This window comes from Pleurodeles waltl, chromosome 9, assembly GCF_031143425.1.
Source record: "Pleurodeles waltl isolate 20211129_DDA chromosome 9, aPleWal1.hap1.20221129, whole genome shotgun sequence".
Classification (NCBI taxonomy): Eukaryota; Metazoa; Chordata; class Amphibia; order Caudata; family Salamandridae; genus Pleurodeles; species Pleurodeles waltl.
The window spans coordinates 279,941,915-280,014,003 of NC_090448.1; positions in this window are offsets into that span (position 1 = coordinate 279,941,915).

The window sequence follows — 72,089 nt, forward strand, 5'->3', positions numbered from 1 at the left end:
TGTATGAGCAATATGCCCCTACAGTTTCTAAGTCCATTCTTAGACATTGTAAGTACAGTGTGGCCATATAAAGTATATGGTCCGGGAGTCTGTCAAAAATGAACTCCACAGCTCCATAATCGCTACACTGAATACTGGGACGTTTGGTATCAAACTTCTCAGAATAATAAACCCACACTGATGTCAGTGTTGGATTTATGTTAGGGAGACCAGATACTCGGGGTCTGCGCATGTTCCCAACATGTCCACCACAAGACAGCTCCAATACTCTGATTAGAATGTCACAGAGTCTAAGAGAGTCCAAGTGGGGAAAAGGGGATTAGGTAGGGAACAGCTGGGAAGGAGACCTGTAGGAAGCAAAAAGGTTAAACAACACAACATCAGAATAAAATCACATTTCGGTTCATAAAAACTCCCTGTTGAATCTAGGGTTCAATGATACTCAGAACATGAATTAACACTCTGTTGAGTCTAGAGTTCAATGATACTTGGAACATGAAGGAACACTCTGTTGAATCTAGAGTTCAATGATACTTGGAACATGAAGGAACACTCTGTTGAATCTAGAGTTCAATGATACTTGGAACATGAAGGAACACTCTGTTGAAACTAGAGTTCAATGGTATTCGTAACATGAAATAACACTTTGTTGAATCTAGAGTTCAATGATACTCGGAACATGAAGTAACACAGACTAAAAAAACATGAATGGCCTAGTACTAGACTCTAACTAGGCCTCAAGAAATCTAGGTACCTGGAAAGGAATCAAGAATGGTTAAAACAATGTTCCATAGGGACTTTTCGTGAGTTGTAACAACCTCTCTAGGAATATAAGAACTTTCTAGAACAATGTCCCAGAACAAACACTGCCTCAATACATGAGGACAAAAGGCAATCCAAACATCCCCTGGAAAACAACAGGAATTGTACTAAGGACTTAACATGCACATAGAATATAACATCTTGAATTTAACACCTCTGCAGAAAATTCAAGGGCCCTGGATAATTGTGTGCACTTCAGGAAAAACTACACATCAAAGTGTTGATTGTCATAAAATGATTGCGCACATTGTAAGCGATCCAAACATCAAGATTTAAATGCAGGAAATGAATCGCGTACACTGCCGATTCTCACAAGTACATGCTAATGCCATGAAATGATCGCGCACACTGTAAGCGATCTGAACATCAAGGTTTAAATGCAGGAAATTAATCGCATGTCTTGCCGATTCGAATGTCACCATGCAAATACCAAGAAATGGTGGCGCACAATGAATATCAAGAGTTAAATACAAGGGATGAATCGCACGTCTTGCCGATTTGAATGTCACCATGCAAATGTCAAGAAATGGTTGCGCACAATGAATATCAAGAGGTAAATGCAAGGGATGAATCACGCGTCTTGCTGATTCGAGTGTCACCATGTAAATGCCAAGAAATGCTTGCACACAATGTGTATTGAGAGTTAAACACAAGCAATGAATCGCGCATCTTGCCGATTCGAATGCCACCATGTAGCTGCCAACAAATGGTAGCGTACAATGAATATCAAGAGTTAAACACGAGGAATGAATCGCGCATCTTGCCGATTCGAATGCCACCATGTAAGTGCCAAGAAATGGTAGCGTACAATGAATATCAAGAGTTAAACACAAGGAATGAATCGCGCGTCTTGCCGATTCGAATGCCACCATGTAACTGCCAAGAAATGGTAGCGCACAATGAATATCCAGAGTTAAACACGAGGAATGAATCGCGCTTCTTGCCGATTCGAATATGAACATATGAATGCCAGAAAAACCAAGAGCACATTCACACGCACAAGGTAAAATCTCTCAACATGAAAATTAGGCCCAAGAACTCGAATGCCCAAGGATCACTAATACAATGAAGGGCAAGGCTTGGAAGATCAAAGTAGGCCTCCGGAACAGGAGCTCAGGAAGTTGCTGCTGCTCAGCACCGGGACCTCTGACTAGTGAGCACGTGGAGCTGGGCTGGCTCCCTTATATAGAGTCTGGCCCAGCCCACAAACCACACACAGTCATGCTGCAGAGAAAGCTTCTAGAAGGCCCTGGAAAGGGACCACACCCTGACACACTCTGAAACCCTGCAGCAATACATTGCAAATGAACACTATTTTCAAGCACCTTGAATGTAAGTCTTCAGGATTAAACTCTGCAATGCAAAAGGTTAAACAACAGCATATCAACATAATGCATGAATTATGTTATCTCATAAGGTCTGAGTTTTTGCATTCCAGCCTTCAATAGAGCATGCACTGCCCTGATGTTGACAATTTATTTACAAAATGCACACAGAGGGCATCTCTACCCCGGTATTTTATCCAATCCTTCAGTGCAGGACTGACTGGTCTGTGCCAGCCTGCTGCTGAGAGATGAGTTTCTGACCCCACAGGGTGAGAGTCTTTGTGCTCTCTGAGGACAGAAACAAAGCCTACACTGGGTGGAGGTGCATACCACCTCCCCCCTGCAGGAACTTTAACACCTAGCAATGAGCCTCAAAGGCTCAGGCTCCACGTTACAATGCCCAGGGCACTCCAGCTAGTGGAGATGCCCGCCCCCTGGACACAGCCCCCAATTTTGGCAGCAAGTCCAGAGGAGATAATGGGAAAAACAAGGAGGAGTCACCCACCAGTCAGGACTGCCCCTAAAGTGTCCCCCTCCCCTCAGGGAGGAAGCACAAAGAGGGTGTAGCCACCCTCCAGGACAGTGCCCCCAGACCTAAACACACCCCTAAATTTAGTATTTAGGGGCAACCTAGAACCCAGGAAATGAGATTCCTGCAACCTGAACTAAAGAAGAAGGACTGCTGACCTACAAGCCTGCAGAGACGACGGACGATGACAACTGCTTTGGCCCCAGCTCTACCGGCCTGTCTCCTGAGTCGAAAACCTGCAACCAGCAACGCATCCAACAGAGACCAGCAACCTCTGAAGCCTCAGATGACTGCCCTGACCCAGAGGACCAAGAAACTCCTGTGAGCAGTGGCTCTGCTCAACAACCTGCAACAAACGTGCAACTTTTCTTCAACTTCAAAGACCTCACTCTTCCCGCCGGAAGCGTGAGACTTCACACTCTGCACCCTATGCCCCCGGCTCGGGATCCAGAGAACCAACACCACAGGAAGGACTCCCCAGTGACTGCGACCCCGTGAGTAGCCCGAGGCAACCCCCCACAGCGACGCCTGCAGAGAGAATCCAGAGGCTCCCCGTGATCATGACTGCCTGTAACAAGGGACCCGACGCCTGGACCAAGCACTGCATCCGCAGCCCCCAGGACCTGAAGGAACCGAATCTCAGCGCAGGAGTGACCCCCAGGCGACCCTCTGCCTAGCCCAGGTGGTGGCTGGCCCGAGAAGCCCCCCCTGTGTCTGCCTGCACCTCTAGAGTGACCCCAGGGTCCCTCCATTGAAACCTATTCAAAACCTGACGCCTGCTTTGCACACTGCACCCTACCGCCCCTGTGCCGCTGAAGGTGTGTTTTGTGTGCCTACTTGTGTCCCCCCCAGTGCTCTAGAACCCCCCCCCCGGGTCTGCCCCCGAGGACGCGGGTATTTACCAGTTGGCAGACTGGAACCGGAGCACCCCTTTTCTCCATAGGTGCCTATGTGTTTTGGGCACGCCTTCGACCTCTGAACCTGACCGGCCCTGAGCTGCTGGTGAGGTAACTTTGGGGTTGCCTTGAACTCCCAATGGTGGGCTACCTATGCCCAGGAACTGAGACTTGTAAGTGTCTTACTTACCTCACAATCTAACCAATACTTTCCTCCCCCAGGAACTGTTGATTTTTGCAAGGTCTACTCTTAAAATAGCTTATTGCCATTTTAACAAATGTTATTGCTCTAATTCAATGTTCCTAATTTACCTGTGTAAAGTACCTTGCAGTTTATGTACTTACTTCAAATCTTGAACTTGTGGTTTTAAAAATAAATGAAGAAAATATATTTTTCTATCTAAAAACCTGTTGGCCTGGAGTTAGTCTTTGAGTGTGTGTTTCTCATGTATTGCCTGTGTGTGTGTACAACAAATGGTTAACACTACCCTCTGATAAGCCTACTACTCGACCACACTACCACAAAATAGAGCATTAGAATGATCTAATTTTGACACTATCTTACCTCTAAGGGGAACCCTTGGACTCTCTGCACACTATGGTGGTCATTACAACCCTGGCGGTCGGTGTTGAAGCGGCGGTAAAACCACCAACAGGCCGGCGGAAAAAAATGGAATCACGACCATGGCGGAAACTGCCAAGATAAACAGCCACTTTAACACTCCGACCGCCAAGGCGGTACAAACAAACACCGTGGCGGTAACTGCCAACAGACAAGCGGAGGACAATGTACCGCCCACAGAATTACAACAGTCCAATCCGCCACCTTTTCCGGGGCGGATTCACCGCAAACAAAAACACGCCAGAAACAGGACTTGGAAGGGAAAACGCTCACCTCAACACACCCCACAAGGAACCAGGACGCCATGGAACCCGAGCTCCAGATTCTTCCAGCTTTTATCTTCCTGCTCCTCTACCAGGAGCACGAACTCCGGCGGCGAAGACTACAGTGAGTACTGCACCTACGACACAGGGGAGGGGGGAGGGAAAAGATAGTGACACACACACGCAACACGCAACACCCCCACCCCCACTCTCACCCACGACAACACGCACACTAATACATTATGATACATTACAGTGACACCCCCCCCAAACCCCCCTGGAAGAATGCAAGGACAAACGGAAATGAGTTGAATGATTGTAATATATTCAAACACATGAATCAAAATATATACATATATAAAGATATTCACACTATAAACAAATATATACACCAAGAATACAAGTCCATGGGATTCCACCATCATAGTCCGCAGACCACTGGGCCCAAAATGCATGGGCGAGGCCCACACTCAATACCCGAACAAGACGGAGAGAACACTGCTGGGGCATCAGATAGAAATAAAACAGGCACCTCAGGGGGAAGGGAAGGGGGGGCAAGTCAGCCGGATGAGTGCACAACGGCTGATCCACGGGGGGGCTCCATGCCCACTGCTTTATCCTGGGGAGTGCAAGGCCACAGTCTCTCAAGTCACTACTGTGGGTGGTTTGACCACTGTTCAATCCTGGGGAGTGCAAAGCCACAGTCTCTCAAGTCTCTACAGTGGGTGGTTTGCCCACTGTTCAATCCTGGGGAGTGCAAAGCCACAGTCTCTCAAGTGGATAGCAGTCTCCACTGGGTCTGGAGGGGGCTTGGTGCCCAGAGTGCTTCATCCTGCTCGTGGCAGCCTCAGTAGCATTGGAATCTTTGGCGCTCACTGGCCTGCGGTGCTTGTTGTGGCGGTGCCCTGTTCAGCGGTGCTGGTGGCGATGGTGTCCTGGGCAGCGGTGCTAGTGGCAGTGGTGTCCTTGGCAGCGGTGCTGGTGGCGGCGGGGTGTCCTTGGCAGCGGTGCTGGTGGCGGCGGTGTCCTTGGCAGCCGTGCTGGTGGCAGTGGGGTGTCTATGGCAGTGGTGCTGGTGGCGGCGGTGACCTTGGCAGGGGTGCTGGTGGCGGCGGTGTCCTGGGCAGCAGTGCTGGTGGCGGCGGTGTCCTTGGCAGCGGTGCTGGTGGTGGCCTGGGCAGCGGTTCTGGTGGCGGCGGTGTCCTGGGCAGTGGTGCTGGTGGTGGCGGTGTCCTGATAGCGGTGCTGGTGGCGGCGGTGTCCTTGGCAGCAGTCCTGGTGGCTGCGGTGTCCTTGGCAGCAGTGCTGGTGACGGCGGTGTCCTGGGCAGTGGTGCTGGTGGCGGCAGTGTCCTGGGCAGCGGTGCTGGTGGGGGTCTTGTCCGCCCTGCAGGTTTTCCCAGACTTTAGGTTTTTACTGTGCCCCTTCCCCACCTTGGATGGTGGCGCAGCTGTCTCCACACTCCCAACTGTAGCCCTGGGAGCGGCTTTGGTGGCAGATATTTTTCCTCTCTTCCCGCCGGGCACTGGTCAACTTTTTGTGCTTTTGAGGTGTGGGACTGTCTGTGCTCTGGCTCCTTGCCACACTGGCTGCCCTGCTGCCTGGCAAACTCCAGAAGCCGGTTACTACTGGCACCACTGTTCCTGCAGATGTTGTGGCTGAGGTGCTGGGTTGGGACCTGGAGAGGTAGGCCCTAGGAGACTGAAGAGGTGGGGGAGATGAGGGAAAGAAGTCAAGGTTGGACAGGAAAGTTTTTTGGGCACACTGGGACAGGTAGATGGAAGGGGTTTGGGAGTGGAGGAAGAAGTAGTGGTTGTAGGAGGTGTACGTTTGCTGACTTTGGGTGAAGGTGCATGGGCTGGAGGCTGTCGTGAGGTGGATGGCTGATGGGTGGGTGTGTGGCTGCTTTTGTGTACCTTGGGAGGAGGGCTCACAGACACACTGGTAGAGGACACAGGGGATGTGTGAATGGTAGAATGGTAGTGGGGTGGTGAGTGCATGTGAGCGGTGTGGGGTGGTGGGTGTGCTGGTGATGGAGGTAGTGGGTGAAGATGTAGTTCATGCAGGTGTGAGTGGAGACGAGACTGGGTGGGAGGAGGGAGACGAGGAGGAGGGGACACAGTGGAGGCAGTGGCTGTTGGTATGTCTGCATGTGTATGATGCTTGCCTTAGTGCCTGTGGGATGTGTGGTGCTTATGTTTGCCTGAGCTTCCCTTGTGTGTTGACGTGTGTGCATGCTGGTCTGATGGTGTGCTTGGGATAGGCTGAGGTAGAGGGGTTTGGGTCTGGGTGGAGGAAGTTGGAGGGGGGAGGCTAGAGACAGGGACAATGGCTGCCATCAGTGCTGAGGCCGGAGTCTGAAAAGCTCGCTGTTGGGCTGCCTGACCAGAATGAATGCCCTTCAGGTATGCATTGGTTTGTTGCAACTGCCTCTCTACACCCTGGATGGCATTCAAAATGGTAGACTGCCCAACAGTGAGGGACCTGAGGAGGTCAATGGCCTCCTCACTGAGGGCAGCAGGGGTGACAGGGGCAGGGGCTGAGGTGCTGGGGCAAAGGAGATGCCCACCCACCTGGGTGGGCGGCCACGGGGCAAACGCTGAGGGGCTGCTGGGAGGGCGGTGCTGGTAGGGGGTGTGGCGGCTGTACCTGTAGAAGCGGATGGCACAGATGGGCCCGCCATCAAGGGAGCTCCCATCAGAGGAGGAGTCCGTATCGCTGGTCTCAGCTCCTGTCCCCGCCGTGGAGCTCCCCTCGCCCTCCATCCCACTGGTGAATTCAGACTCTGTTGTGTCGCCCTCGAGGGCCATGTGGGATGCAGCTCCCTCTTGCTCCGGTGCCACTGCTCCTTCGCCTGATGATGCTAATGCAACAAGAACAGGGAGACCACAAGTGCGCCATCATTTCCGGCGGTCCAGACACAACCGCCAGCACCGTCGTCACTGGTCAGGAGACCACTGCCACCGCCGGAGTCACAGCCCAGGAGGGCCCAAGTATCGTCACTGGTCAGGAGACCACCGCCACCGCCAGAGTCACAGCCCAGGAGGGCCCAAGTATCGTCACTGGTCAGTAGACCACCGCTAGAGTCACTGCCCAGGAGGGCCCAAGTATCGTCACTGGTCCAGAGACCACCGCCAGAGTCACAGCCCAGGAGGGCCCAAGTATTGTCACTGGTCCAGAGACCACCACCAGAGTCACAGCCCAGGAGGGCCCAAGTATCGTCACTGGTCCAGAGACCATCGCCACCGCCGGATCACAGCCCAGGAGGGCCCAAGTATCGTCACTGGTCCAGAGACCACCGCCGGAGTCACAGCCCAGGAGGGGCCCGGATGCCACAGCCCCGCTGGGCAATGATGGAACGTCATGCCACCCACCAATGCTTATTGTAGAGAACGTCATGCCACCCACCAATGCCCACTGGAGAGAACGTCATGCCACACACCAATACCCAGTGTAGAGATCATCATGCCACACACCAATGTCCGTATCAGAACCGCCATGGCAAAGAACCGCTGAACAGGGCAAAGACCGCCATGGCAAAGCACCGCTGAACAGTCCAGAACCGCCATGTCAAAGCACCGCTGAAGAGGGCAAAGACCGCCATGGCAAAGCACCGCTGAACAGGGCAAAGACCGCAATGGCAAAGCACCGCTGAACAGGTCGAAGACCACCATGGCAAAGCACTGCTGAACAGTCCAGAACCGCCATGTCAAAGCACCACTGAACAGGGCAAAGACCGCCATGGCAAAGCTGCGCTGAACAGGGCAAAGACCGCCATGGCAAAGCACCGCTGAACAGGGCAAAGACTGCCATGGCAAAGCACCGCTGAACAGTCCAGAACTGCCATGGCAAAGCACGCTGAACAGGGCAAAGACCGCCATGGCAAAGCACCGCTGAACAGCGCAAAGAACGCCATGGCAAAGCACTGCTGAACAGTCCAGAACCGCCATGTCAAAACACCGCTGAACAGGGAAAAGACCGCCATGGCAAAGCACCGCTGAACAGGGCAAAGACCGCCATGGCAAAGCACAGCTGAACAGGGCAAAGACCGCCATGGCAAAGCACCGCTGAACAGGGCAAAGACCGCCATGGCAAAGCACCGCTGAACAGGGCAAAGACCACCATGGCAAAGCACCGCTGAACAGTCCAGAACCGCCATGGCAGAGCACCGCTGAACAGGGCAAAGACCGCCATGGCAAAGCACCGCTGAACAGGGCATGTACCGTGTAGGAATAAAAAGGCTGCCACATCAGGCATCCTTCTCCCATGTACTTCTGGGACAGTGACCGGACATGAACTTTCACGGGGAGACTCATCCAGTCTGGGCACCAGTCCCCCCCAGTACCAGTAGAGAACTGTATCTACTTGAGAGACTGTGGCTTTGCACTCCCCAGGATGGCACAGTGGGCAAACCACCCACTGTAGAGACTTGAGAGACTGTGGCTTTGCACTCCCCAGGATGGCACAGTGGGCAACCCACCCACTGTAGAGACTTGAGAGACTGTGGCTTTGCACTCCCCAGGATAAAGCTGTGGGCAACCCACCCACTGGAGAGACTTGAGAGACTGTGGCTTTGCACTCCCCAGGATACATCAATGGGCATGGAGCCCCGTCGTGGATCTGGCTTCGCATTCATCTGGCTGAGGTGCCCCCCCTTCCCTTCCCCCTGAGGTGCCTGTAGTGTTTCTATCTGATGCCCCGGCAGTGTTCTCTCCGATTTTGGTCAGGTATAGTTTGTGGGCCTCGCCCATGCATTTTTGGACTGTTGGTGCACGGACATTGTTGTGTACATATCTGCACTACTTCTCGGATTGTATGTGTAAATAAGAGTGATTTTGAGATATATATATCTGTATATTTTTGTATGACATGTATATTGGCACATTACAATGTTTGACCGAATTTCGTATTGTCTTTTCATTCTTCCGGGGGGATTGTGGGTTGTTACTGTGATTTTTGTGAATGCATTGGTGTGTATGTTGTAATATGCGAGGGTGGGGGTGTTTGGTGGGTGTCCCCCTAACTTTTGCCTCCCCCCTCCCCGTGTCGTAGATGCAGTACTCACCGGTGTCTTCGGCGCCTACGTAGCTATTGGTCATAGAGGAGCAGAAAGACAAGGGCAGGTAGGATTTGTAATTCAGCCTCCATGGTGTCCTCCTTCCTCGTGGCCTATTTTGAGGTGAGCGTTTTCCCATAGCAAAAGCTGTTTCCGCCGTGTTTTTATCCACGGTGAATCCACCTCGGAAATGTGGCGGATTGGCGGGTTGTAATAGTGTGGGCGGTACATTGTCTCCCGCCTGTCTGTTGGCGGTGACCGCCGCGCTGCTTGTCTGTACCGCCGTGGCGGGCGGTTTGTTAAAGTGGCTGTCTTAGTTGGCGGTTACCGCCAGGGTCATAATTCCCTTTTTTTGCCTGCCGCCCTGTTTACGGTATTTCTGCTGCTTTAACACCGTCCGCCAGGGTTGTAATGACCCCCTGTGTGTGTTGGCGGGGAGAAAAAGGCAAGGTCGACATGGCATCCCCCTCAGGGTACCATGCACACAAAATACTGCTTCTGGCATAGGTAAGTCACCCTTCTAGCAGGCCTTACAGTCCTAAGGCAGGGTGCACTATACCGCAGGTGAGGGCATAGCTGTATGAGCAATATGCCCCTACAGTTTCTAAGTCCATTCTTAGACATTGTAAGTACAGTGTGGCCATATAAAGTATATGGTCCGGGAGTCTGTCAAAAATGAACTCCACAGCTCCATAATCGCTATACTGAATACTGGGACGTTTGGTATCAAACTTCTCAGAATAATAAACCCACACTGATGTCAGTGTTGGATTTATGTTAGGGAGACCAGATACTCGGGGTCTGCGCACGTTCCCAACATGTCCACCACAAGACAGCTCCAATACTCTGATTAGAATGTCACAGAGTCTAAGAGAGTCCAAGTGGGGAAAAGGGGATTAGGTAGGGAACAGCTGGGAAGAAGACCTGTAGGAAGCAAAAAGGTTAAACAACACAACATCAGAATAAAATCACATTTCGGTTCATAAAAACTCCCTGTTGAATCTGGGGTTCAATGATACTCAGAACATGAATTAACACTCTGTTGAGTCTAGAGTTCAATGATACTTGGAACATGAAGGAACCCTCTGTTGAATCTAGAGTTCAATGATACTTGGAACATGAAGGAACACTCTGTTGAATCTAGAGTTCAATGATACTTGGAACATGAAGGAACACTCTGTTGAAACTAGAGTTCAATGGTATTCGTAACATGAAATAACACTTTGTTGAATCTAGAGTTCAATGATACTCGGAACATGAAGTAACACAGACTAAAAAAACATGAATGGCCTAGTACTAGACTCTAACTAGGCCTCAAGAAATCTAGGTACCTGGAAAGGAATCAAGAATGGTTAAAACAATGTTCCATAGGGACTTTTCGTGAGTTGTAACAAACTGTCTAGGAATATAAGAACTTTCTAGAACAATGTCCCAGAACAAACACTGCCTCAATACATGAGGACAAAAGGCAATCTAAACATCCACTGGAAAACAACAGGAATTGTACTAAGGACTTAACATGCACATAGAATATAACATCTTGAATTTAACACCTCTGCAGAAAATTCAAGGGCCCTGGATAATTGTGTGCACTTCAGGAAAAACTACACATCAAAGTGTTGATTGTCATAAAATGATCGCGCACATTGTAAGCGATCCAAACATCAAGATTTAAATGCAGGAAATGAATCGCGTACACTGCCGATTCTCACAAGTACATGCTAATGCCATGAAATGATCGCGCACACTGTAAGCGATCTGAACATCAAGGTTTAAATGCAGGAAATTAATCGCATGTCTTGCCGATTCGAATGTCACCATGCAAATACCAAGAAATGGTGGCGCACAATGAATATCAAGAGTTAAATACAAGGGATGAATCGCACGTCTTGCCGATTTGAATGTCACCATGCAAATGTCAAGAAATGGTTGCGCACAATGAATATCAAGAGGTAAATGCAAGGGATGAATCACGCGTCTTGCTGATTCGAGTGTCACCATGTAAATGCCAAGAAATGCTTGCACACAATGTGTATTGAGAGTTAAACACAAGCAATGAATCGCGCATCTTGCCGATTCGAATGCCACCATGTAGCTGCCAACAAATGGTAGCGTAGAATGAATATCAAGAGTTAAACACGAGGAATGAATCGCGCATCTTGCCGATTCGAATGCCACCATGTAAGTGCCAAGAAATGGTAGCGTACAATGAATATCAAGAGTTAAACACAAGGAATGAATCGCGCGTCTTGCCGATTCGAATGCCACCATGTAACTGCCAAGAAATGGTAGCGCACAATGAATATCCAGAGTTAAACACGAGGAATGAATCGCGCTTCATGCCGATTCGAATATGAACATATGAATGCCAGAAAAACCAAGAGCACATTCACACGCACAAGGTAAAATCTCTCAACATGAAAATTAGGCCCAAGAACTCGAATGCCCAAGGATCACTAATACAATGAAGGGCAAGGCTTGGAAGATCAAAGTAGGCCTCCGGAACAGGAGCTCAGGAAGTTGCTGCTGCTCAGCACCGGGACCTCTGACTAGTGAGCACGTGGAGCTGGGCTGGCTCCCTTATATAGAGTCTGGCCCAGCCCACAAACCACACACAGTCATGCTGCAGAGAAAGCTTCTAGAAGGCCCTGGAAAGGGACCACACCCTGACACACTCTGAAAGCCTGCAGCAATACATTGCAAATGAACACTATTTTCAAGCACCTTGAATGTAAGTCTTCAGGATTAAACTCTGCAATGCAAAAGGTTAAACAACAGCATATCAACATAATGCATGAATTATGTTATCTCATAAGGTCTGAGTTTTTGCATTCCAGCCTTCAATAGAGCATGCACTGCCCTGATGTTGACAATTTATTTACAAAATGCACACAGAGGGCATCTCTACCCCAGTATTTTATCCAATCCTTCAGTGCAGGACTGACTGGTCTGTGCCAGCCTTCTGCTGAGAGATGAGTTTCTGACCCCACAGGGTGAGAGTCTTTGTGCTCTCTGAGGACAGAAACAAAGCCTACACTGGGTGGAGGTGCATGCCACCTCCCCCCTGCAGGAACTTTAACACCTAGCAATGAGCCTCAAAGGCTCAGGCTCCACGTTACAATGCCCCAGGGCACTCCAGCTAGTAGAGATGCCCGCCCCCTGGACACAGCCCCCAATTTTGGCAGCAAGTCCAGAGAAGATAATGGGAAAAACAAGGAGGAGTCACCCACCAGTCAGGACTGCCCCTAAAGTGTCCCCCTCCCCTCAGGGAGGAAGCACAAAGAGGGTGTAGCCACCCTCCAGGACAGTGCCCCCAGACCTAAACACACCCCTAAATTTAGTATTTAGGGGCAACCCAGAACCCAGGAAATGAGATTCCTGCAACCTGAACTAAAGAAGAAGGACTGCTGACCTACAAGCCTGCTTTGGCCCCAGCACTACCGGCCTGTCTCCTGAGTCGAAAACCTGCAACCAGCAACGCATCCAACAGACACCAGCAACCTCTGAAGCCTCAGATGACTGCCCTGACCCAGAGGACCAAGAAACTCCTGTGAGCAGTGGCTCTGCTCAACAACCTGCAACAAACGTTCAACTTTTCTTCAACTTCAAAGACCTCACTCTTCCCGCCGGAAGCGTGAGACTTCACACTCTGCACCCTATGCCCCCGGCTCGGGATCCAGAGAACCAACACCACAGGAAGGACTCCCCAGTGACTGCGACCCCGTGAGTAGCCCGAGGCAACCCCCCACAGCGACGCCTGCAGAGAGAATCCAGAGGCTCCCCGTGATCATGACTGCCTGTAACAAGGGACCCGACGCCTGGACCAAGCACTGCATCCGCAGCCCCCAGGACCTGAAGGAACCGAACCTCAGCGCAGCAGTGACCCCCAGGCGACCCTCTGCCTAGCCCAGGTGGTGGCTGGCCCGAGAAGCCCCCCCTGTGTCTGCCTGCACCTCTAGAGTGACCCCAGGGTCCCTCCATTGAAACCTATTCAAAACCTGACGCCTGCTTTGCACACTGCACCCTACCGCCCCTGTGCCGCTGAAGGTGTGTTTTGTGTGCCTACTCGTGTCCCCCCCAGTGCTCTAGAAACCCCCCCCCCGGGTCTGTCCCCGAGGACGCGGGTATTTACCAGTTGGCAGACTGGAACCGGAGCACCCCTTTTCTCCATAGGTGCCTATGTGTTTTGGGCACGCCTTCGACCTCTGAACCTGACCGGCCCTGAGCTGCTGGTGTGGTAACTTTGGGGTTGCCTTGAACTCCCAATGGTGGGCTACCTATGCCCAGGAACTGAGACTTGTAAGTGTCTTACTTACCTCACAATCTAACCAATACTTTCCTCCCCCAGGAACTGTTGATTTTTGCAAGGTCTACTCTTAAAATAGCTTATTGCCATTTTAACAAATGTTATTGCTCTAATTCAATGTTCCTAATTTACCTGTGTAAAGTACCTTGCAGTTTATGTACTTACTTCAAATCTTGAACTTGTGGTTTTAAAAATAAATGAAGAAAATATATTTTTCTATCTAAAAACCTATTGGCCTGGAGTTAGTCTTTGAGTGTGTGTTTCTCATGTATTGCCTGTGTGTGTGTACAACAAATGGTTAACACTACCCTCTGATAAGCCTACTACTCGACCACACTACCACAAAATAGAGCATTAGAATGATCTAATTTTGACACTATCTTACCTCTAAGGGGAACCCTTGGACTCTCTGCACACTATGGTGGTCATTACAACCCTGGCGGTCGGTGTTGAAGCGGCGGTAAAACCACCAACAGGCCGGCGGAAAAAAATGGAATCACGACCATGGCGGAAACTGCCAAGATAAACAGCCACTTTAACACTCCGACCGCCAAGGCGGTACAAACAAACACCGTGGCGGTAACTGCCAACAGACAAGCGGAGGACAATGTACCGCCCACAGAATTACAACAGTCCAATCCGCCACCTTTTCCGGGGCGGATTCACCGCAAACAAAAACACGCCAGAAACAGGACTTGGAAGGGAAAACGCTCACCTCAACACACCCCACAAGGAACCAGGACGCCATGGAACCCGAGCTCCAGATTCTTCCAGCTTTTATCTTCCTGCTCCTCTACCAGGAGCACGAACGCCGGCGGCGAAGACTACAGTGAGTACTGCACCTACGACACAGGGGAGTGGGGAGGAAAAAGATAGTGACACACACACGCAACACGCAACACCCCCACCCCCACTCTCACCCACGACAACACGCACACTAATACATTATGATACATTACAGTGACACCCCCCCAACCCCCCCTGGAAGAATGCAAGGACAAACGGAAATGAGTTGAATGATTGTAATATATTCAAACACATGAATCAAAATATATACATATATAAAGATATTCACACTATAAACAAATATATACACCAAGAATACAAGTCCATGGGATTCCACCATCATAGTCCGCAGACCACTGGGCCCAAAATGCATGGGCGAGGCCCACACTCAATACCCGAACAAGACGGAGAGAACACTGCTGGGGCATCAGATAGAAATAAAACAGGCACCTCAGGGGGAAGGGAAGGGGGGGCAAGTCAGCCGGATGAGTGCACAACGGCTGATCCACGGGGGGGCTCCATGCCCACTGCTTTATCCTGGGGAGTGCAAGGCCACAGTCTCTCAAGTCACTACTGTGGGTGGTTTGACCACTGTTCAATCCTGGGGAGTGCAAAGCCACAGTCTCTCAAGTCTCTACAGTGGGTGGTTTGCCCACTGTTCAATCCTGGGGAGTGCAAAGCCACAGTCTCTCAAGTGGATAGCAGTCTCCACTGGGTCTGGAGGGGGCTTGGTGCCCAGAGTGCTTCATCCTGCTCGTGGCAGCCTCAGTAGCATTGGAATCTTTGGCGCTCACTGGCCTGCGGTGCTTGTTGTGGCGGTGCCCTGTTCAGCGGTGCTGGTGGCGATGGTGTCCTGGGCAGCGGTGCTAGTGGCAGTGGTGTCCTTGGCAGCGGTGCTGGTGGCGGCGGGGTGTCCTTGGCAGCGGTGCTGGTGGCGGCGGTGTCCTTGGCAGCAGTGCTGGTGGCAGTGGGGTGTCCTTGGCAGTGGTGCTGGTGGCGGCGGTGACCTTGGCAGGGGTGCTGGTGGCGGCGGTGTCCTGGGCAGCGGTGCTGGTGGCGGCGGTGTCCTTGGCAGCGGTGCTGGTGGTGGCCTGGGCAGCGGTTCTGGTGGCGGCGGTGTCCTGGGCAGTGGTGCTGGTGGTGGCGGTGTCCTGATAGCGGTGCTGGTGGCGGCGGTGTCCTTGGCAGCGGTGCTGGTGGCTGCGGTGTCCTTGGCAGCAGTGCTGGTGGCGGCGGTGTCCTGGGCAGTGGTGCTGGTGGCGGCAGTGTCCTGGGCAGCGGTGCTGGTGGGGGTCTTGTCCGCCCTGCAGGTTTTCCCAGACTTGAGGTTTTTACTGTGCCCCTTCCCCACCTTGGATGGTGGCGCAGCTGTCTCCACACTCCCAACTGTAGCCCTGGGAGCGGCTTTGGTGGCAGATATTTTTCCTCTCTTCCCGCCGGGCACTGGTCAACTTTTTGTGCTTTTGAGGTGTGGGACTGTCCGTGCTCTGGCTCCTTGCCACACTGGCTGCCCTACTGCCTGGCAAACTCCAGAAGCCGGTTACTACTGGCACCACTGTTCCTGCAGATGTTGTGGCTGAGGTGCTGGGTTGGGACCTGGAGAGGTAGGCCCTAGGAGACTGAAGAGGTGGGGGAGATGAGGGAAAGAAGTCCAGGTTGGACAGGAAAGTTTTTTGGGCACACTGGGACAGGTAGATGGAAGGGGTTTGGGAGTGGAGGAAGAGGTAGTGGTTGTAGGAGGTGTACGTTTGCTGACTTTGGGTGAAGGTGCATGGGCTGGAGGCTGTCGTGAGGTGGATGGCTGATGGGTGGGTGTGTGGCTGCTTTTGTGTACCTTGGGAGGAGGGCTCACAGACACACTGGTAGAGGACACAGGGGATGTGTGAATGGTAGAATGGTAGTGGGGGTGGTGAGTGCATGTGAGCGGGGTGTGGTGGTGGGTGTGCTGGTGATGGAGGTAGTGGGTGAAGATGGAGTTCATGCAGGTGTGTTTGGAGACGAGACTGGGTGGGAGGAGGGAGACGAGGAGGAGGGGACACAGTGGAGGCAGTGGCTTTTGGTATGTCTGCATGTGTATGATGCTTGCCTTAGTGCCTGTGGGATGTCTGGTGCTTATGTTTGCCTGAGCTTCCCTTGTGTGTTGACGTGTGTGCATGCTGGTCTGATGGTGTGCTTGGGATAGGCTGAGGTAGAGGGGTTTGGGTCTGGGTGGAGGAAGTTGGAGGGGGGAGGCTAGAGACAGGGACAATGGCTGCCATCAGTGCTGAGGCCGGAGTCTGAAAAGCTCGCTGTTGGGCTGCCTGACCAGAATGAATGCCCATCAGGTATGCATTGGTTTGTTGCAACTGCCTCTCTACACCCTGGATGGCATTCAAAATGGTAGACTGCCCAACAGTGAGGGACCTGAGGAGGTCAATGGCCTCCTCACTGAGGGCAGCAGGGGTGACAGGGGCAGGGGCTGAGGTGCTGGGGCAAAGGAGATGCCCACCCACCTGGGTGAGCGGCCACGGGGCAAACGCTGAGGGGCTGCTGGGAGGGCGGTGCTGGTAGGGGGGGTGGCGGCTGTACCTGTAGATGCGGCGGGCACAGATGGGCCCGCCATCAAGGGAGCTCCCATCAGAGGAGGAGTCCGTATCGCTGGTCTCAGCTCCTATCCCCGCCGTGGAGCTCCCCTCGCCCTCCATCCCACTGGTGAATTCAGACTCCGTTGTGTCGCCCTCGAGGTCCATGTGGGATGCAGCTCCCTCTTGCTCCGGTGCCACTGCTCCTTCGCCTGATGATGCTAATGCAACAAGAACAGGGAGACCACAAGTGCGCCATCATTTCCGGCGGTCCAGACACAACCGCCAGCACCGTCGTCACTGGTCAGGAGACCACTGCCACCGCCGGAGTCACAGCCCAGGAGGGCCCAAGTATCGTCACTGGTCAGGAGACCACCGCCACCGCCAGAGTCACAGCCCAGGAGGGCCCAAGTATCGTCACTGGTCAGTAGACCACCGCTAGAGTCACTGCCCAGGAGGGCCCAAGTATCGTCACTGGTCCAGAGACCACCGCCAGAGTCACAGCCCAGGAGGGCCCAAGTATCGTCACTGGTCCAGAGACCACCGCCAGAGTCACAGCCCAGAAGGGCCCAAGTATCGTCACTGGTCCAGAGACCACCGCCACCGCCGGAGTCACAGCCCAGGAGGGCCCAAGTATCGTCACTGGTCCAGAGACCACCGCCGGAGTCACAGCCCAGGAGGGGCCCGGATGCCACAGCCCCGCTGGGCAATGATGGAACGTCATGCCACCCACCAGTGCTCATTGTAGAGAACGTCATGCCACCCACCAATGCCCACTGGAGAGAACGTCATGCCACACACCAATACCCAGTGTAGAGATCATCATGCCACACACCAATGTCCGTATCAGAACCGCCATGGCAAAGAACCGCTGAACAGGGCAAAGACCGCCATGGCAAAGCACCGCTGAACAGTCCAGAACCGCCATGTCAAAGCACCGCTGAACAGGGCAAAGACCGCCATGGCAAAGCACCGCTGAACAGGGCAAAGACCGCAATGGCAGAGCACCGCTGAACAGGTCGAAGACCGCCAATGCAAAGCACTGCTGAACAGTCCAGAACCGCCATGTCAAAGCACCACTGAACAGGGCAAAGACCGCCATGGCAAAGCTGCGCTGAACAGGGCAAAGACCGCCATGGCAAAGCACCGCTGATCAGGGCAAAGACTGCCATGGCAAAGCACCGCTGAACAGTCCAGAACTGCCATGGCAAAGCACGCTGAACAGGGCAAAGACCGCCATGGCAAAGCACCGCTGAACAGGGCAAAGAACGCCATGGCAAAGCACTGCTGAACAGTCCAGAACCGCCATGACAAAACACCGCTGAACAGGGAAAAGACCGCCATGGCAAAGCACCGCTGAACAGGGCAAAGACCGCCATGGCAAAGCACAGCTGAACAGGGCAAAGACCGCCATGGCAAAGCACCGCTGAACAGGGCAAAGACCGCCATGGCAAAGCACCGCTGAACAGGGCAAAGACCACCATGGCAAAGCACAGCTGAACAGTCCAGAACCGCCATGGCAGAGCACCGCTGAACAGGGCAAAGACCGCCATGGCAAAGCACCGCTGAACAGGGCATGTACCGTGTAGGAATAAAAAGGCTGCCACATCAGGCATCCTTCTCCCATGTACTGCTGGGACAGTGACCGGACATGAACTTTCACGGGGAGACTCATCCAGTCTGGGCACCAGTCCCCCCCAGTACCAGTAGAGAACTGCATCTACTTGAGAGACTGTGGCTTTGCACTCCCCAGGATGGCACAGTGGGCAAACCACCCACTGTAGAGACTTGAGAGACTGTGGCTTTGCACTCCCCAGGATGGCACAGTGGGCAACCCACCCACTGTAGAGACTTGAGAGACTGTGGCTTTGCACTCCCCAGGATAAAGCTGTGGGCAACCCACCCACTGGAGAGACTTGAGAGACTGTGGCTTTGCACTCCCCAGGATACATCAATGGGCATGGAGCCCCGTCGTGGATCTGGCTTCGCATTCATCTGGCTGAGGTGCCCCCCCTTCCCTTCCCCCTGAGGTGCCTGTAGTGTTTCTATCTGATGCCCCGGCAGTGTTCTCTCCGATTTTGGTCAGGTATAGTTTGTGGGCCTCGCCCATGCATGTTTGGACTGTTGGTGCACGGACATTGTTGTGTACATATCTGCACTACTTCTCGGATTGTATGTGTAAATAAGAGTGATTTTGAGATATATATATCTGTATATTTTTGTATGACATGTATATTGGCACATTACAATGTTTGACCGAATTTCGTATTGTCTTTTCATTCTTCCGGGGGGATTGTGGGTTGTTACTGTGATTTTTGTGAATGCATTGGTGTGTATGTTGTAATATGCGAGGGTGGGGGTGTTTGGTGGGTGTCCCCCTAACTTTTGCCTCCCCCCTCCCCGTGTCGTAGATGCAGTACTCACCGGTGTCTTCGGCGCCTACGTAGCGATTGGTCATAGAGGAGCAGAAAGACAAGGGCAGGTAGGATTTGTAATTCAGCCTCCATGGTGTCCTCCTTCCTCGTGGCGTATTTTGAGGTGAGCGTTTTCCCATAGCAAAAGCTGTTTCCGCCGTGTTTTTATCCACGGTGAATCCACCTCGGAAATGTGGCGGATTGGTGGGTTGTAATAGTGTGGGCGGTGCATTGTCTCCCGCCTGTCTGTTGGCGGTGACCGCCGCGCTGCTTGTCTGTACCGCCGTGGCGGGCGGTTTGTTAAAGTGGCTGTCTTAGTTGGCGGTTACCGTCAGGGTCATAATTCCCTTTTTTTGCCTGCCGCCCTGTTTACGGTATTTCTGCTGCTTTAACACCGTCCGCCATGGTTGTAATGACCCCCTGTGTGTGTTGGCGGGGAGAAAAAGGCAAGGTCGACATGGCATCCCCCTCAGGGTACCATGCACACAAAATACTGCTTGTGGCATAGGTAAGTCACCCTTCTAGCAGGCCTTACAGTCCTAAGGCAGGGTGTACTATACCGCAGGTGAGGGCATAGCTGTATGAGCAATATGCCCCTACAGTTTCTAAGTCCATTCTTAGACATTGTAAGTACAGTGTGGCCATATAAAGTATATGGTCCGGGAGTCTGTCAAAAATGAACTCCACAGCTCCATAATCGCTACACTGAATACTGGGACGTTTGGTATCAAACTTCTCAGAATAATAAACCCACACTGATGTCAGTGTTGGATTAATGTTAGGGAGACCAGATACTCGGGGTCTGCGCACGTTCCCAACATGTCCACCACAAGACAGCTCCAATACTCTGATTAGAATGTCACAGAGTCTAAGAGAGTCCAAGTGGGGAAAAGGGGATTAGGTAGGGAACAGCTGGGAAGGAGACCTGTAGGAAGCAAAAAGGTTAAACAACACAACATCAGAATAAAATCACATTTCGGTTCATAAAAACTCCCTGTTGAATCTAGGGTTCAATGATACTCAGAACATGAATTAACACTCTGTTGAGTCTAGAGTTCAATGATACTTGGAACATGAAGGAACACTCTGTTGAATCTAGAGTTCAATGATACTTGGAACATGAAGGAACACTCTGTTGAAACTAGAGTTCAATGGTATTCGTAACATGAAATAACACTTTGTTGAATCTAGAGTTCAATGATACTCGGAACATGAAGTAACACAGACTAAAAAAACATGAATGGCCTAGTACTAGACTCTAACTAGGCCTCAAGAAATCTAGGTACCTGGAAAGGAATCAAGAATGGTTAAAACAATGTTCCATAGGGACTTTTCGTGAGTTGTAACAAACTATCTAGGAATATAAGAACTTTCTAGAACAATGTCCCAGAACAAACACTGCCTCAATACATGAGGACAAAAGGCAATCTAAACATCCCCTGGAAAACAACAGGAATTGTACTAAGGACTTAACATGCACATAGAATATAACATCTTGAATTTAACACCTCTGCAGAAAATTCAAGGGCCCTGGATAATTGTGTGCACTTCAGGAAAAACTACACATCAAAGTGTTGATTGTCATAAAATGATCGCGCACATTGTAAGCGATCCAAACATCAAGACTTAAATGCAGGAAATGAATCGCGTACACTGCCGATTCTCACAAGTACATGCTAATGCCATGAAATGATCGCGCACACTGTAAGCGATCTGAACATCAAGGTTTAAATGCAGGAAATTAATCGCATGTCTTGCCGATTCGAATGTCACCATGCAAATACCAAGAAATGGTGGCGCACAATGAATATCAAGAGTTAAATACAAGGGATGAATCACACGTCTTGCCGATTTGAATGTCACCATGCAAATGTCAAGAAATGGTTGCGCACAATGAATATCAAGAGGTAAATGCAAGGGATGAATCACGCGTCTTGCTGATTCGAGTGTCACCATGTAAATGCCAAGAAATGCTTGCACACAATGTGTATTGAGAGTTAAACACAAGCAATGAATCGCGCATCTTGCCGATTCGAATGCCACCATGTAGCTGCCAACAAATGGTAGCGTACAACGAATATCAAGAGTTAAACACGAGGAATGAATCGCGCATCTTGCCGATTCGAATGCCACCATGTAAGTGCCAAGAAATGGTAGCGTACAATGAATATCAAGAGTTAAACACAAGGAATGAATCGCGCGTCTTGCCGATTCGAATGCCACCATGTAACTGCCAAGAAATGGTAGCGCACAATGAATATCCAGAGTTAAACACGAAGAATGAATCGCGCTTCTTGCCGATTCGAATATGAACATATGAATGCCAGAAAAACCAAGAGCACATTCACACGCACAAGGTAAAATCTCTCAACATGAAAATTAGGCCCAAGAACTCGAATGCCCAAGGATCACTAATACAATGAAGGGCAAGGCTTGGAAGATCAAAGTAGGCCTCCGGAACAGGAGCTCAGGAAGTTGCTGCTGCTCAGCACCGGGACCTCTGACTAGTGAGCACGTGGAGCTGGGCTGGCTCCCTTATATAGAGTCTGGCCCAGCCCACTAACCACACACAGTCATGCTGCAGAGAAAGCTTCTAGAAGGCCCTGGAAAGGGACCACACCCTGACACACTCTGAAAGCCTGCAGCAATACATTGCAAATGAACACTATTTTCAAGCACCTTGAATGTAAGTCTTCAGGATTAAACTCTGCAATGCAAAAGGTTAAACAACAGCATATCAACATAATGCATGAATTATGTTATCTCATAAGGTCTGAGTTTTTGCATTCCAGCCTTCAATAGAGCATGCACTGCCCTGATGTTGACAATTTATTTACAAAATGCACACAGAGGGCATCTCTACCCCAGTATTTTATCCAATCCTTCAGTGCAGGACTGACTGGTCTGTGCCAGCCTGCTGCTGAGAGATGAGTTTCTGACCCCACAGGGTGAGAGTCTTTGTGCTCTCTGAGGACAGAAACAAAGCCTACACTGGGTGGAGGTGCATACCACCTCCCCCCTGCAGGAACTTTAACACCTAGCAATGAGCCTCAAAGGCTCAGGCTCCACGTTACAATGCCCCAGGGCACTCCAGCTAGTGGAGATGCCCGCCCCCTGGACACAGCCCCCAATTTTGGCAGCAAGTCCAGAGGAGATAATGAGAAAAACAAGGAGGAGTCACCCACCAGTCAGGACTGCCCCTAAAGTGTCCCCCTCCCCTCAGGGAGGAAGCACAAAGAGGGTGTAGCCACCCTCCAGGACAGTGCCCCCAGACCTAAACACACCCCTAAATTTAGTATTTAGGGGCAACCCAGAACCCAGGAAATGAGATTCCTGCAACCTGAACTAAAGAAGAAGGACTGCTGACCTACAAGCCTGCAGAGACGACGGACGATGACAACTGCTTTGGCCCCAGCTCTACCGGCCTGTCTCCTGAGTCGAAAACCTGCAACCAGCAACGCATCCAACAGAGACCAGCAACCTCTGAAGCCTCAAATGACTGCCCTGACCCAGAGGACCAAGAAACTCCTGTGAGCAGTGGCTCTGCTCAACAACCTGCAACAAACGTGCAACTTTTCTTCAACTTCAAAAACCTCACTCTTCCCGCCGGAAGCGTGAGACTTCATACTCTGCACCCGATGCCCCCGGCTCGGGATCCAGAGAACCAACACCACAGGAAGGACTCCCCAGTGACTGCGACCCCGTGAGTAGCCCGAGGCAACCCCCCACAGTGACGCCTGCAGAGAGAATCCAGAGGCTCCCCGTGATCATGACTGCTTGTAACAAGGGACCCGACGCCTGGACCAAGCACTGCATCCGCAGCCCCCAGGACCTGAAGGAACCGAACCTCAGCGCAGGAGTGACCCCCAGGCAACCCTCTGCCTAGCCCAGGTGGTGGCTGGCCCGAGAAGCCCCCCCTGTGTCTGCCTGCACCTCTAGAGTGACCCCAGGGTCCCTCCATTGAAACCTATTCAAAACCTGACGCCTGCTTTGCACACTGCACCCAACCGCCCCTGTGCCGCTGAAGGTGTGTTTTGTGTGCCTACTCGTGTCCCCCCCAGTGCTCTAGAAACCCCCCCCGGGTCTGCCCCTGAGGATGAGGGTATTTACCAGTTGGCAGACTGGAACCGGAGCACCCCTTTTCTCCATAGGTGCCTATGTGTTTTGGGCACGCCTTCGACCTCTGAACCTGACCGGCCCTGAGCTGCTGGTGTGGTAACTTTGGGGTTGCCTTGAACTCCCAATGGTGGGCTACCTATGCCCAGGAACTGAGACTTGTAAGTGTCTTACTTACCTCACAATCTAACCAATACTTTCCTCCCCCAGGAACTGTTGATTTTTGCAAGGTCTACTCTTAAAATAGCTTATTGCCATTTTAACAAATGTTATTGCTCTAATTCAAAGTTCCTAATTTACCTGTGTAAAGTACCTTGCAGTTTATGTACTTACTTCAAATCTTGAACTTGTGGTTTTAAAAATAAATGAAGAAAATATATTTTTCTATCTAAAAACCTATTGGCCTGGAGTTAGTCTTTGAGTGTGTGTTTCTCATGTATTGCCTGTGTGTGTGTACAACAAATGGTTAACACTACCCTCTGATAAGCCTACTACTCGACCACACTACCACAAAATAGAGCATTAGAATGATCTAATTTTGACACTATCTTACCTCTAAGGGGAACCCTTGGACTCTCTGCACACTATGGTGGTCATTACAACCCTGGCGGTCGGTGTTGAAGCGGCGGTAAAACCGCCAACAGGCCGGCGGAAAAAATGGAATCACGACCATGGCGGAAACTGCCAAGATAAACAGCCACTTTAACACTCCGACCGCCAAGGCGGTACAAACAAACACCGTGGCGGTAACTGCCAACAGACAAGCGGAGGACAATGTACCGCCCACAGAATTACAACAGTCCAATCCGCCACCTTTTCCGGGGCGGATTCACCGCAAATAAAAACACGCCAGAAACAGGACTTGGAAGGGAAAACGCTCACCTCAACACACCCCACAAGTCACCAGGACGCAATGGAACCCGAGCTCCAGATTCTTCCAGCTTTTATCTTCCTGCTCCTCTCCCAGGAGCACGAACGCCGGCGGCGAAGACTACAGTGAGTACTGCACCTACGACACAGGGGAGGGGGGAGGGAAAAGATAGTGACACACACACGCAACACGCAACACCCCCACCCCCACTCTCACCCACGACAACACGCACACTAATACATTATGATACATTACAGTGACACCCCCCCCAACCCCCCCTGGAAGAATGCAAGGACAAACGGAAATGAGTTGAATGATTGTAATATATTCAAACACATGAATCAAAATATATACATATATAAAGATATTCACACTATAAACAAATATATACACCAAGAATACAAGTCCATGGGATTCCACCATCATAGTCCGCAGACCACTGGGCCCAAAATGCATGGGCGAGGCCCACACTCAATACCCGAACAAGACGGAGAGAACACTGCTGGGGCATCAGATAGAAATAAAACAGGCACCTCAGGGGGAAGGGAAGGGGGGGCAAGTCAGCCGGATGAGTGCACAACGGCTGATCCACGGGGGGGGCTCCATGCCCACTGCTTTATCCTGGGGAGTGCAAGGCCACAGTCTCTCAAGTCACTACTGTGGGTGGTTTGACCACTGTTCAATCCTAGGGAGTGCAAAGCCACAGTCTCTCAAGTCTCTACAGTGGGTGGTTTGCCCACTGTTCAATCCTGGGGAGTGCAAAGCCACAGTCTCTCAAGTGGATAGCAGTCTCCACTGGGTCTGGAGGGGGCTTGGTGCCCAGAGTGCTTCATCCTGCTCGTGGCAGCCTCAGTAGCGTTGGAATCTTTGGTGCTTGTTGTGGCGGTGCCCTGTTCAGCGGTTCTGGTGGTGATGGTGTCCTGGGCAGCGGTGCTAGTGGCAGTGGTGTCCTTGGCAGCGGTGCTGGTGGCGGCGGGGTGTCCTTGGCAGCGGTGCTGGTGGCGGCGGTGTCCTTGGCAGCGGTGCTGGTGGCAGTGGGGTGTCCTTGGCAGTGGTGCTGGTGGCGGCGGTGACCTTGGCAGGGGTGCTGGTGGCGGCGGTGTCCTGGGCAGCGGTGCTGGTGGCGGCGGTGTCCTTGGCAGCGGTGCTGGTGGTGGCCTGGGCAGCGGTTCTGGTGGCGGCGGTGTCCTGGGCCGTGGTGCTGGTGGTGGCGGTGTCCTGATAGCGGTGCTGGTGGCGGCGGTGTCCTTGGCAGCGGTGCTGGTGGCTGCGGTGTCCTTGGCAGCGGTGCTGGTGGCGGCGGTGTCGTGGGCAGTGGTGCTGGTGGCGGCAGTGTCCTGGGCAGCAGTGCTGGTGGGGGTCTTGTCCGCCCTGCAGGTTTTCCCAGACTTGAGGTTTTCACTGTGCCCCTTCCCCACCTTGGATGGTGGCGCAGCTGTCTCCACACTCCCAACTGTAGCCCTGGGAGCGGCTTTGGTGGCAGATATTTTTCCTCTCTTCCCGCCGGGCACTGGTCAACTTTTTGTGCTTTTGAGGTGTGGGACTGTCCGTGCTCTGGCTCCTTGCCACACTGGCTGCCCTGCTGCCTGGCAAACTCCAGAAGCCGGTTACTACTGGCACCACTGTTCCTGCAGATGTTGTGGATGAGGTGCTGGGTTGGGACCTCGAGAGGTAGGCCCTAGGAGACTGAAGAGGTGGGGGAGATGAGGGAAAGAGGTCAAGTTTGGACAGGAAAGTTTTTTGGGCACACTGGGACAGGTAGATGGAAGGGGTTTGGGAGTGGAGGAAGAGGTAGTGGTTGTAGGAGGTGTACGTTTGCTGACTTTGGGTGAAGGTGCATGGGCTGGAGGCTGTCGTGAGGTGGATGGCTGATGGGTGGGTGTGTGGCTGCTTTTGTGTACCTTGGGAGGAGGGCTCACAGACACACTGGTAGAGGACACAGGGGATATGTGAATGGTAGAATGGTAGTGGGGTGGTGAGTGCATGTGAGCGGGGTGTGGTGGTGGGTGTGCTGGTGATGGAGGTAGTGGGTGAAGATGTAGTTCATGCAGGTGTGAGTGGAGACGAGACTGGGTGGGAGGAGGGAGACGAGGAGGAGGGGACACAGTGGAGGCAGTGGCTGTTGGTATGTCTGCATGTGTATGATGCTTGCCTTAGTGCCTGTGGGATGTGTGGTGCTTATGTTTGCCTGAGCTTCCCTTGTGTGTTGACGTGTGTGCATGCTGGTCTGATGGTGTGCTTGGGATAGGCTGAGGTAGAGGGGTTTGGGTCTGGGTGGAGGAAGTTGGAGGGGGGAGGCTAGAGACAGGGACAATGGCTGCCATCAGTGCTGAGGCCGGAGTCTGAAAAGCTAGCTGTTGGGCTGCCTGACCAGAATGAATGCCCTTCAGGTATGCATTGGTTTGTTGCAGCTGCCTCTCTACACCCTGGATGGCATTCAAAATGGTAGACTGCCCAACAGTGAGGGACCTGAGGAGGTCAATGGCCTCCTCACTGAGGGCAGCAGGGGTGACAGGGGCAGGGGCTGAGGTGCTGGGGCAAAGGAGATGCCCACCCACCTGGGTGAGCGGCCACGGGGCAAACGCTGAGGGGCTGCTGGGAGGGCGATGCTGGTAGGGGGGGTGGCGGCTGTACCTGTAGATGCGGCGGGCACAGATGGGCCCGCCATCAAGGGAGCTCCCATCAGAGGAGGAGTCCGTATCGCTGGTCTCAGCTCCTGTCCCCGCCGTGGAGCTCCCCTCGCCCTCCATCCCACTGGTGAATTCAGACTCCGTTGTGTCGCCCTCGAGGGCCATGTGGGATGCAGCTCCCTCTTGCTCCGGTGCCACTGCTCCTTCGCCTGATGATGCTAATGCAACAAGAACAGGGAGACCACAAAAAGGGGGGGAGACAGAAGAAAGACATGTTGAGTGCATGCAATACCGCTACCGTTGGAGGACACTACAGACACAGAAGCCCCCTACACTACGACGTGCACTTGGAGTTTCCTAATCAATCACAGGGACATGGGTTACAAGGCTATGCCCGATTGCTGCACACATGGATGTGACAGGAGCCTGGCTAGGTGTAGTTGGCTCTGTACACAGGTGAAGTGGGGTGCCACAGGACCTGCCTTAAGAAGGGACCTTGCCTACTAAACTCGCCCTGGCCTAGGGGAACCCACACCCCACCTCCCCCACCCAGACACCTACAATGTGTGCTGAATCAGGTGAATGAGAGTGTACTCACCCCCTTGTGGCTGCTGTGATGCCCTCAAGCACCCATCCAACTCCGGGTACACCACCGCCAGGATCCTAAACATCAGGGGGGTAATGGTGCGACGGGCACCCCTCCCACGTTGGGAGGCCATCCCCAGATGGGCCTCCGCCGTCTTCTTGCTCCAGCGGCGAATGTCCTCCCATCTTTTCCGGCAGTGAGTGCTCCGTCTGTGGTAGACCCCCAGGGTCCGGACTTCCTTGGCGATGGCACGCCAAATATCCTTCTTCTGGTGGGCGCTGACCTACAGGAATAGTACAGGGGAAAAGGAGAAGATATAACCGTCCGCACCGTCACAGTCATTGGCCTGTATCCCTACCCTTGCCATGACGCACATGCACTCACCGTTGTTTCATGCACGCCTCATTCTCCCCCCCCTATCTTTCATCCACACCACTCCAAACAGCCCTTGCCCATACAGCATACTCACAGTGTACTCACCTGTCTGGAGGATCGTAGAGTAGCGTGTACTGGGGTAGGACCCCCATCCACTAGTTTCTCCAACTCCTCCGTGCTGAAGGCAGGGGCCCTTTCCCCAGACACACGAGCCATTGTCTCTTCCAGACTGAGGTCACAGCAGCACCTGCAGTGTAGGTCCCCTCCTGTCAAAGATCAGGTATCAAGTGAGTGAACAGAGAGAAAATGGCGGTCATGTCCGCGGCAGTGCGTACTGTCACCGCCAGCGTACATCGTCATTGGCTCCTGGGACCCATAGTGTCCAATGTTAACCAATGCAGGATTGCGCCGCGGTCTTCGACCGCCTACCGCGACGGTGTACAACACCAGCGCAGTTACCTCATATCCCTTTGTCCCACTTTACAGGTCAGGCAGCCGCCATTTCAGGGGCCCACATGGCATAATTTTGGACTGCGTCACACATATCTAGGCCTTGCTTAAACACTAATACAGTCAGATGTCGATTTGCTAACATTTTCTGATTAAGTTGTGTTTACGTACCTCAGAGTTGGTTGACTCTCTGCTCGCTGTTCTCCTCCATAGGCAACGTCCGCTGGGGCAGGTGAGGAGACGGTGGCATCCTCCGGTGTACAGACCGCTGGTGGACCTGTCGACAATAGAGGAGCAACATGTGATCATCTCCTCCAGACTTGATCGTACCACAATCCTGGAACTGTGTGCCCAGTTGGAGCCAGACCTGATGTCAGCTATCCGCCATCCCACAGGAATCCCCCCTCAAGTGCAGGTGCTGTCACTACTCCATTTCCTAGCAAGTGGGTCTTTTCAAACAACAGTGGCCATAGCATCAGGGATGTCCCTGCCTATGTTTTCCATTGTGTTGTCCAGAGTGTTGTCTGCCATGCTGAAACACATGCGGAGCTACATCGTTTTCCCTCAGGTGGAGGATTTGCTTACAGTGAAAGGTGACTTCTATGCCCTGGGACATATCCCCAACATCATAGGTGCCATTGATGGTACACATGTGGCCTTGGTCCCCCCCCCGCAGGAGTGAACATATGTACAGAAACCGGAAGAGTTACCATTCTATGAATATGCAGATGGTGTGTTTGGCAGACCAGTACATCTCCCACGTCAATGCAAAATTTCCTGGCTCAGTGCATGACGCTTACATTCTGCGGAATAGCAGCATCCCTTATGTGATGGGACAACTCCAGAAACACGTGTGTAGCTATTTGGTGAGGACATGGACCCAATACGGTGTGACTAGGTGTGTGGGTCTGGGGATACCCCAACCTGTCATGGCTACTGACCCCTATGAGGAATCCCAGGACAAGGGCAGAGGAACGCTACTATGAGGGCCATGGGCGAACTAGGAGGATTATGGAGCGAACCTTCGGCCTCCTGAAGGCCAGGTTCCGGTGCCTCCATATGACAGATGGTTCTCTATTCTACTCACCAAAGAAGGTGTGCCAGATCATCGTGGCCTGCTGTATGCTTCACAACTTGGCTTTGCGACGTCAGGTGCCTTTTCTGCAGGAGGATGGTCCAGATGGAGGTGTTGTGGCAGCTGTGGAGCCTGTGGACAGTGAAGACGAGGAAGCAGAAGAAGAGGACATAGACAACAGGAACACGGTGATCCAGCAATACTTCCAGTGAGACACAGGTAAGAAGACAACATTACCTGCTACATCTGATTTAATTCCACTACCTCTCATCTGTCTGTCATTTTCACCCAGTGTATGGTCACTGAGTTGTCACTTTCTCTTACGATTTCACAGATGTGGGTCCCACTGTGTGACATCTGCTTTGTTTCCGCATGGAATAGAGCTGTGTGACATAGGTATGTTGACATTACATGGATATAGCATTTTGCCACTGTTATTGCAAATACACATTTTCGAAAGCACAGACTGACTCCAGATTGTTTTGTGATTTAAGGGTGTTTATTTAAGTGCAAAATAGTGGAGGGGGTTGTAAAATGGTCAGGGGTGATGGTGGAGGAATGTCCATGGCAGAGTCCAGTCTATTAGTCTCACAGGTGTATTGTCCAAAGGGGCATAGGAAGTGGAGCTGGGCCATCTTAAGTATGGACAGGGTGACAAAGTGGGACACAAGGATGACAATTAGGGTGGTCTTATTTCTTGGTGGGGGTCTTGGCATTGTTCTCTGTCTTTGTCCTGGATCTCAGGGAACGCTTGCAGGGGGTGGGGTGCTGGTTTTGTGGTCCTGTGGCGGTGCCTCCTGTCCACTAGTGGAGGTGGTGGGCAGTTCATCGTCCAGGCTAATGTCAGGGGCCCCTTGTTGTGCCACAGTGTCCCTCCTGGTGTTGAGGAGTTCCTTCAGCACCACTACAATGGTGCCCAGGGTGGAATTGATGGATTTGAGTTCCTCCCTGAACCCCAAATACTGTTCCTCCTGCAGCCGCTGGGTCTCCTGAAACTTGGCCAGTACCGTTGCCATTGCTCCTGGGAATGGTGGTAGGCTCCCATGATGTTGGAGAGGGCCTCGAGGAGAGTGGGTCCCCCTTTCGCACAGCAGCCCTCCCAGTTCCCTTATGTTCCTGGGCCTCTGTCCCCTGAACCGTGTGCCCACTGCCACTGCCCCCAGGTCCCTGGTGTTGTTGGGGTGGTGGGTTAGCCTGGGTTCCCTGTAGTGGTGGACACACTGCTGCTTGATGTGTCCTGGGGAAAGAGGTATGGGCCCGCTGGGAGGGTGCTGCGCTGGTGTTTCCAGAGGGGGGAAGCTCTGTAGTGGCCTGTGCCAGTGTGAGGGGAACCGACTTTCCCGAGGTCCCAGATGGGCCGGGCTGGTCATCTAGATCCAGTTGAACAGGGCTGCTGTCATCACTGTGGGCCTCTTCTGTGGGTGGAGTGGACATGTCTAGACCCTCCGGTGACGTTGGGTAGGGGTCCTGCAGGGGTGTAAAGGCATGATTATTGCATCTGTATGTGCCATGGTGTGCAATGGGTGGGTGACCCTGTACCCCAGTGCTTGCATTCCTGTATAGGACCTTGTGCGATAATGGTTTAGGGTGGTGTATGGGTATGTGCAGTGGACATGCTTTGGTGATGGGTGTCCATGCTTTGGTGTTACATGCAGGGCTTGGGTTTGGGATGTGTGGTTTGTGATATTGGGACTTACGTGAGGAGTTAGAGTGATGTGGGTGAGGTCGAGGGTGGGGGTAGGGAATAGCATGCAGGTGGGTGGGGGATAAAGAAGTGAAAGATTAGACTTACCAGAGTCCATTCCTCCAGCTACTCCTGCTAGGCCCTCAGGATGCAGTATAGCCAAGACCTGCTTCTCCCATGTTGTTAGTTGTGGGGGAGGAGGTGGGGGTCCGCCGCCAGTCCTCTGAACTGCAATGTGGTGTCTTGAGACCACGGAACGCACCTTCCCCGTTGGTCATTCCACCTCTTCCTGATGTCATCCTGTGTTCTTGGGTGCTGTCTCACTGCGTTGACCCTGTCCACGATTCTGCGCCATAGCTCCATCTTCCTAGCTATGGTGGTGTGCTGCACCTGTGATCCGAATAGCAGTGGCTCTACCCGGATGACTTCCTCCACCATGACCCTGAGCTCCTCCTCAGAGAACCTGGGGTGTCTTTGCGGGGCCATGGGGTGTTGTGGGTGATGTGTGGGGTGGTGTGTGTTGTGATGTGTGGGGTGGTATTTAGAGGTGGGTTGTGTGAGGTGCTTGGATGTTGTGTGAGTGATGGTGTTGTGTGCCTGTGGATGCTATTGTTCTTTCTGGTGGTGTCTCTCTCTGGCCTTCTGTTGCACTTGTTGACGTAAGAGTTTGTGGGTGATGTGGGTGTGTGTTTTATATTGCATTGGGTGTGTGGGAGTGGTGTGTGTATGTGTATCAGGTGTGTGTATTCCGATTTGTCCAATGTGGATGTGCTTTGTAAATGTGTGTGTATTTTGAGAGCGGCTGTGTGTACCGCCAATGAAATACCGCAGTTGAAAGACCGCCACGCGGATTCGTGGGTCGTGATAGTGTGGGCGTATTCCTGTTGGTGTGACAGTGGAGGTTTTGTTATCGGCAGTTTATCATTGACCTTTGGTGTGGCGGACTTGTGTGGGTGTCTCGATTTTGGCGGATTCCGAGCTGTGGGTCATAATGACCGTGGCAGAATTCCGCGGCCGCAGTGATGTGTTGGCGGTCTTTTGCACAGCAATGTTGTAATGAGCCCCTATGTCTTACTTTGAAATAGTATATACAGAGCTAACTTCCTACAGGCTGCTTCTTTACATCTCACAATGTCACTCAGGTATGGGATGATAATAACAATGCCCTACTATGCAGATCTCTCCACTTCTCTCTCTCTCTTCACCCATGACAAATAGGTCGACAACTATACACAAAGGTGGTCATTATGAACATGGCGGTAAACACCATCGGCCTCGTGGCGAAGGAGAACAGAAGACTGCCATTGGCGGTGAACAGAAATCTGTCATATAAAGGTGCCAAAAACAGAACCTGCCAAAAATTCTGCTTCCTCCAGCCACCGCCAGGGCCTTGTCGGCGGAAAGGCTGCACATCCCTCCTGCCACCGCCAAGCAGACAAATCCCCTGCCCTCCAAATAATGATGCACAAATCACCGCGGCGATTAGTGGATGTCGAACTGCCATTGGTGGTATAGACCGCCACGGCCAGCAATGGGACACAACAGCAACAAATGCACACATTGGCAAGCTTGAAACCCACACACCTGACACACACATCCACAACACTATAAAACACTCACAGACACACCCCACAATCCTTTGCATCACCAATAGGAGAACCCAAACTGACAACACAACATGCAGACACTGAACCCAACATCACACAACTCACACACCCCACCACACAACAGCACCCTCACCAATATCCACACAACACTCCATCCACAACACACAACATGTCACCCCTTAAGTACCCACGGTTCACAGACAGGAGCTAAGAACAAAAGTGGATAAGAAACTCAAGGACTAGCCACAAATCTTTAGGGCATAGGTCCAGCACACACCCATCGCCAGGAAGATGGAGTTATGGAAGACTATAGTGAACAAGGTCAATGCAGTGGGTAACCATCCATGCACGAGGGACGACATCTGCAAGAGATGGAAGGACCTGAGCAGGAAGGTGAGGTCCATGGCATCCAGGCACCACATTGCGGTACAGAGGACTGAAGGAGGACCCCCACCTACACCCCCGAATACACCGACTGGGAGGAAAAGGTACTGCCCATCCTGCACCCTGAGGGCCTCACTGGACTCACTGGAGGAATGGACTCTGGTAAGTCATCTACAATTACCCCATAGCCACCACACCTGTAATGCATGTATCACCACGTCCCTCCAACTACCACCAGGACCACACCCCACCCTGGCCTCAATCACCACATCCAGGCACCTTGCATTCCCACAAACTCACCAACAGGCCAACATCCCTCCCCCTGTGCACAGCATCCCACCCCTGCAAGGTATCACAATGGCACTACACAACCCTCAGTGCACCACCACATCCCATGCACAATGCAATGGCAACCCCAAAAAAGGTCCCTGCATGCCCCAACAGGGTAGAAAAGTGCACAAAATAGCCCAGAGCTATGCATCGTCATCCGAATGAGTAAATGTAACATACATGTCCATTCCCCCCCACAGGCACCACCACCCATACCACCCTGGCGGAAAGACCAAAGAGTGCCAGCACCCCTCATGGAGACAGAGGCACCACTCAGGACACTGACGTGGGAAGTGTGGATATTGAGGGATACCCTGGCCTGTCACACAGCCGTGAACTGTCACCCTACAGCAGCCCCACCCAGGACACCACTGATGCCCCTAACAGCCAGCCACTAACATCAGCACATCCCAAACATCCCCACTCCAGTGTATCCAGGCCACAGACTGGTGGAACACAAGTACTGAAGCCAGAGTCTCCACCTACCAACAGGCAGGATGACAATGGCTTCAGTACAAGTGGTACCACCAGACCTGTGCAGGGGACACAGGCACAGAGGTCTAGGCCCAGTGGGAGGGTATCAGTGGCCCGGGGTGGAGGCCAAAGGATGGATGCTGCAGCCCAGGAGGTAATCTCTGAGGTCCTGGGAGCATGCCACCATACACAAGACAGGATGGGCCAGATCATGGCCACCCTGGAGCAGAGTCAAAGGCAGCAGATGGCCCAACATCAGGAGACCATGGAGCAGTGGAAACAACTCAATGCCACCATGGACACTATAGCAGGGGTGCTGCAGCACCACTACCTAACCCAGCATGAGACCCCCAAAAACCAGGAAGCACCTACTACTGACCAGGACACAGACCAGCCATCACCCTCAGCAGCAGCAACTGGACAGGTGTTACTGGCAAAGGACACATAGGAAACCAGCCCCTACCTATACAGCCCAGCACCAGACACTCAAACTGTCCTTCAGACCCAGATATAGCACAGAAAGACCTGCCAAGACCAAGGCACCCTCAAAGAAGTGACTCTGAGATTAACTGTCTCCCAAGTGTGGCACAATGCTACCATCCTCACCGGCCAATAGCAATTCAACAACTTGTAATGTACAGATGGACCTAGACGAACTGCCACCGATGGCTGAGCCCATGTACCCAGTATGGACATCCACCATTAGCCCACTCCCTATTACTGTAATACACACCAATACATTCCTGACACCAAATAAAACACATTTACACCAATTCCTATGTTCCCTGTCATTATGTGGATTCAATTGTAAGTGTGAATGCATTTGCCAGTAAATTCCTTTATCAGACCTTTATTTCAGGAATGGCATCCAATGCACAGCACAGTGTGGAATAAACAGAAATGTACACCATGTTGGTTATCATGGCACATGGCACCTTACATTCATATAAAAGTGTCAAAGACTACAGACCACACATCCCCATAGTGAATACGTCAGACTGGCTTTATGCAGTGCAGACAACATCATCAGTGAACCGTAGCTCATAGTCACTGGAAGTATAGTTGGATCAGTTGGTTTCTGGAGTGGACATCTTCCCCCTCTTCATCCTCACCATCACTCTCATCTCCTCTCAGAAGAACCAGGTCAGGATATACAGCACCCCCCTCCTCCTAGGGGGATATATTTTCTCACAGCCGCGTTGTGCAGCATGCAGCAGGCCACCATTATTCCAGACACCTTCTGAGGGTCATAGCACAGGGATCCACCAGAGAGAGGGAGGCAACGGAATCTAGCCTTCAGGAGACCTATAGTGCGCTCAGTCACCCTCCTAGTACATCCATGGGCCTCATTGTAATTCCTCTCTGCATCTGTCCTGGGATTCCTCACTGGTGTTAGGAGCCAATTCATGTTGGGGTAGCCAGAATCACCTTCAAACGTTGGCGAAGCAGGACTGTAACAAACTGCCATCACTTGCAGACAGCCTGGCTGTCAGCTATGTCTCAAACACACTCACCTATGAGCCATCCTCTGTCCCCTTGTAGCTGACCCATCATGTGTGGTATACTGCTGTTCCTCAGGACAAAGGAATAATGGACTGATCCAGGAAACATGGCATTCACATGTGAAATGTACTGATCTGCCGTACACACCAATTATATGTTCATTGAGTGACCGTTCTTCCTGTTTCAGTACACCTGTTCATTTACTCTTGGGGGGATGATGACTATGTGGGTGCCATCGATGGCACCTATCACATAGGGAATGTTGGCAAAGGCATAAAAGTCTGACTTGATGGCAGGGAGTTCAGGCCTTTGGGGAAACTTTACATTTGTCTGCAGGTGTATTACAAAGGCATCCAGGAATTTAGACAGGATGAGGCTAAACATTGGCTGTGAGAACCCTGCACACATGCCCACTGTCACCTGTAATGAGCTTGTGGCCAGGAAATGGAGTACAGAGAGCAGTTGCACTTCAGTGGAGATTGCATTCTGATTCCGATTTGCCAGTCTCAGTACTGGATGCAGTAATGCACAAAGCTCATGGATAGTAGCACAAGTGAGTCTGTAGTTGATAATGAAGTGACGTTCCACCATGGTCTCCAAATCAACAAGAGGTCTGCACACAGATGGGGCCCTCTCTCGCCACATGGGTCTGTACCTAGGAGGAGTGGAGAACACATGTGAGGGACACACATACATTTGCACAACCTGATGTGTATTAAACACTACTGTATAACATGTAGGTTACACACAAGCATTGTAGGATGAACAACTGGACTGACATGTTTTAACTGATACGTCTGGTATGTGGTGGGCAGAAAATATGCATGTGGGATTGTGACTGAGGGCTGGTGTCCATAGGGCCTGAGGGGGCCCATGACCAGGAAGTATCTGCGTAGTACTGGCAAAATGGCAGCCCCCTGTCATCCAGACATGTATCAGTGGAAGTTACCTCATTCCGCTGGCGATTGTTGTTATCACTTAAGGCAGTGTTCACTGCCGTACACCCATTCATTGGTTAATATGGTTGTCAATGGGGAATATGGGCCTATCATGATCGCTGCCGGCTGTAACGGTGCACTCCGCCGCGGAGCGTACACCATTCCCTCACCCCAGGTTCACTTGACTCCTGCATCCTCTGCATGGAAGTACTCCACTGATTGTGCTGCTGTGTCCTGACTCTGGTTACTCAAATGGCATGAGCCACAGGGGAAAGGGCCCCGGCCTTTACCACGGAGGAGCTGGAGATGCTGGTGGACGGGGTCCTATCCCTGTATGCAAAATTATATAAGCAACCAGAGGTGCAGGTGAGTAGGCAGATGACGTGCATGGATGTGTGTGATGTTGGTGAGAGCCTGTATGCATGTGTGCACAATTTGTAACTGCACAGGCGTTGAATGTTTGGCAAGTACTGTTAGTGAGGTGGTGAAATGATGTTGTAAATTGTCCGTCCCATAGGGGACGTATAGCCAGCGGTATCAAATGGGCATTGTCTGACCTCTGTGTTACTTTTCTGTGTGTCCCCTACAGGTCAGCGCCCATCAGAAGAGGGTACTCTGGCAGGCCATCACCAGGGAGGTGTGGACCCCGGGGGTCTACAACCGGCGGAGCACCCACTGAAGGAAGCAGTGGGAGGACCTGCGGCGCTGGGCCAGAAAGATCTGTGAGGCCCAGCTAGGGAAGTCCTCCTAACAAGGAAGGGGTGCCCGTCGGGCCCTGACCCCCCAATGCGCCGCATTCTGGCAGTGGCATATCCAGACTTGGATGGGCACTTGAAGGCTGCACAGCAGACACAAGGGGTGAGTACTAAGATCATTTCATGCCTCCTTGATGGTCGTTTGAGGGTGCTGTAGTATGTATGCTGTCTAGTGGCAGGGATTCTGACTGGTATCTTACACCAATACGTCCCCCATGGGATCCTCGATGTCGACACAACAGCACCTTGCACTACTGCCTTGATACAACTCTGAACCAACGCATTCCATCAGTTGAGTGACGCATCTTCAACTAAGATCAGTACAATGTTCAGCCACCAGGTGTACAAACTAGGTACTTTGATCATGAGGCCTACAGGGACCCAGTCCTAACTGGGTCCCCGTAGCTTGCCTGTGCTCCCTCACGATCAGCCTTAACTTTTGACTGGCACAACCAGATGTCCCTGGTTGGCGTTTTTAGTTTCTAAGTGCTATCCTACAGTTTATTCTTTAAAATTTAATGACTCAAGTTCTACTGATTGGATTTTTAATGGTTTGGTGTTGTTTTCTTCGTTAAAATAAGTTCTATTTTACTACCTGGTGAAGGATCCTATTTGTGTGGTATTATCATGCTTTTACTGTTTTAAGTTTTGCACAAATACGTTACACATTTTCTTAAAGTTAAGCCTGACCGCTCTGTGCCAAGCTATCAGAGAGTTAGCACAGTTTAATTTGGGGTTTGCTTGTGCCTTGCCCTGACAAAAGCTGTGGTTGCTGCTTGACTAGAGCTCACACCCCAGTCAACCGACAAGCCAATTTCTCACACCAACACAGAATGGGATGTTGCTATTTTACAGAAAGTCTTGTGGCCTTGACTGGGATAGAGCTGAAATTCAATCCGATGACATGGATCTGTCGGTCATATACCTTTCCTTGCAGGTCACTCGAAACAGTTAAAAAGTTTCCAAACCTTTTTCTGGTACCCAAACAATCACAGGAGTACCCTTATAAACCCCCCATGACTTAAGGGAGGAGGAACCTATAGACTTTCAAGGTATCAGGCAGATGCCAACAAAAAAGTCCAATCTAGGTCCACTTGCCACTGGTCAGCCAGGTACTTCAGGGAAAAAAGCCTATTGCAGCTTGTTGTCTCCCTGCAGCCACACAGGAGGTCAGACAATTGATAGTTGGAGTCCACTTTTTTGTGCTGGGTACAGGAGGGAGCCGGTCCAGGCCTTCATGTCTCCTCTCAGATCACAGACAACAGTCCATGACCTCTTCTGATCTACCACAGGTCCAGTAGGTGTTCTAAGGATGGTGCACGGATATGCTGCATTTGTGCCTGGCACCAGCTAGTCCATATGGATGACTCCTGGACACTCCCTGACCAATCGGGAAAATGTTCTAAGGGCAACTCCATCCACTTTTTCAGCAGTTCCTGTTTCCTCTACTGCAGGCAATTCTACAGTACCCCTCTCTCTCAAAATCCAATATGGAGAAACCCTTCTTCCCTTGTGCAGAGCATATTTGTCTACCCAGGGGCGTAGCCAGGGTAATGAGCAGTCCACTCCTTTGTGGTGACTCAAAACTGGATCAGGGCTAGCTTTCTAGCCACTAGGTTTGGTGCGAGCCTGGCTATGGAGACAAAGACTGTGCCTTTCCAAATGTTACCTAACAATTGCATGTGATAGGGCAGACCCCTTCAAAGTTATTGAGGTTCGTTGGTCCACCCTTAATGGTCTTTCTAAAAGGGCAATACAACACCTCTCCACACCCATGGCATTGTTGCTGCTCTGGTAGCAGATTTAACATCTCTATCAAATCTCATTAAGGCCAACTACAGCTGGGCAGTGGCTGGAGAGCCGCTGCAAATTAGCCTCCAGCAGCTTCAGGCAGGGCCAAGGTAACAATTTAAAATTTCCATTTCCCATATATTTAATACACATCTGACTTTGCAATTAGATTGTTTTATAATTCATTATTAAAATAAGTCTTTGATTGGAGTCTGCAGCTGGTATAGGTAAAACATTGTAAATCAACATGTATCATTTATACCTAGATTTTTCCTGTGTACCAATTATAGCCTGACTAATGACAATGTCATGTAAGGCCTAACCTCTAGGGGAACATTCCATTTCTAATGTCACATACATGTTCCACTCTTAATTATTGTGCACCTTACCTTGAGGGTAGCAAGGTGCCCTTAGGTGCCCGATTTATTTAATATTTAATCTCAGGTTTACCTGCCAGTGGAAATAGTGATTTTGACAGGTTTGTGAAGCAGGGATCAGGCCGCTGCTGCTAGACTATCCAGGATGGGCATGAAGCCTTGTTTTCATTGCCACCATAGTGTATGACCCAATCGGTGCTGAAATCCACAGGTGGCACTTACGATTCCATGCCATGGTTTAATTTCCGTACTATATACTATGGCTTTACAAAAATGTTAGTTGTGCCAATCAGCAGTACACCAATATTAACCAGTTTAAAGGGGGAGCACCATCACTTTACTCTTCTTTAGCAGGGATAGAGTGCACACATTTCTAATGTCAGCAAAACAGATTAGACAAAAATGGGGGGAGGATCACACAAAAGATGGTAATTTCCTATATCCTTGTAACTATTCAAACAACACAAGTTTAAATCATCCCATTACTGACTTTCACCTATCTATCTACTGCTTTCAAGCAGGCACCTGCAAAATGCCCTTAAAATTGGTGAGATTTCCTTCTCTGTGGTTGACCAAGACCTTCTTAATAGAACTCTTTCATATGTTTATACTGGCTGCATTCTGTTTTACAGTCAGAATAGCACCCCCCTAAGTGAACGCATCCTGCTCATTGAATTCTGCTAAACATAAAGACACCCTACAAGTGGCCTAGAGGGTGTGGGATCTGAATAGTGTGGGCAGAGCATGTAATCTGCCTTGATGGCTATGGAATAGTGCTGCAGCAAGGTCCTGGGCTAAGGAGTCTACCTTCTGTTTAAATAAGAGGGCAGGTCCAAAGCTGGTTTCTAGCTCCTTGCTTTTGAAAAGAAAGAGTCCAGGAGCTGTTGAAGAGTCTCTGATGAAATCATTATGAGTAAGATACCATCAATTTAGAGCACAAAAATTGCACTCCTTGTGGGTTGGGCGCATCACCAAGAGCCCATCTACCAAAAGCTAATTCGCAAAGACCCCTCAGGGCCATGGAGATTCATAATTGTGGTGGCCATCCAAGTGTGGCATGCCTGGCATATCCCCTGAGGCTGTCTAGCTGGGGAATCCTTGACCATGACCAGCATTTATTTTTATTAATTAAGTGTTATGCTTTATGTTAGAAATGGGGTCTTTGGTTGGCAATCAGGTTACCCCGTCCAAGCAAGGACCCTCACTCTAGTCAGGGTAAAATAGAATCACCCACAGCTAACCCCTGCTTACCCCCTTGGTGGCTTGGCATGAGCAGTAGGCTTAACTTCAGAGTGCTAGGTGTAAAGTATTTGTACTAACACACACAGTAACTTATTGAAAACACTACAAAATGACACAACACATGTTTAGAAAAATAGAAAACATTTATTTAAACAGAACAAGAGCAAAATGACAAAAATCCACAATACACAAGTCAAGTTATCAATTAAAAAGCAAAAAGAGTCTTTATGTAGTTTAAAACACACACTAACACTGTTAGGGTGAAAATGTACCTTGGGTGTGTCAAAAATAACCCTGCACGGGCGAGATTGCACCAAAAAGGGCTTGCAATGCGTTGATTCCACTCACGAGCAGACCTTGCGACGTTTCTCCTTTTGTCAGGTTGGGCACGTCGTTTCTTCTCTCCGCAGGAGAGTGATGCGTCGATCCGGTCAGCACTCTCGAGTCCGGGCAGGCCCTGCATTGTTTTTACATGCCCAGCGGAATCCAGCCGCACGATGATCCAAAAACCAAGCACTGCGGGTTACGATCTCACCAGCCTCCGCCAGCGATGCTGCGTGTCATTTCTCCAGCTCTGTGCATTGATTCTTCAGTCGCGTTACAGGCAAGCGTTGATTTTCAGCTCGAAGCCGGTGGCGCATCTAATTCCCAGCCGCAGATCGGAGTTGTGTCAATCTCTTCCCTGCACGGCGCTCTATGTGTTTATTTCCTCCTCTTAGGCTGCCAGCTTTTCCTTACAGGGTCCCAGGAACTGGATGGGCACCACAGGGCAGAGTATGAGTCTCTCCAGAGACTCCAGGCGCTGGCAGAGAGAAGTCTTTGCTGTCCCTGAGACTTCAAACAACAGGAAGCAAGCTCTAAATCAAGCCCTTGGAGAGTTCTTCTTAAGATGGAAGGCACACAAAGTCCAGTCTTTGCCCTCTTGCTCTGGCAGAAGCAGCAACTGTAGGATAGCTCCTCAAAGCACAGTCACAGGCAGGGCAGCTCTTCTTCCTCAGCTCTTCAGCTCTTCTCCAGGCAGAGGTTCCTCTTGGTTTCTAGAAGTGTTCTAAAGTCTGTGGTTTTGGGTGCCCTTCTTATACCCAATGTCTCCTTTGAAGTAGGCCTACTTCAAAGCAAAGTCTCTCTTGAATGTGAAATCCTGCCTTGCCCAGGCCAGGCCCCAGACACTCACCAGGGGGTTGGAGACTGCATTGTGTGAGGACAGGCACAGCCCTTTCAGGTGTAAGTGACCACTCCTCCCCTCCCTCCTAGCACAGATGGCTCATCAGGAAATGCAGGCTACACCCCAGCTCCCTTTGCAGTTTGGGGTGCCACAGAGCACCAGCAGCAAACACCTCAATTATTGCAGTATGGCCGCAGTGCTTTTTGGGATCTTCTAACATAGATTTCTCATGAACATCATGACACTTTTAGATACAGCTAAAATAATTTTGGAGTGATATTGCAGTTCCAGGAACAGCTACAACCATTTGAGTTTAAAAACATATTGCCCTGCTCCCAAGAAGGTGTCATGCAGATGAAACCTGTGAGCTGTGCACAACACAATATGACCCTACATCAGTCCTGCAAATTCGGCATCAGAATCACCTGTGAAGCACCAATCAAGCTAGAACAAGTGATTTGCTGTTGAAAACTGGTAAGTATGCCCCAAAAGAGACGATGCAGTCTCAAACAAGTATTATCCAGGGTCCCACTCTTCCCAGCTGAAGATACTTGTATGATTACCGTGCAAACTGATTAGAAAGTGGAGGTTGACCCAAAACCCCTCTCAAAATGATAGTCGCCGATATGGAGAGGCAAAGCTAGGTTTGGACTGTTATTCTTATCTAATTTAATAATGTGTCAGGTTATGTCTGCTTGTCTGCATGGAACCTTGCATTAATCTGATCAGCTTACCAGGGCCAACAGCTTTCACATCTGGCCTGAAGACCTTCCTCTTTAATGAGATGTTGTTTATTGTTAGTTACCTCAGGTATCTTAGCACTGGGACATCCCCCTTGGGAACAGCTGTTCACACTGTACAAATGGATGTTCATTGCTTGTACTTGGAGATTGTCTCATGGCTCTTGCACTGGTAACAGCTGAAGGCATGAATTATGACAATATATCTATTGTGATCCATATAGCCCGAGTATTTTGTATGTTTTTATGTTTGATAGAAAATTTAAATATATACATATTGTATATACATATGTAAAAAAACAAAGGTTAGAGTGACATTATACTTAGGCTCAGAGTTTACACGCACAAAACCATAGAAATTTAACTGTTATATTTATGCTTATCTCAAGACACTATAGCTCACGCTCTAAGGTAACTGCAATCAAAAACAGCCCAGAGGAGGGCCGTGCATCCCCCTCCCCCTCTTACTAAATCGGCTTGGCCCAGGAGGTTGTGGTCCCCAGGGCCATAATGGGCCCAGGAGGGGGATCCGCACAGCCACCTTCTTATACATTTTCCTAGCCCTGGGGAAGTTGTGGTCCCCAGGGTCATAAACACCTTTGGGAGTTTGGTGTGGGCCCCTCCACTTGAATTTGAATTGGTCAGCTCTTGGGAGGTGGTGGCCCCCAGGACCTAAATTGGCCATCGGGAAGGGGCTGCGCTCGACCCCTCCCCAATATAATTATTGGTATTTTACCCAGGACCTGGCACACCGGGGTGCCAATGTTTAAACAAGGGTTGGAGACCTAGCTTCGTTATTTTTTATAATTTTTGCCAGGATCCATGGACCCTCCATGATTTTTGTGGCAAAAATGTTTCCAGGCAGGGTCCCCACCGCCAGGCCTAAGGGATCAGGGAATTTCTACCTTGTCCCATTCTCTTTTCATTTTTATTCTTTTACTTTATTTTGGGACTTGGCTACAGGAGCCTTCAAAAAGACCTCACATACTATCAATGTAGCACAGAACGTATGACTAGGAGTTCATCTCAGATGCTTACAAATGCTCATATCTTTAAAATATAGCTCACCAGGGTGAGATCTTCAGGAATATCATGGCTCGAGAAAGAACAAGCACAATTTGCTCTCCCTTTTTGTTCTTTCTGTAGTCGGGATAAAAAAAACATATCTCTACCCATCCAAAAAGAATGTATGCAGAGTCTAATATGACACTCATTACCATTGTTGAATGTTTTGAGAAACCGTGACTCGCGAGATGTGAAGCATCGAATGAGTCATGATGCCACTCTCATCCCTCAACAATGGTTGCACATAACACTCAGTGTATCTACAGGTATAGTTTAGGGCTTGCTGTACTTTAATCTACAGTAGTTGCAAAAAAAGATATTTATTCATAAAGGGGTTAGATGGGTATATTGGTGAAGAATCACCGTTTGCAGGGCTTGTCAGTATGTATTTTAAAATGGAATCTTTGACGCATTAAGCAGCATTTTCTCATGTTGGTTACGCTGTATTGTAATAATAATTTTGAATTTGACCTTTACATTCTAATATTGATGGTATGAATCTATGTTTATTAATTCTCTTTTTCTCAATCACGTGTTCGTGGGGCACCTTTATTTTCACTTGCATGGCACACGTTTAGATATTTCGAGGATAGTAAGATTAAAGGTTCGTTCACTTTTGCACGTTTCAGCTGTTCTTTCTACACATCTACCCTCTGTGTAGAATCTTTAATCTGCCAGGAGATTCTATAAAAAAGACCAACAATTTTGTGTGCTAAAGATTCAATCTTCCTTTATGTACTTGATTGCTTGTGATTTGTGTCAGTGTTTGCTAAATTACCAAACAGACACTTTGACTGTTGCTAGAATTTACATGCACCTCTCAAGTTATTTGTTAGGCTCCTAAACAGTGTGGGTGCTTCAGGCCTCGCATCTCACTTTAACAAGATGGACTAGTCACTAGCATATCAAGTCCACCTCAGCAACATTCCATTGTGGTGGAGTGAGATTCAATATTTAGGTCTGATTTAGAGTTTCGGATGGGTTACTCCCTCATAAATATGATCGAAATATGGCAGACGGGATACCCTTCACCTTTGTGACGAGTAATCCCCTCCGACAAACTCTAAATCAGGCCCTTAATTTTTGTACAGATGGACACTGTTTTGCGTTTGCTTGGCTGACTTCTTGTGAACTGTGCTGTTTGGCAAGCTGCTGTCTTTGAATAACTCTTCTGGGATTAAAACAATGCAGATAGCAAACAAGACGCATACAATTGTTTTGACTACATTTTTTTGCTTGCAACATAAGCTCATGTTATTTCAGCCTCGGCAATCAAGGGGCGACTAAATGGTTGCAGGTGGTGATGAAAATAAAAGCCATCCATCATTATTTATTAGGCAAGGAAAAGATACACAATAATGTAATTTAATCTCGGAGCAGACAATTATTTCCATATATTGATAATACATTGTGAAAACTGTCATGAATTCTAATATGATGTTTGCTCTTATTGGTATACCACTACTAGCCATCCAAATAATGAAATTGCAAGGAAAAAAGTAATCATTTGCATATGCCAATATTATCAGCAGAGCACATCACTGCAAAAGTTTTATTTTAGTGAAAGTATTTCAGCATCAGTCTAATCTAGTTTTCAGGAAATGAGAAACTGAAAGTTTTCCCCACATTACCCATGCCTAATTGTTTATGCATTATTGCACATTTGTAATATCAGAAGACATTTTCAACTTACATAAAAGCAAGCCTCAAACTGATATAGGAAGCATGAAATAATTTGCAAGCAACACTCCTAAATATTAAAATATAAATATAAGGCTATAGCGAATTATTACTCCATCGGAAATATTATGCATGCTAAATAGAATGCCGTATCATAGGGATTCACTGTAGCAAATGACATTATTTTAGTGACTGCCAACATCAAATGTATTCATGCTTATTCTGCCATTAGAGCTCAGCACCATTAGATTTGTTTTCTATTAATTAAACGCACATGGTGTCTTACTTTACCCCAAGCCATGCAAACTCTGAAAATGTTAAATTATTTTAAGATGGTATTTAAAAAAAATATATTTTATACTTTCCCATGGAGATGACTATATGAGTGAAAACCAATTAACGGAATGTTTGACTAAACCATTCCTATTGGCTATTATTTTTGGTGGCACTAAATAATTTCAAGATTATCGTTGACATTACTGTAAGGGAACTACTCTATACAATTGAACTTTCATCCCACCCCAACAAGATCAACCTATGCAAACCTGTTGTTGTCTCTGTACAGAAACGCTAGCCAACCCAACATATATACTACTCTTTTGGGGGCTTAAGCTGCTGGGGCACTGCACTCTGGAGAATCACATGTAAGCAAGCCTCTGTCATTTATTGTGGCTCAGGTATACAGTGAAAAGTAATAGGTGAAATGCTTGAATTAATGCCACAAACATAGGAATTCCTATGGGTAGCATGCTGGACATTCGTATTTTTAATTTAGCTGAACCCTACCATATATATTCAGTGAACAAATAATAGTTTTCATAATATTTCCTCGGCTTCTATGTTCCAAACAAAACTTAATTGATTATGCTTTTCTAAATATTTGGCAGTTTTCACCTGCATCTTATTATCCGTGGTTATTTTATTTTAATGAGTGGGTAAACCTGGTCCTCGTGCTTTACATATATTCCTAAATAATGCCTCTGGGTAGCAAGAATTAAACAAGTAAAGGCGCATACCAAAATTCCACTAGGTAATGTATCAGAAGGCGAAATCTTTTCACAGGTTGTGCTGAGGAGAATCAGAGCTGGGAAAAGGATATACATGAGAGATTACTGATTTAATACCAAATGTTGTCACTCGGAAAATACAGTGCATTAGCAATCTTTTGTGTACAGTTTCCCGTGATTGCAGCTTTCTCAGATAGTAATTGAAAATAATGAGAAAACACACCTTCTTTAGCCACTTCCACAGTGTGCAGTAGAAGTCCTATGCCCAGCCTCACCTCTTCTGGCTGACCAGATAATGTGCTTCAGATAGATCCAAGAACATGACACAAGTATAGACAGCACTTATTACAAATGCTTTGTTACTTGTCTTTGCCTAGATACAATTGGGATTATTGGCACACCATTATTGGCCATCAATATCAAGTCGATATTGGCAATATCTCAAAACAACCAGTTTGTCACTCACTCATCACACATCTTGTCTGTGCTCTGTTGAGCCCTATTTGGGCTACAATTTAATTCTCTGAGTTTCATCGTCTGCTTATTAACCTTTGTATCTATCTATGCGCCTTTATCCCCCACCTTGAAATGCCACTCTTACTGAAGCACCAATAGTAGAATCGCATGAAGCCGCTGTTGTCACCATTGTGTATCAGGCATGCATTCATACTCTGAACACCACTCTACGAGCTCGGGACAGAGCTACTACTAGTCTGTTAGCAGCAACAGAGACATTGTAATTTGGCACTTTAATATGAAGGTTCTTCAGCTTCATAGGTGCTGGAAGTAGGAGTGATAGGGGTGCTTAGCACCCCCAGAAAAAAATCATGCTAGAGATCAGAAGATGAATGAGAAATAAACATGCCTTGAAATGTTGTCTTAATCTTGTTACATTTGCTATGCGCTCAAAGCCAAAAGTAAATGTCAGCTGTGTTCTCTGACAAACTGCTGGTATAAGAACCCCAAAATTACCAACATTATGAAAAATTGAACTGCTGTTCCTATGATCACTAGAATAGTGTGCCACACCTTGACAAGGATTAAGTGATCCCTCTGCTTTGGAAGACTGAAGTGCCGTGGAGAGCTCCTGTGCAGTTTTTCTGCCTAACTTGGTCATTTTGCTCTAAGTACCAGCTCGTATTGCACACTTGCAATAAAATACATAATTCTATATTTAATGTGCACTATTTTGATTGTGTGTGATCGGCGGCTTTCATGAGAACAAACTGTGACATGCTTATCAAACTAATTAGTTGTCTCATACTTTAAAGGTCATATCATTAACTGCCCACTGTGTGGGTGAATATCGGAAGCGTGGAGAATATGTTTGAATAATACTGGGAGGATGCGCTATGTGGCACCTACAGTTTTATCTCTCTCAAGATTTCCTGAGTGTTCACAATACTGATACCACTCTCTTGTGTAAAATCATATGATATGAAGTTTATGGTAACTCACTCCACTAACCACGCCCCTAGTGCTTCTATTTATATCAAGTGGTTATAAAGCATTTTTTCTTTCATTTGAATGATGTGTCAGAAGTGCAAACCTTTCTATAATGCCCTCCTTTCAGAAACATTAGAATGCATTTAGTAGCACTGGTCATTATAATCTGTGTAACATTGGTGTCTCTCGCGCTGATTTTTTGAGACATTTCAACCCAGACAATGAAGAAAGGTTCTACAATTCCATGTTCCCCATGAAAAAACAGAGAACTGAAATTATTTGTTCATCTGTAAGCAAATTGTGCATGAAACACTGGTTGCAGGAATTATTGCTCCACAAAAGAATGCAGTAACCAAACATCAAATTAAAATGCATATTTAGGACATTAGAAACCTAGAATTTGCATCCAATAAATACCAAATAACCCACTAACTTCTCTCTCAGCAGACAGAAATCTCTAGATTGACCTTGGGAGTTTGTTTCAGAAAAATGCAGTGTATATTTTGCTGTTGGGTCATCCTTGTGGATGCACACATGCCTCTTGCATGATAATACTGACGGTTAATCTCTCATGAGTATGTATTTTCTGCCAGCTGGAGACCAGTAACGCAACTGACTGGGAGAGGACTATGTCAGCCACAAGTTCAAAGTCCTCTTGTGTGAACCACTAGCAGTCTGCTCCCAGTATCCCGCCGTTCCTTCACTAAAAACCAAAAAACGAATTTATAATAACCTCAAGAGGATGTCTAATAAGTAATCAAATGAAACGGCAGAGAGCAGGTAGTGTTTCTTCTCCTGTACAAAATGCATTTTAAAACTGTTTTCTGGGGTTGTTTATAATGTCTTTGTGATCATCATTTATTTGTAAGAGTTTAAAGTTGTATGTAAGAACATGTTCAACACAAATATCCCACAGAAGTTCCGTACTGACAATATCAGCTACCAAATATTGACTACGACAATATAATGAAATTAACTATATATGTGTTTGTATAGAATTACTTTTATCAACTGTACAGCTGTATAAATTAGCGAGAAAGCTTTAAGGCACACATATGTGTGTTTAAGAATCATAAATCTATACTTATCTGTTTATGTTTATCTTCACAATATTTAAAACTCAATATTCTAGAAGATGAATAAACATCCAGCTGAACAACGTCACCATGAAAACATTTTGATAGAGTTTCAAATATGCATTCTAAAAGAAAATTACAACAGTATATTTTATACATCTTTTTATTTATGTATTTAATGTTTTAAAGCCTAGAGAAGGTCCTATTGGGCGATGGAGAATATTACATGGTGGAAGGATCCTCAGGGGGTGCATTTGAGTTGTTATTCAAATACATAAGACAAAGGGCCTGTTTTGCAGTTTGGCAAATTCCATTCCACCATAAATGTAATGGATATCTCATTCACCATATTATATGTGGATTATCTCCTATGGCAGCTGTAATACAGTTGATGTGCTATCTGTAATATTTGTGACAGGGCATCCATCCGCCATACTCTAAATTAGACCAAAAAGGAAAAGATAAGGGTCCACATAAAACCTATGTTAGTGGTTCTCAACCTGTGGTTCAGGGACCACTGGGGATCCATTAAGCCTCCTCAGGGGACCTGAGACTGCTTAGAACATTAAGTAATAGTAACAGATTAGGTCCCCAGCTTTCAGTAATGACTCAGTGGAGGGGTCCCCAGATTCCAATAATGATTCAGTGGGGGTCCGTGGGTTCCAGTAATGATAAAGGGGAGGTCCACAGAAGTCAAGAGGTTGGGAACCTGTGACCTGGGTAACAACAGTAAGGTATCAGAAAATTGTTAATGCTGCATTGGTGCAAGGGTCCTCAATTGCAAACTACATTGTTCGTTGGTGATTGTGGGGTATCGTACATCTGTGACATAACCTCTCATCTTTGAGAATGAGACATAAGCTGTGCATCCAGATAATTCAATTGAATATGGGCAGTTACCTTTTATAGATTTTAGATCAGCAGATTGTAGTAGTTCTTGCAGTGTGCTATAAAAGAGATTGTGATCTGTCATAAGTATAGACAGGTCGGTAGGCTTAAAAATAGTTATGTCCTCACATGATCTATGGGAATATTAATGCTCAGCCTTGCAACGTTGTTCTTAATGAAGAAGAAAGTACATTTAGCTCAATTACATTTGGAATTAAAGCAAAGTTAATGCTCTAAGGTGAAAGTTTTGTGTTCAAGTGAGTGGTGAGAGCCTATGTGAATAAAAATGCACAATGCTGAAAACTTCAACACTGAAGATAAAAGAAATTCATCTTTTTGTAGTAGTAGTGGAGTGAATGAGTGGAAGGGACAGAAAATGCTAGGGAAAGGAGCAGACTGCTTGAGAGGATAGAGGATGAACAAGTGTGAAGGATAAGAGTTAGATGAATGGGTAGGGTGAAGAGCAGTGCGGTGGAAGAGATGGAGAACAACAGAAGAAACTAGGCTGATTTTGAAGGAGAAGCCTGAAGAGGATCAGAAAGTAGAAACATGGGATGGGAAGTAAAAATAACCACACAAGTGAGTTGCGGGGGGCAGGTAACTGGATTGCAGTCTGTGGATTTTCATATCTTAGCTTGTGACAGTAGGGTTAGACAGCTGAGGTTCAGCAAAAGTGGCATGATTTGTCCTTCATGTTGGAAGATGATCAGAGAGGATCCATGGAACAAAGAGACAGCAATATCTAATTCCATGCCCCTGTGTTATCTGTCCTCCACCCCACTGGAAAGAAGTCAGTGAGTTTCTGACTGTGTTTATTCAAGCAATAGCAATTTCCCTCCTGGCTCAACTGATTAAAATATTCTGTGTTTATTTGTGAGAAACTGTATTAAGATCCTGGACACACTAAATTAGCACCTTTTGTAATTTTTGTCCTCTAATATTTTAATGATTTTAGAGGATTTTGATGGAATGTGCTTGAGTTACACTAAGATAATAAAAAATACAAATTGAGTTTTGTTTCTCAAAAGGAAACTTATCTATTTTGATTGTGTTATAGTAACTACAAATGTTGTTTAACTGTAAAAGATCAACGAGCAAAGGAGCAGCCTATGCATGTTCAGTGTACCACCTTAGTCTTTGAGGTGCAAGGTAAAGAGTTGTAATTTTGCAGCAGGATTGTGACCTTTCCCTGATTTTATGGTGGAGTGTGGTTCTTATTTAGCCCCAGGTTTCTTTGGCACATGCTTTGGTGGCAACAAAATATAGTTTTATAAAATTATCGATTCTTAATTGGTTGATGGTTAAACGTGATGTTTTAGAGTAGATCAGAAAGCTTTCATTCAATGCTTCTGAGGCAGGTTGATGGGAAACTGAGCTATTTCAGTGCTTAAGGTGAATGTGAGGTGCCTAAGATTTCAGTGCTTAAGATGCAGCCCGTTATTGCTAAGAATGACAGCTTTCAGAATTTTTAGAAAAAAATATTGGTTCTGTCCCTATAGCAAGTTAGTGTTTTGCATAGCCATAAATGAAATATCATTCTTATTTTGCTAGCGCTTTAAAGCAGGTGAAAATGGCTTTGTGTCGCCTTAGAAAAAAATTTAAATATTGATATATGTAAATGGTGACCAGTACGATGAAGGCTAGACGTTTAGGGACATTACAGTCATGGTGCCTCAAAGTACATACTATTTATTGCTACAAATGATTTCCAAGGCGCATCACTATTGTTATCCTTATACTGTTTACAACAGGGAAATATCTGACTGCTTGCCAAATTCTTAGTGACTTATTGGGTTTATCTTACACTTACCTGTATGAAATCAGTGGAGCTATTGCATCTTCTTACTACAAGAGGCTTGTAGTTCAATACACACGTCACATGCCTCTTCTATCTCAAAGCTGGTGTAAAAGGATAGCCACTTTCAGCATGGTCCACTAGCAGCAGCACATTTCTACTAAATTGGAACAAGAAACGTATGCAGCTAAACCAGAGGTCGCTTAAACTACATCTCTCTGTGGCAGTCTAAATTAATAACCCTGGAAATACGGTCCTCCTTTTTCTCCTTTCTCACCTAGAGTGCTGGAGGGCTATTGTTTACAAGACATTATGTGTATCTAGAATAGGATTTGGGTCAGTCCCTTGCTTATGACTGGATGACTTTATTATTTATCTCACTTCCATGCTCTTGCTTCATTTGTCCCACCTAGGAGCATGCTGGTGTCACAGTGTTTTGATTGCTGATGTCGCTTCCACTGCTGATGTCAGACCTTGCTTTACAGTGCATCAGAAGGACTGTTTTCTCAACCTCTCTCTCACCCTTGCTTTCCTAGACCTCCTTACTTTATGGAGTCCTCTGCACTAACAGCTGGTGGCCACCTTAAAATATTTTTTAAAAGAGCTGCAGTTCTGTGCACCTTCAAAGATGGCTGCCATGAATGCACATGCTCAAGCAGTGTACATCTTTTCATGCATTGAGTAATATTTTAAGAAATCTCATTCTAAAATGGCCGCAGTGGATGCATGTGTAATCATGACAGCTATCTAGGACAGTAATCATTTCTCATCCAATACCTATCGGCTTTGCCGATGCTTGCTTTCAATATTCAAGCACCATGTTAGACCTTGAAAAGAACTCCAAATTTGGACTAGAAGGCATTTGAGTATGAGTAATTCTGAAAAATGAATTACTGATTCCGAAGGGTGACAATTCTACCGTGTTGAATTACCAAACGCATGAGACGTATCATGTGAACTGAGGAATTTATGTGGTAAATCAGGGTTTTTACCCACATTTCTGCTCTGTTTCTGTTCGCAGTATAGACTATTTACATCTAAAAATGGGTTTTCAGAAAACCCGAGGGTGTAGTATTATCCTTAAATCCTGGTTCAGATGGAAACTCCTGTTTTCACCTGAATCAGGATTTCTCAGCATGCGGTCTAATTGTTAAGGAGTCTGGCCTACTACCATGGAAGCACGCAGGCCTGCAATGCTCGTTCTCAGTGTGGCCACGTTTCGGAAAGGAGATACAGTGCTGCGAGGTGAACCAAACGCTATGTTAAGGCTCCCAGTTTCGACCCAGATCAGAACAAGGAGAGCAATTTCTTCATTTTTTTAAACCAAAACACAACTAGTAGTTTCAGATGAAAATGACTGAAAGTTGATTATGCATAATTGAATATGAAAACAGCAGCCCATAATGAAAAGTGCTTTTCCATTTGACCTTCACATATTAAGGAGTATTTACGCACTTCCACTTACAATGACCTTCTTCTAGATATTTATGTATTCATTAGAGAATATGTCAGAAAATGTACTCGGCTCATGCTGTTGACGTGTTGCATCGGGAAAAAGGTGTACAGGCCTGTAGTTTATTTACCTAATTTATTATTTTCTGTGCGGAAAAGACGAGAAATTGAAGCTGTGAAAGCAGGGTTCAATTAGGGAAACAATTCACAGACATCTGCAAAAGCTCACATATGTTCCCATCAGGTAAAATACGGTGCCCGTCAAAGTGCATTTAAAGGTTTTTTTGAAAAGGCTGTTAGCTCTGATCTGCTCCCTAAAGTGGGGCCTCTTTTATTGCTGCTCCAAGAACGCACGTTTACATGCAGGACCAATGGCACGGACCAGGTTTGAAGAAGCAACAGGCATCTCTCAAAATTGTCAACAATATGGTGATGACAGGAATAAACGCAGGCCAACTGCCCTCAATGCTTCATCCGACTTTCCTTTGATGTTTATGATCTTTGGACCATTTTATGGGAGATGGTAAAAGCTTGTCAAGCAATCATTGACCTGTGATATATTTAAGTTTTTCTAAATGATCTACCACGTACGTGGCACCAATGGTATCTGTGTCTGATACAAATTATTATAGCACATCTAATTGAAAAATAATGCAATCACGAGGGATCCTCGTGTATGCGTGAAGAACAGGAACAGGGACGGAGGGCACTCTAGGTAAAGAACCTTTTGAGAGCCTCCTCATCTTTTCCTGGGTTGGGTGAGTGGTTTTGCCTACCCTGAAGCTATTTTATGTTGGATTCTGACCACAATTGCAGCATCAATGTTTTTGTGGATGCTCATACTAACAGCTAGAATACAATTGATTGTACAACGTAAATCTCCCCAAAAGGACAATATACACTCCTGCTACACTTTTTTTGGCTTCTACAATTAGCGTGCATCACAGATGGGGCAGTGAGGCATTTCCTTTAAAAATGGATTTCGCATGCAAACTAATAAATCCCCATCACCCCTGCAAAAACTACCTTTACAGAAAATCGCCAGAAGATAACAGGGCTCCGAGGCAGGCGTTCAACATGTGCCACCCGCAGGCAGTTGACATTAGATACCTTCAGGTGGTATGCGGAGGTGGAAAATCCTGCTTGGTGCCCCGCCCTGAATTACCGGGCACAGAACCAAGCAACCTTGTTAGAGTGCAATTTGACTCTGATTAAGATAACTCTGCATCGAGCTAGGGACATAAATAAACGTAGTCAAAGTTAGTGACTGAACTCATCTTCATAACCAAGGGTCATGCAGGAGTAAGGGACATGCAAGGGACCAAGAGACCTGCATGCAGATGGACATATATGGAGATTAAGAGTCACTCTCTGCTGCGGCATTGAGTGAGATTAGTCTTTGAGGAGGTCATGCAGACCTGAGAAGGCATACCCTCAAACAGTGTGCGTAGCCGGGTGGTCTCTATGCATAAGATAATCCTCAAGGCTAGTACTTTAGTGTGGCAATACATGTAACGCATTGAGCGTCTCATTACAAGAGAGTTGGAGTTGTTGGACATAACTCTGCTCTTCAGAGTTACCAATATTAAGGGTGGAACTCTGGAGTGAGGAATAACCAGGGATTTTAAGTGAAACCATAAGGTTCCATTTGGAAATGAGGAACTACTGGAATAATCAGGAATGCTGTGCCTCATTCTGCTAGTAGTTTCTCACCCTCCCACCAGAATTGCTCAAGGACGTAGCCAGATTCTCCAGGTGAAACTTCAAAACTTGTAATTCTGATGTGGCCCATAACTCCTAGTAACAGCCCCACTGGAACTCGTACTGGAAGATTTTATTGGTGTTCACTAAACATACGATTCTATTGCATTGCTGTAGCTCTGATTATAATGATCGTTTTGAAATCACTTCATAACAATAGAAAGCACAGCCACCTCTCTGGAGGCAACAATTAATGGATTGTTAAATAAAACAGGAATCTGAACTAGCACTGCTTTGAAAGTCTGCTGAACATTTCACAGTGTTTTCTAATTCTGGTCAGACAAAAGATATGTTTACAGAGGTAAAGCTATTCTAAATACTAATTTTAATGGAAATATATTCCTTTTGCCTGTCTATCATTTTCATATACCTGCCAAATCTACTTAGTAGCTGTTACCACCATTTTCGCACCTCTAATAACTGAGACTTTTCTGTGCCCAGAAAATGTCTTCCATACCCAACATTCCTGTCAATTATATAAGAACTTAAATGTGTTTAATTTAATTTTCTGGACACCTAAACCTGTTTTTCTGCAGTACCTGTCTATTACCAATGTGCCCTTTAGAAGACGAATAACACGAGGGAAACACTATTGTAATGCAAAGGATAGCTAATAAAAAGAACAAATGGCGAAGATCAAGAAAATGAATGGAGCTCTAATTAAAATTGTGTAGCATGTTTAAGGGAAAAGCTGAGTGTGCTGTAGAAAACAAAGCTCGCCACTAACAATAGCCATCGGCACATGTTTGATGTGCTGTAAAAACATAATCACAATAGATTTATTGTATAATATGTGGTCTGGCCAAAGCATATGAAAGATGTTAACAAACATATGATAGACGATTCACTAGCATCATAGAGAGGGAGTGCAGTTGCATCTGTCATAGGAGTTCAATCCGCACATCTACAAGTCACTGAGTGGCAGAACTTTTATGTTCAAGGGAAATTTATTGAAGTTTCCCGGTTTGTTTCTCAGTCTTTCCATGTTAGACGATACACCCTTTCAATCCCTGGTACACTTTTTATCGGGAAAAGTACTGGAACAATGAGAGAAAGGAATTTTATTATTTCTCACAGATTCTGGTACGTTACTTCGCATAAATGCCAGGGAATTCCTTGATTTTACCGAAAGTTTGATTTTTACAGGGCACTCTGTGTAAGAAAAAGTAGCCATATCACATTGGACTCTACTGAGTCTCATTTGGGAGTGGTAGTTTTATACCTTCGCAGGAAGGGCCCAAGCCCAAATAAGGAAGATAACCATAACCAAACAAAATCTGTCTCATCCAAATATCGGTTGTCCTACTAGAATAGCTGCATTTTCCTGGCTTTCTCCTGTTATGAAATATTAATACCTACACAAGTGTACCATTTTTATCAGTAAAAGCGTCTCAAAGCAGAATTTCAGGACGTTTTTATTACCTGTGATATTTTAAATGTTCATGTAATATTGGCATACCATTCCAAGTTTAGTGTGCAAAACAACAAAAAAAAACATTTTCAAAAAATACCCTCAGAATAACCTGGCATTATGTATAAAACAAGGGGCAAAATCTACTATGCACTTGCATTGTCCTTGCATCATGTAAGCTGATGCAAGGCTACAAAGGTGCTTATGTGACAGTTACAAAGCCTGAAACTCTCAATTTGCTTCTGTTTTCAGACAGAGAGTAATGCATCTAAGCGTTTTACACAACCTTGTGCCGCGCTGCTTTGGGAAGACTTTACATGGGTGGAGAATGGCCATTCCCATGCATCAACCCATATATATTGATGCAACCTAGATTTACTAAAGTCATTAAAACTGGGTTGATGCCAAAATGGTGTACCTACTAAAGAGAGGCATAATGAGGACAAACATATTTATTACACCCGTTAGTTTTTATTTGCATGTGTGCTGCATTCTGCCTTACATGTATAATGAGGAATAAACCTCCAAGAATTGTTTTTGTGGATGAAGGTGTCCCATATCTCCATTTTGAAAAATATGAATTGAAAGCAGCCAGTAATCTCCTGGACTGCGGTCTACTTCCCTGAAAATGGCAGGATGATCCCTAGAGGTGAAGAAGTCCAATAAGGACCCTCTTATCCTTTGTGAATCAGTTACTGTCCTAAGTTGGGTAACTGGTCAATGGGTTGTGACTGGAATAACAGGTGCAAACTACTGATACATATTGCACAGATTCAATATTGGTAAGTGTGAGAAAGTAGCCTCTTTCTAGCCTTGTTACCCCCACTTTTGGCCTGTTTGTGAGTATATGTCTGGGTGTTTTCACTGTCTCACTGGGATCCTGCTAGCCAGGGCCCATTGCTCATAGTGAAAACCCTATGTTTTCAGTATGTTTGTTATGTGTCATTGGGACCCTGCTAGCCAGGACCCCAGTGCTCATAAGTTTGTGGCCTATATGTATGTGTTCCCTGTGTGATGCCTAACTGTCTCACTGAGGCTCTGCTAACCAGAACCTCAGTGGTTATGCTCTCTCTGCTTTATAAATTGTCACTAACAGGCTAGTGACCAATTTTACCAATTCACATCGGCATACTGGAACACCCTTATAATTCACTAGTATATGGTACTGAGGTACCCAGGGTAATGGGGTTCCAGGAGATCCCTATGGGCTGCAGCAATTCTTTTGCCACCCATAGGGAGCTCTGACAATTCTTACACAGGCCTGCCACTGCAGCCTGAGTGAAATAATGCCCACATTATTTCACAGCCATTTTTCACTGCACATAAGTAACTTATAAGCCACCTATATGTCTAACCTTCACCTGGTGAAGGTTGGGTGCAAAGTTACTTAGTGTGTGGGCACCCTGGCACTAGCCAAGGTGCCCCCACATCGTTCAGGGCAAATTCCCCAGACTTTGTGAGTGCGGGGACACCATTTCACGCGTGCACTATACATAGGTCACTACCTATGTATGGCGTCACTATGGTAACTCCGAACATGGCCATGTAACATGTCTAAGATCATGGAATTGTCACCCCAATGCCATTCTGTCATTGGGGAGACAATTTAATGATCCCCCGAGTCTCTAGCACAGACCCGGGTACTGCTAAACTGCCTTTCCCGGGGTTTCACTGCAGCTGCTGCTGCTGCCAACCCCACAGACAGGTTTCTGCCCTCCTGGGGTCCAGCCAGGCTTGGCCCAGGAAGGTAGAACAAAGGACTTCCTCAGAGAGAGGGTGTTACACCCTCTCCCTTTGGAAAAAGGTGTCAGAGCTGGGGAGGAGTAGCCTCCCCCAGCCTCTGGAAATGCTTTGATGGGCACAGATGGTGCCCATCTCTGCATAAGCCAGTCTACACCAGTTCAGGGATCCCCCAGCCCTGCTCTGGCGCGAAACTGGACAAAGGAAAGGGGAGTGACCACTCCCCTGACCTGCACCTCCCAGAGGAGGTGCCCAGAGCTCCTCCAGTGTGCCCCAGACCTCTGCCATCTTGGAAACAGAGGTGTTGCTGGCACACTGGACTGCTCTGAGTGGCCAGTGCCATCAGGTGACGTCAGAGACTCCTTCTGATAGGCTCTTACCTTTCTTACTAGCCTATCCTCCATCCTAGGTAGCCAAACCTCCTTTTCTGGCTATTTAGGGTCTCTGCTTTGGGGAAGTCTTCAGATAACGAATGCAAGTGCTCATCAGAGTTCCTCTGCATCTCTCTCTTCACCTTCTGCCAAATCATCGACCGCTGACTGCTCAGGTCACCTGCAAAACTTCAACAAAGTAGCAAAGACGACTACTGCAACCTTGTATCGCTTCATCCTGCCGGCTTTCTCGCCTGTTTCCTGGTGGTGCATGCTCTGGGGGTAGCCTGCCTCCTTCTTGCACCAAGAGCTCTGAAGAAATCTCCCGTGGGTTGACCGAATCTTCCCCCTGCAACCGCAGGCAACAAAAGACTGCATCACTGGTCCTCTGGGTCCCCTCTCAGCACGACAAGTGTGGTCCCTGGAACTCAGCAACTCTGTCCAAGTGACTCCCACAATCCAGTGACTCTTCAGTCCAAGTTTGGTGGAGGTAAGTCCTTGCCTCCCCATGCTAGACTGCATTGCTGGGTACTGTGTGATTTGCAGCTGCTCCGGCTCCTGTGCACTCTTCCAGGATTTCCTTTGTGCACAGCCAAGCCTGGGTCCCCAACACTATAACCTGCAGTGCACAACCTTCTGAGTTGTCCTCCGGTGTCGTGGGACTCCCTTTTCTGACTTTGGGTGGACTCCAGTTCACTCCTCTTCTAAGTGCCTGATCTGGTACTTCTGGGGGTGCTGCCTGCTTTTGTGAGAGCTCCCTGACTTGCTGGGCACCCCCTCTGTCTCCTCATCTAAGTGGCGACATCCTGGTCTCTCCTGGGCCACAGCAGCATCCAAAAACCCTAACCGCGACCCTTGCAGCTAGCAAGGCTTGTTTGTGATCTTTCTGCGTGGGAACACCTCTGCAAGCTTATTCACGACGTGGGACATCCATCCTCCAAAGGGGAAGTTTCTAGCCCTCTTTGTTCTTGCAGAAACCAAAGCTTCTTCCATCTGGTGGCAGCTTCTTTGCACCCTCAGCTGGCACTTCCTGGGCATCTGCCCACTCTCGACATTGTCGTGACTCTTGGACTTGGTCCCCTTGTTTCAAAGGTACTCAGGTCCGGAAATCCACTGTTGTTGTTTTGCTGGTGTTGGTCTTCCTTGCAGAAACCCCTATCACGACTTCTGTGCTCTCTGGGGGTTATAGGTGCACTTTACACCTACTTTTCAGGGTCTTGGGGTGGGCTATTTTTCTAACCCTCACTGTTTTTTTTACAGTCCCATCGACCCTCTACAAGCTCACATAGGTTTGGGGTCCATTCGTGGTTCGCATTCCACTTTTGGCGTATATGGTTTGTGTTGCCCCTATACCTATGTGCTCCTATTGCAATCTACTGTAACTTTACATTGCTTGCATTACTTCCTTTTGCTATTACTGCATATTTTTGGTATTGTGTACATATATCTTGTGTATATTTGGCATCCTCATACTGAGGGTACTCACTGAGATACTTTTGGCATATTGTCATAAATATAAAGTACCTTTATTTTTAGTATATCGGTGTATTGTGTTTTCTTATGATATTGTGCATATGACACCAGTGGTATAGTAGGAGCTTTGCATGTCTCCTAGTTCAGCCTAAGCTGCTCTGCTATAGCTGCCTTCTATCAGCCTAAGATGCTAGAAACACCTCTTCTACACTAATAAGGGATAACTGGACCTGGTACAGAGTGTAAGTATCCCTTGGTACCCACTACAAGCCAGGCCAGCCTCCTACAGTAAGGAATGCAAAACACACTCCTTCCAAATTGAGAATCAGTAACCATTCCTAAATCCATTTTGCAAATCAGTAAAACTTTACTACCTCTTAAAATATGTGTACAACATTAGAAAAAGCATTTTACCTTTGACAAACTCTCTGATTTAGTAAATCATGGTCTTGGCGATCAGTAAAATCCTTCACACAACTGATCCCATGTCTGTTGTTATGTTAACCAGGTCAACACTTTTATATTCATTTTTCACTTTACTGCTAAAGATTGAGAAATGAAAAGTCTTTAACCAGGTTGGGTCTTTCTAGACTTTTTGTTGGGTACATGAATGGTGTAAGAAAGTGGTATGCATTTCCACATTTTTTTAAACTACTAAAGTCAGATAAAGTGGTTGTTATGAAATGTGGAAGTCCTGTACCTTTAGCATCCGGGGGTCATATTTCTAACCCTCTAATGCAAGGACTAAGTTCAATGTGCCAACACTGAATGAAAAAGCCAGTTGGACTGAAGCCCTAACACTAGCCTACTGAGCAGTCCTGCTCTGACAGTGTTTTCTGGTTACCATCAGTCCCATTAAATGAGCTCAGGGACATCATGCCAATCCAAACAATATTTCATTTATAAATTACAAGCTCAAAGATAGCACTGAAAAGTGGGTGTATGTAATTTAAAATGTTTATTGTAAACTCCTCAGACTAGTGCATTAAAAGTGAGCAGTAATAGAATGTAAAAATAAGAGGCAGTTAGGATTGAAATTGTCAGATAAAATAGGTGAATGTTCCTACCATTTAAGTGAGTTTCTGACATTTTAAGGGCTGCGCTACATCTTAGCTAAAGTTTTAAAATGTTCCTTTACAATTAGACATAGAAGAGGCAAACAGCGACCTGTTATAATAAGTCTCTGCTAGCAGGAAGGCACAAATCAAGTTGAAAGAAGAGTGATGTCAAGAGAAATCTCGCTATAGGCTCTCATTTATTAAAGAGGGTCCCAAATGAAGACAATGTTGAGATTGGCTTGTGTCTGGTCTTAAGTTTGTCATAAACCAAAAAACAAATGAACTAGATTTATGAAGGATTTGTCCTAGATGGAATTAGAATTCAAATAATACATCTCTAGTCCAGCTCTCCTAACTCCCTCCTGCATTAAAAACAGGAAATGTATCACAAAATCACTCAATTGGTATATTATTTAACTGTCAGATGACCCACAGAACTTTTATCATTGTTCCAAGATATTCATGTCTCTTTGTATTAATATATCCCTGTCTTAAGGTGTCTTTCTAAAGGGGTTTACTGAATACCCAATAAAACATTTAGTGTTTTATTTGCTTGTTATGCTCATCTTGGACAATAGTCTTATATTTGTCATAAAAACAATGTTATGTTATATTACATCAGTTGAACTTGCCCTGTACCCTTAGGCATCTTCTTCAGGACAGGGAGAACCAACTTGCTATGACACTCTGTAGTAGTAAAAAATACTTGGAGGCAGGGTCTAAATGTGTAAGTGGACCCTGCCCATGGAAGTATAGTGAAATAGCTTGGCATTGAGAGAGTGCCCTTACCATAGACTAATTAATACAAATGAAACCGGGAAGTGTAAATAAAGTAAAATAAAGTAAAAACCCCAAAGTCATTCAAAATGGGACATGCACGTGATTGTCCTGAAAAATGCTTACCAGATTTACAAGCAAGTCCTGAGACTGGAACACAAAGGACTAGTGTAAAATTAAGTGCTAAAAGAAAAGGGTGGTAGGAAGGGCAGACAGAGAAGAAAATTACTATGATGTCAGGCTCTCTGATGCTGGCCAACCATCTGTGTGATAATGAGACGTGTTAAATAGAAAAAAAGCCTATGCTTCCTTGCTTAAAAATGTGCTAACACCATCTTAAGGCATGGGAAAAATCTTTGTAAAGCAGACCCATCTTTCCAAACCTATGGTATTCAGTTTGTCTTAAGCCAATATGTGCAATGGAACGTTTCACTTACAAGAAGGAGGACCAATCCATTGAGTCTGCAAGTAAATGAGGAACCTTACCTGAGGTGCCCTCTGAGCCAAGGAGGTATACACCTATGGACAACACTATAAGGGCCTCATTACGAGGATGGCAGTTTTAAGACCTCCAGCCTTGCGGTGGTGGTCCGACCACTACGTTAAGGCCCTGGCAGTCAGACTGCCATGGCTTCCGCTGGGATCAGTGATCCTGTCGGGTTGACGGCAGGTGGAGGTCACAATCCACCAGGGCAGCGCAGCATGCAGCACTGCCCTGCAGATTACCACCTCGTTCTCCGCCAGCCTTTTCATGGCGGTTTCAAAGGAAAACTCTGGCCGGCTGACACCAAGATATAAAATGGAGATGATAATCTATAATGCGCTTGAACCACAGGGGAGGGAAGAGGGCATTTTTCTTCTTTATTTGTTCACATTTGTTTGTAGGTGATTGATGAGGTCAAATAAAATAATATGTTGCTTGACAAGTTTCTCATACTACTGGGAAATTCCTATGTAAATGTGTCTTGATGCAAAAAATGCAGCTATTCCAAATTCAGTTTATTAAGATTTAGTGGATGAGTATGAATGTCGATTCACTAAAATGCAAGGGGTATGGTAAGTGACATCACCACCTTTTGACTTTAACAACATCATAGGAAATTATATCATCTGACCTTTGACCTTGAAAATTCGCAAAGAGTCTGTTACGTGACCCTCATTCTAAAGACCCGCTTATAATTGACAAAGCTGAAGTTCCACAATAAACGTTTGATTAATATAACAACACAATAGACAAATGGCTGTTTTAACTACCACCAATATTAGGGTGCTAACATGATCTTTGAAACGGTGAGGCAAAATATTTTTTCCAAACTACAGCAGCGAGTAAAGCAAGATATCCTGACCTTTTCTAATTGGCGCTGGGTTCTTTGGTTATCCTCTTCAGAGGGCTGGGAAATTTGGCTATCCTCCTAAGAAAATGCCTATAAAAGCGGAGTTTGCACATGCATTTGCTAAAAATGTACTGTCCCTGAAGGAGCATCCATTATTCCAGTCCTTTGTGGCGTGCCAAGCCATTGAAACCTGATGTTGCCCAGCAGTTGACCCCAATTTTATGAAAATGTGCAATGGGTGACCTCATATATCAAAATGTATCTACATTGTGCCACAACTAGCATTTTGTCATGTGAGCCCCAATGTTAATAATTATATACAATATGCTAGTTCTATAAGTTTTCTATTAAAGTCATCCATACAGCATCACTGACCTATTTTTCAAATAATGACTTCTAGTATGTAAGGTCCAGCATTTTGTAACGGTTGCCCCAGCCCATATGCAATGGTTGTCCTCCCTTATGCCACCAACTACTTCCAGTGTGATATTGCCAGAATTTCCAAGGATGTCACATTTGCAAAGGATGACATCTGGTATGTGAGGCCGACATTTTACAATGGGTGCCCATTATGACAGAAACTACCCCACTATGCCACTGCCATTATTTTCCCACAGGTGTCTGTCATGCTAAGAAATGCCTCCAGTACTCCACTGCCAGTATTTTGTGATATGTGCCTCTAGAAGCCAAGAATTAACTCCCTATTCCAGGGCCAATGGCTGATTCGTCAGCAAAACACTACATTCTCATTCACGCTCATGTGCATCAATTCATTCACACTAACACTACATTCTCATTCACGCTCACTTACATCAATTAATTCACACGCATTCTCACTCACACTCAGTCTGCCATTTTCACTCTCTTGTGCTCACTTGTTGATTCTAACTTAATGTTGTACTCACTTTTACTCACTAATTCATAATCATTTGCACTTACTCACTCTCACTGATTATTATTCTGGCTCACCCATACATTTTCACTCACATGTATTTGCCATTATTCATTCTCAGTCGATCATTTACACTCATTCTGACTCACTCATTTTCACTTATAATCATTCAATCATTTATAGTCACTTACTTTCACTCGGCGAGGCAATTTGGACTAGATTATTCCTATTGAAGCAGAACCTGTTCTGATTTACGGAATGAGGCCGGCAAATTGCTAGTGGTTGAAACGTCTGCAGTCATCCCCCCTCCACTTTTTTTATTTTTCTTCATAGTCTACATAGGAATGGGGATGGGCTGCCACTGGTTTATGACACAGCGGGGTGAAGCCTCCCTACTATGAAGACCCATGCCTTTTTCTTTTTGTTTCTTTAGCTTCCCACAAACACTTACTTAGACTCAAGAGTTGTCAGGGTCTACTTTCTCTACAGTGGTCTCATGGGATGTCTACTCCTGAGATCTGAGAAAATTGAGACATATCTGTCAGATGTAGTTTGCGTGACCAGATTTTAGCCAGAGGCTAACCAGTCTTCATGGAGAGACCAGAACATTGACTTTCTGCTGTTTGTTCCTTTATTATCATACATGTAGACATATTTTACAGCTCTCTCCCACTCATACAAACTCTGGAGAACATCCTCGGTCGAATTTCTACATATCTGTATCTAGCAAGCAATATCAGGTCATGCAGATGGGCAGCGAGGTAAGTAAACTTAATTCACATTAGTAAGAAGTAGGAAAAGGTAGACAGGACAAGAGTAGTGGGATCACAGAAAGTAATCAAAGCGCGCAGACACAGAAAGTTTGACGATGTAATACAAACATTAAATTACTATGCATAAAACATAGTAATTCCCTGCACCTTGGGGCTGCCATCCATCGAGGTGTTGGGGGCCTCGTTTACAAAAGTCTGTATCACGAACAAAAACTCTGCGAGCTTTGGTAAATAGGCCCTTCCTGAACGCCTCCCTTTGTATTTAACAAACAACAAATCTATTTAACAACCTCAATCAATCTGCAGGGTGCTTCTAAAACAAATAAAAACCAACAAAGCTTATTTCCTCTGCGCAATCCTTCCATAGGTTATCAGGATTTTGCATTCCCAAATTTGAATAGCCTCGTCTGAAATATGGCTGGGAGATAACATTTTGGAGAAAAGAACCACAAAGCTTACATCAGCATTAAGACGAAAATATAACTCACAGGGCTGAACCCAAGTTAGTTATTGTTTAAAGCATGTGTTGGGCGGTGGCTGCAGTCTGCAGGAAGCATCTGATGTTAGTGAACCTTCCTAACCTTTGTCCAAGCAGCTTCGTGTTATTAACATCATATGATTATTCAACGTTTTTAAACACTTCGGTGTCGCCGGAAAATATTGCAGATGACTGAACTGAAATTTGAAATGTGAGTGAATGTTTCTATCTGTGATTGAAAAACTTGATTCACACCGTAGGTACTATTTCTGCAAAGAATTGTAATTAACATTTAAATTATTTTTATTTCAGCCACTCAGCAGTAGACTGTGAATTTAGATTATCTCTCTGGTAGGTGATCATCCGGCGTCATTTCTAAGAAATTGCTCTTACATACTATTGCGCTTAATAAGAAGGTCTGCATACCAATTAATTACATGAAAAATAAAAGAGCTTTTGAAAATATAAACAATCTTGTAACGATCAAAAGGACAAAGTGATATAGAAAAGCATGCTGACAAGCTGCGTGCAGATGTAATTAATAACGAGTATGTTTAAAACTTTTTTAAAGGTGGGGGATGCTTGTGCACATTTTCATCTTACATTAAAAGTAAAAGGTAAACTGACAAAATGGTTGATTTATTTAATTTGCTGTTGTGTATGATGAGTAGATGGGACAGTACACACGCTCCTATTTAAAATCTATCTGCATAAGGTCTCATGTAGGCAGCAACAAATGCAGTCAAAAACATAATCTCAACAGAAGAGCATGCACAATGAGTGAAATATTTACTGTATTGTTGGCTAGTTATCTATTCGAAGTTAAAATTGTTCCAAAATCCCTAGTCAAATGTTTTGAAAATAGAATTCACAAATCAAAGATTTCTTCTATGAGGTTTAACCCACATATTAAAATAGACCATAATCACATTCTCTGAAAAACCTGGACACACACAGGCATTCTTCTAATCATTGATCTTGGCTTCCCTAAATTGCCTTTATCCTTCTCCGTGCTCTCATAGAATCACCAGATCCATCCCTCAGAGTTTTACAATGTCTTAAAAATTAAACTTGCAATTCGAAATGTGGGTCCTATACACACATCTGATTTTATGAGATTCCTAATCTCCACTCCCAAAAATATACAAACTTATAATGAAACGCACAAAACCAGTCACTCGTCACTTCCAGGGTAAATGGCCTGCTTGTTGCATAGCACATGATAGTCACACACCCTCACAGAGTATGTGGGACCAAATATGGGATGATCTACCCCCGGCATAAAATCGCTCAATTGATTTCTCAATTCATATAATGGACAGCCTACAGAGCCTTTTGGACTCTTGAGCCTCCACAAATTAGGACTGATAGACTCAATCATCTGCTGGCATTGCAACAAAGTAGTAGGTGATCTTGACCACCTCATTTCTACTGTAAATATATTCACTTCTACTGGAACAATATAGAACAAACCATTAACAGGATATTCAGCATCAACCGCAATAATAATATTATGTTATTGGGTCCCTCAACAATCATACTTTAACTGGCCCTTAACCACCGTGATCTTTCCCTATTGGATTTAGGGGCTCCTTATGAGATTAGTGGTCGGACAAGTCGATCGCCAAACTCGCTGGGATGAGGCGACCATCAACCCTGCTATCTCACCCACCATCGTAGTATGATGTTTCCACTGGGCTGACCACAGGAGTCAAGGCCAATACTATAGCACACCAGCAACCTCGGAATGTGCACTGTCTTTAAAGCAGACAGTGCGCATTCCAAGGGTGCTGGGCAGGGGGGACCCTGCAATGCCCACAACATGGTTGTTGACATTGGAAAGGCTCCTGTGGCCCCGGCACTGTGTTTCCACCAGTCTTTTCATAGCAGTTTCCCTGCCATGAAAAGGCTGGCGTAAATTGGACTTGCGTTCAGTGCGGCAGTGCTGAACTCAGCACCGCTGTGGCTGACCATGACTCTGACTGCTGTCAACCCATCCGGAACTATGTTCCTGGCGGGGACGGTAGTCCCCTGGTAGTCTGACCACCAGAGTCGTAATGGAGTGCGGCAGTCCGACTGCCACCGGACTGCAATGTCATAATAAGGCCCTTACTATTCACAATTGGTATCAAAACCATTTTGATGGGATAGAAAAACTATTATAACATCACTCATCACACATGGTGGGCTTGGGTATGTTAAATTCGGAGTGCAGATAATATCTCACACACTAACGTCTCATCTTCCAGACTTTTATGGAACAGCCTTGACCTCTATCTAGAGAAAATCAAACCACCATAAAGTATGTTGTCAATTCATGCATGTTTAAACAAGCAGATTCAACTACCCCAATATCACAGCACAGTAGTAACAGCTCTTTACTGATGAGGAACGTCTGCACTCTCTGCACTTCTTCCGTCCTGTCACTGCCACCTCTCTTTTTCTCCCATTAATATTCACAATGAGATGATGCAATTATATTTTGTCCTTCCACGGCATATTACTTGAAATTATCTTATTTTTCAACCAGCAAACCTTGTACAGTTTTTTGTTTTTGTCTCTAACTTTGAAAGATAATTCAATATAATATGCTGAAATAAAAATTGTTCCAAATATCTTGCTTTGAAACTGCTAACTTAACAAAGATCTATTATGTTTTAATGCACTTCATACCGTGTTTCTAAGCACTCCAAAGTGACCAGTTTTACTACTACCCAGTTACTCTATTCATTGCCCTTGGAAAGCTTGAAGACTCACCTGGCCGAGTTCAGATTTAAATGTCTGCCATGCTGATCACCGCATTTCTCAGTGGTGAGCACTAAATTCACGGAACCATATTGTTCAAGCATATGAAGCTTACACAGTTAATGAACAAACCTATTTCTCAAGCAGTTTCTGCTTTTCTTTGTACCAAGGTCCACAAAAACTGTGAAATCAAGGGCAAAATTTGTAGACATCAACTGGGGTGACGGTTGACCTACCTTATTAAATTTTCAGTACGAGGTCTCAGACTTTTTACTGATGACCTAATGACTTATCAGCTATCCTATATGTGCGTATGAATTATCACTCATTGATCAGATTGAAATGGTCCATAGTGACAGGAGGGCTATCTTGAACTGTTACAAGGAGCTCTAAGTCTCAAAAGAATTAAAATTACTGATAAGTAATCAGTCAGCTACCACCCCGTAAATCTTTCTTGCCAGTTTCTTCCTATTGAGGATGTACCAAACAGTGAGTGGCCACCAACAACTGTAATAGAGGTCACTAAAGGATTCCAATTTAGATTACCCTATAGACAGATACACCTAAACTCACCATTGTCCCCTACAGAATACAGCAGAGGAAAAGTGTAATGCAATATCAACTAAAGCCAACATGGTCAGATCTCTTCTACTCATTGTAGATAGCAATGTTCCTATTGTCCATATTCCATGAAATTGAATGTTTGATCTGTCAACACATTTCTATTAAATGGCCTGCCCTTCCTAGGCCCTACAGCCTAGAATGTCTACTGCCAGATGTGTGCCTATCACAGAATTCAAAATGCATACAGACACAGGCCCAGATTTAGACATATTTTGTGTCTCACAAAAGTGACGCAAACCTGTGCAAAACTTGTTCTGTGCTGGGGGGATGCCTCAATGTAAAGCACAGCACTGCGGAGCATTGCTATGTGTTTCTCTGCATCAAGGGGGTACTCTATAGGTGGCACATGGGCGTTCCCATCCAAACCACTCATAGATTTGATGCAAAACCATATCTACTAACAATAATAGAGTTTTGCACCAAACAATTGTGCCACTTTGAAGCAGACGTTAAAACGAAACATGATTTTATTTCTCCTAACGTTTTCCATTATGCTTGTGTGCAGCACTGTACACACACATCTGAAGTAGGAGAATTTTTAATGTTAGTATTAGCATAGTATTTTGTACTGGAAGGTTATCCTTCAGTTCAAAACCCATGATAGACTCACGCAGACACCTGTGCACTACGGCGCAAATATGTGCTTCTAGTGCTAGGCAGCCTGACTGTGCGCCAGTGCTAGGGAGAGCAGGATCGTTCCATATCTCAGTAGATTTGGGGCTTTCCTGATTTTCCCCAACTAACACAGCGCAGCAACTTTGGTTGCCATAATGTTTTTCAGAGACACAAGGGTTTCGTGGGTTAAATACAACCAGACAAAAGACATAATAGACGCAGAGATTCAACTGGAATACTATCCCCAGGTGGGACATCCTCAAAGACACACCTACATCAGAGCAAACGCGTAATGCAGCCTCCTGCAGCACCTGAGATGTGGTGGAGGGGCAACACTTTGCAGGCCCCTATTCTTTTCAAGGGCCCCATTGAGCTCACGACCAATGAATATCTGTGAGATACGGGAGACTGAGGAGCTCCTCATCACATTCTGCATGGGGATCCCATCATTTTGCATTATACTACTGTTTGAGAGACCATCGGCTCCACCACAGTATTGCTAGAAAAGGATGCCACCACAACCTACCAGCAGTATGTTAACATTAAGGCCCATATTTATACTTTTTTAGTGACACATTTGCGTCACTTTTTGACGCAAAATCGGTGCAAACTTACAAAATACAGTTGTATTTTGTAAGTTTGCGCTCTTTCTGTGTCAAAAAATTAAGCAAATGCGGCGCTAAAAAAGTATAAATATGGGCCTAAAGCTTTAGAAGCTAACAAGAGCAGGCTTATAAGACAATCACCTTTTCTCTATGAGCATTCATGACTATGAAAGATTTGAACCCACCAGTAGGTGCAGGACCTGTCCAGTAGGTATCTGTGTTCAATAAAATCCGTACATAAATTTCCTTGTCGCATCAAAATCCAGGCTATGCAGCAGAAAGAATAGAAAAAAAAAAAACAGAAAAGCTGTAGGTATGAAGCAGGAATGCAGAGCTACCTAATAAATGTTAGTAGTTAAATACGTTCTTTCACAGGGGCAGCCATTCAAATTTCACTTTCCGGGAGATTATGTGGGGGATGATAAGAAACAGATATTAATGTGAAAAGATAAACACTTGTGGAGCATATCTAAAGAAGAACCCTGTTCACTAAACCTAGACAGACCCCTAGCCATACTCCATTGTACTACCAGATTGGAGTACTTCATTGTGAATACCGGTGTATTCAGATTGTTTAAGGCTTTTTATGCACTAATTAAATCTTTTTTTCTAAATTGCTAAGCCTTCACATGCCTGTGTTAGGTATATTAAATATTATTATTATATAATATCATGTTAGTTACATGCACACACATGACTATTATAAGTTATATTACTGTCAAGTTCTAATGTCACAATGCCTGCTACCAGCAGCCCAAGTGAAAGGTAGGTCAAGTCACGGAGCAGAATTGAAGGAGCTGTTTAAAGCAACAAAACAGAACATTGTTTTTTTTTTGTCTGTTCCCTTTTAATGGCTCACAATGACAAGCAGGGAGAATGTTTATTTGTTGCACTCCTATCTTTCTTCTTGTTTCTACACATTCTGAGCTACTGCAACTTTTATTATTTAAACAACTACATTGTATTGAACTGTTTCTAATATATGTTTGCCAGAAATATCTAACAGCTTTTTGATGTGTTTAATTTTGGGCTGGAGTTTTTATTTTTATTCTTCATGTTTGCAAACATGCTCACTCTGTCATATGAAAGAGCTATGCAACAAGGTTTTAAGTGGTTTGTGAAAAAGATGATGGTGTGACCATGGATTGCATGGGATAAAGTACCCCCTGGCGTACATGATAGGGATATTTCAAGTCACCTCAAAGTTCTATTACCTTATAAAGGAAGTCAGCCTATTCCAGCAGGGGAGACACTTTATGCCTTTAATATAGCTTGGCGCAGAGCAGCCAGGCTTAACTCAGAGGCAATGAGTAAACTATTTGTGTAAAAGTGACACAGTGAAAACACACCACAAAAGGGTTCCTGCTAGACCTGAGAGCCTTAGGGTGGTCATCCCCCAACTTTTTGCTTGCCTGCCTTCACATTTCTGACACAGTTTGTGCTGGTTTTAGGACTCTGCACACTTTACCACTTCTAACCAGTGCTAAAGTGCATATGCTGTCGCTCTTAAACACGCTAACATTTGTTCATTCCCAATTGGCATATTTGATTTACTTATAAGTCCCTTGTAAAGTGCACTACATGTGCCCAAGGCCTGTATATTAAACACTATTAGTGGGCCTGCAGCACTGATTGTGCCACCCACATAAGTAGCCCCTTAACCATGTCTCAGGCCTGCCATTGCAAGGCCTGTATGTGCAGTTTCACTGCCACTTCGACTTGGTATTTAAAAGTTCTTGCCAAGCCTTAAACACCCCTTTTTCTACATATAAGTCACCCCTATGGAAGGCCCTAGGTAACCCATAGGGCAGAGTGCTATGTAGGTAAAAGGCTGGTTATGTACATATGTGTTTTAAATGTCCTGGTAGTGAAAAACTCCTAAATTCATTCTCCACTACTGTGAGGCCTGCTCCTTTCATAGACTAGCATTAGGCCCGCCCTCATATACTTTGAGCGGTAGATTCTGATCTGAAAGGAGTAACCAGGTCATATTTAGTATCTCCAGATTGGTAGTAGAAAATCCACCTTATTAGTAAGGTTGAATTTTATATTACTACAACGTCTGGTCTATGCTGGTTGACAGCTCCCGTGTACATTTTACCCAGACAACCACAGACACATGACACTCACTCACATCTGCATTCACCTGCATAATGAATGGGCCTTCCTGGGCTGGAAGGGTGAAGGGCCTGACACTAATATTTCAAAGGCCAGTGGCCTCCCCACACACAAAGGACTGATAACCCCTCCACCGGGTCCCTGGCAGACTGGACTGGGTAGATTGTTGGGAACGACCCCATTAACGATGCAGTGGTAGCCCCTATTGTGTCTTCTCAGTACTGTAGCTGGA